At 45.7% G+C, this 72,089-nt stretch overlaps 1 protein-coding gene across 1 annotated transcript; it reads right to left on the bottom strand.

The window, feature by feature from the left end:
- Nucleotides 1-39,672: 39,672 nt before the first annotated feature.
- On the bottom strand, nucleotides 39,673-44,595 carry LOC119336764 (glycosyltransferase BC10-like). The gene is made up of 11 exons (XM_037608843.1): nucleotides 44,338-44,595; nucleotides 43,181-43,613; nucleotides 42,799-42,897; nucleotides 42,370-42,470; nucleotides 42,224-42,295; nucleotides 41,963-42,053; nucleotides 41,473-41,553; nucleotides 40,669-40,728; nucleotides 40,461-40,583; nucleotides 40,293-40,331; nucleotides 39,673-40,124 (listed from the first exon to the last, which is right to left on the bottom strand). Exons 2-11 carry the CDS (start codon nucleotides 43,496-43,498, stop codon nucleotides 39,996-39,998), a joined length of 1,113 nt encoding a protein of 370 aa, XP_037464740.1. The 5' UTR covers nucleotides 43,499-43,613; nucleotides 44,338-44,595; the 3' UTR covers nucleotides 39,673-39,995.
- Between the last annotated feature and the right edge of the window lie 27,494 nt (nucleotides 44,596-72,089).

Below are 72,089 nucleotides of genomic sequence, written 5' to 3'. Positions count from 1 at the left end.
GTTTCATGATCATCATTATTAACTTCCTCAGTAATTAGTGTAGGAATCAATGGAACTGATTTCTGTGATGAACTACTTTCCAATAAGGGAGAAGGTACAATTACCTCATCAAGTTCTACTTTCCTCCCACTCACTTCTTTCGAGAGAAACTTCTTCTCTAGAAAGGATCTAGCAACGAATATCTTGCCTTTGGATCTGTGATAGAAGGTATACCCAACAGTTTCCTTTGGGTATCCTATGAAGACGCACTTCTCCGATTTGGGTTCGAGCTTATCAGGTTGAAACTTTTCACATAGGCAGCATAGCCCCAAACTTTTAAGAAACGACAACTTTGGTTCCTTGCCAAACCATAATTCATAAAGCGTCGTCTCAATGGATTTTGATGGTGCCCTATTTAAAGTGAATGCAACTGTCTCTAATGCATAACCCCAAAACTATAGTGGTAAACCGATAAGAGACATCATAGATCGCACAATATCCAATAAAGTGTGGTTATGATGTTTGGACACACCATAACGCTATGGTGTTCCATGTGGCGTGAGCTGTGAAACTGTTCCACATTGTTTTAAATGAAGGCCAAACTCGTAACTCAAATATTCTCCTCTACGATCAGATCATAGAAACTTTATTTTCTTGTTACGATGATTCTCCACTTCACTCTGAAATTCTTTGAACTTTTCAAATGTTTCAGACTTGTGTTTCATTAAGAAGATATACCCATATCTGCTCAAATCATCTGTGAAGGTCAGAAAATAACGATACCCACACTACTAGGGAAAAGCCTAGCAGAAGCGCGGGTTTTGGGTGTATCAGTAGTGCGGGTGCCCGCGCTATTGATACGACGCCACAGCTAACTTGTAGCAGTAGCGTGTGTTGACACACGCTACTGCTATACATGGTTAGCTGTAGCGTGCATTGCAAACAGCGCTACTGCTAATTAGCTGTAGCGGGTCTTATACCCCGCGCTACTACTATTACTTTCAAAAACAAAAACAAAAATCTCGATCCCGTGCGTGCTGTCAATGGCAGCAATGGTAAGATCTAGCGATGATTGGAGTCGCCGGAGGCATGAACGGACAGCGGAAGACCAGATCCAGCAATTGCTGTTGGAGAGGGCCCGTTTCTATGGTAGAGTCAGGCCGCGGCATGGGGCTCGTCTTCTCGACCATGCCAGATAGCTCCGGGTCATCCATGGCAATGACCTGCACGGGCATGGTCATGGGAGGGTGAGTTAAACCAGAGGGAGAGAGAGAAAAGGAAAACCGAGGGAGAGAGGAAGGTGATGTAGGGAGCAGCGGAGCTAGTCACTAGTGGCGAGGTGCTCCGGTGTGGTGGCGCGGGGCGGCGGCCTCCTAGACATCGGTGGAACACCGGCGAGCTCCTAGACGCCGGTGGCGTGAGGTGGCGGCCTCTTTCGGTGCCATGGAGGAGGATGGGTGCATGGGCAATAGGTCCATGTGAGAGCGTATGGAAAGTGAGAGGAGAGAGTGGTGGAAGATAGGAGGGATCTGGGGGAGGAGATGGGGATTCGGCCGAGGATATGGCGACTTCACCTACCTCGTACTTAGTAGTAGCGAGGGGTATAAAACCGCGCTACTACTATCAACTTAGTAGTAGAGTGGGTTTATACCCCTCGCTACTACTATGGCATGTGTCAGGGGGCACGGTAGAGACTGCTTAGTAGTAGCGAGGGTTAAAAACCCGCGCTACTACTATCAACTTAGTAGTAGCGAGGGTTAAAAACCCGCGCTACTGCTAATTAGCAGTAGCGCTTCTATTTGTGCCGCGCTGCTACTAAGATTCTGTGTATAAGGTTTTCCCTAATAGTGCCACCATGAGCATCAATGCTCATTGGATCGCATACATCGGTATGTATTATTTCCAATAAGTCACTAGCTCATTCCATTGTTCCGGAGAACGGAGTTTTAGTCATCTTGCCCAAAAGGCACGGTTCGCAAGCATCAAATGATTCATAACCAAGTGATTCCAAAAGTCCATCAGTATGGAGTTTCTTCATGCACTTTACACCGATATGACCCAAACGGCATTGCCACAAATAAGTTGCACTATCATTATTAACTTTGCATCTTTTGTCATCAATATTATGAATATGTGTATCACTACGATCAAGATTCAATAAACCATCAACATTGGGTGTATGACCATAGAAGTTTTTATACATGTAAACAGAATAACAATTTATTCTCTGACTTAGATGAATAATTGTATTGCAATAAACATGATCTAATCATATTTATGCTCAACGCAAACACCAAATAACGTTTATTTAGGTTCAACACTAATCTCGAAAGTATAGGGAGTGTGCGATGATGATCATATCAATCTTGGAACCACTTCCAACACACATCGTCACTTCACCCTCAACTAGTCTCTGTTTATTTTTGTAATTCTTGTTTCGAGTTACTAATATTAGCAACCAAACAAACATCAAACACCCAGGGGTTACTATAAACACTAGTAAGGTACACATCAATAACATGTATATCAAATATACCCTTGTTCACTTTGCCATCCTACTTATCCACCAAATATGCATGGCATTTCCGCTACCAGTGACCATTTCCTTTGCAGTAGAAGCACTCGGTTTTAGGCTTTGGTCCAGCTTTGGGCTTATTCATGGGAGTGACAACTTGCTTGTCATTCTACTTGAAGTTCTCTTTCTTTCCCTTTGCCCTTTTCTTGAAACTAGTGGTCTTGCCAATCATCAACACTTGATGCTCTTTCTTGATTTCTACCTTCATCAATTTCAGCATCACGAAGAGCTCGGGAATCATTTTCGTCATCCCTTGCATACTATAGTTCATCACGAAGTTCTAGTAACTTAGTGATGGTGACTAGAGAACTCTGTCAATCACTATCTTATCTAGAAGATTAACTCCCACTTGATTCAAGCGATTGTAGTACTCAGACAACCTAAGAACTTGCTCACTAGTTGAGCAATTCTCCTCCATCTTTTAGGCGAAGTATTTGTTAGAGGTCTCATACCTCTTGATACGGGCATGAGTCTGAAATATCAATTTCATCTCATGGACATCTCATATGTTTTGTGACGTTTCAAAAACGTTTTTGTAGTCCCGGTTCTAAGCCATAAAGCATGGTGCATAAAACTATCAAGTAGTCATCATATTGAGCTAGCCAAACATTCATAATGTCTGCATCTACTCCTGCAATAGGTCTGTCACCTAGCAGTGCATCAAGGACATAACTCTTTTGTGCAGCAATGAGGATAAACCTCAGATCACAGACCAAATCCGCATCATTGCTACTAGCATCTTTTTGTTAGGGAATGTAGTAATTTCAAAAAAAATCCTACACACACGCAAGATCATGGTGATGCATAGCAACGAGAGGGGAGAGTGTTGTCCACGTACCATCGTAGACCGAAAGCGGAAGCGTTAGCACAACGCGGTTGATGTAGTCGTACGTCTTCACAATCCGACCGATCCAAGTACCGAACGTACGGCACCTCCGAGTTCAGCACACGTTCAACTCGATGACTTCCCTCGAACTCCGATCTAGCTGAGCTTTGAGGGAGAGTTCCATCAGCACGACGGTGTGATGACTATGATGATGTTCTACTGACGCAGGGCTTTGCCTAAGCACCGCTACGATATTATTGAGGTGGAATATGGTGGAGGGGGGCACCGCACACGGCTAATAGATCTCGAGGATCAATTGTTGTGCCTAGAGGTGCCCCCCTGCCCCCGTATATAAAGGATCAAGGGGGAGGGGGCGGCCAGCCAGGAGGAGGCCCGCCAGGGAGGAGTCCTACTCCCACCGGGAGTAGGACTCCCTCCTTTTCCTAGTCCAAGTAGGAGAGGGGAAGGAAGGGAGAGAAGAGAGGAAGGAAAGGGGGCGCCGCCGCCCCCTCCTTGTCCTATTCGGACTAGAGGGGGAGGGGGCACGCGGCCAGCCTTGGCCGTCCCTCCTCTTCTCCACTTAGGGCCCATGAGGCCCATTAACCCCCCGGGGGGTTCCGGTAACCCCCGGTACTCCGGTATACATCCGATAACCCCCGGAACCATTCCGGTGTCTGAATATAGTCATCCAATATATCAATCTTCATGTGTCGACCATTTCGAGACTCCTCATCATGTCCGTGATCGCATCGGGACTCCGAACTATCTTCGGTACATCAAAACACAAAAACTCATAATATAGCTGTCATCTAACTTTAAGCGTGCGGACCCTACGGGTTCGAGAACTATGTAGACATGACCGAGACATGTTTCCGGTCAATAACCAATAGCGGAACCTGGATGCTCATATTGGCTTCTACATATTCTACGAAGATCCTTGTCGGTCAAACCGCATAACAACATACGTTGTTCCCTTTGTCATCGGTATGTTACTTGCCCAAGATTCGGTCGTCGGTATCTCAATACCTAGTTCAATCTCATTACTAGCAAGTCTCTTTACTCGTTATATAATGCATCATTCTGTAACTAACTCATTAGCTACATTGCTTGCAAGGCTTATAGTGATTTGCATTACCGAGAGGGCCCAGAGATACCTCTCCGACAATCGGAGTGATAAATCCTAATCTCGAAATACGCCAACTCAACATGTACCTTCGGAGACACCTATAGAGCTCCTTTATAATCATCCAGTTATGTTGTGACGTTTGGTAGCACACAAAGTGTTCCTCTAGTAAACTGGAGTTGCATAATCTCATAGTTATAGGAACATGTATAAGTCATGAAGAAAGCAATAGCAACATACTAAACGATCAAGTGCTAAGCTAACGGAATGGGTCAAGTCAATCACATCATTCTTCTAATGATGTGATCCCGTTAATCAAATGACAACTCATGTCTATGGTTAGGAAACACAACCATCTTTGATCAAGGAGCTAGTTAAGTAGAGGCATACTAGTGACACTATGTTTTTCTATATATTCACACATGTATTATGTTTCCGGTTAATATAATTCTAGCATAAATAATAAACATTTATCATGATATAAGGAAATAAATAATAACTTTATTATTGCCTCTAGGGCATATTTCCTTTAGTCTCCCACTTGGACTAGAGTCAATAATCTAGATTACACAGTAATGATTCTAACACCCATGGAAGAGGCTTAGTCAACGGGTCTGCAACATTCAGATCCGTATGTATCTTGCAAATCTCTATGTCTCCCACCTGGACTTGGTCTCGGATGGAATTGAAGCGTCTCTTGATGTGCTTGGTTCTCTTGTGAAATCTGGATTCCTTTGCCAAGGCAATTGCACCAGTATTGTCACAAAATTGTTTCATTGGTCCTGATGCACTAGGTATGACACCTAGATCGGATATGAACTCCTTCATCCAGACTCCTTCATTTGCTGCTTCCGAAGCAGCTATATACTCCGCTTCACATGTAGATCCCGCCACGACGCTTTGTTTAGAACTGCACCAACTGACAGCTCCATCGTTTAATATAAACACGTATCCGGTTTGCGATTTAGAATTGTCCGGATCAGTGTCAAAGCTTTCATCGACGTAACCATTTATGACTAGCTCTTTGTCACCTCCATAAACGAGAAACATATCCTTAGTCCTTTTCAGGTATTTCAGGATATTCTTGACCGCTGTCTAGTGATCCACTCCTGGATTACTTTGGTACCTCCCTACTAAACTTATTGCTAAGCATACATCGGGTCTGGTACACAGCATTGCATACATGATAGAGCCTATGGCTGAAGCATAGGGAACATCTTTCATTTTCTCTCTATCTTCTGTTGTGGTCGGGCATTGAGTCTGACTCAACTTCACACCTTGTAACACAGGCAAGAACCCTTTCTTTGCTTGATCCATTTTGAACTTTTTCAAAACTTTATCAAGGCATGTGCTTTGTGAAAGTCCAATTAAGCTTCTTGATCTATCTCTATAGATCTTGATGCCTAATATATAAGCAGCTTCACCGAGGTATTTCATTGAAAAACTTTTATTCAAGTATCCTTTTATGTTGTCCAGAAATTCTATATCATTTCCAATCAACAATATATCATCTACATATAATATCAGAAATGCTACAGAGCTCCCACTCACTTTCTTGTAAATATAGGCTTCTCCAAAAGACTGTATAAAATCATATGCTTTGATCACACTATCAAAGCGTTTATTCCAACTCCGAGAGGCTTGCACCAGTCCATAAATGGATCATTGGAGCTTGCACACTTTGTTAGCACCTTTTGGATCGACAAAACCTTCTGGGTGCATCATATACAACTCTTCTTCTAGAAATCCATTCAAGAATGCAGTTTTGACATCCATTTGCCATATTTCATAATCATAAAACACGGCAATTGCTAACATGATTCGGACAGACTTAAGCATTGCTACAGGTGAGAAAGTCTCATCGTAGTCATCCCCTTGAACTTGTCGAAAATCTTTTGCAACAAGTCGAGCTTTGTAGACAGTAACATTACCATCAGCGTCAGTCTTCTTCTTGAAGATCCATTTATTCTCGATGGCTTGCCGATCATCGGGTAAGTCAACCAAAGTCCATACTTTGTTCTCATACATGGATCCTATCTTAGATTTCATGGCCTCAAGCCATTTTGCGGAATCTAGGCTCATCATCACTTCCTCATAGTTCGTAGGTTCGCCATGGTCAAGTAACATGACTTCCAGAATAGGATTACCGTACCACTCCGGTGCGGATCTTACTCTGGTTGACCTATGAGGTTCGGTAGTAACTTGATCTGAAGTTTCATGATCAATATCATTTGCTTCCTCATAATTGGTGTAGTTGTCACAGGAACTAGTTTCTGTGATGAACTACTTTCCAATAAGGGAGCAGGTACAGTTACCTCATCAAGTTCTACTTTCCTCCCACTCACTTCTTTCGAGAGAAACTCCTTTTCTAGAAAGGATCCAAATTTAGCAACAAAAGTCTTGCCTTCAGATCTGTGATAGAAGGTGTACCCAATAGTCTCATTTGGGTATCCTATGAAGACACATTTCTTCGATTTGGGTTCGAGCTTATCAGGTTGAAGTTTTTTCACATAAGCATCGCAGCCCCAAACTTTAAGAAACGACAACTTTGGTTTCTTGCCAAACCACAGTTCATAAGGCGTTGTCTCAACGGATTTTGATGGTGCCCTATTTAATGTGAATGCGGCCGTCTCTAAAGAATAACCCCAAAATGATAGTTGTAAATTAGTAAGAGACATCATAGATCACACCATATCTAGTAAAGTACGATTATGACGTTCGAACACACCATTATGTTATGGTGTTCCGGGTGGCATGAGTTGCGAAACTATTCCGCATTGTTTCAAATGTAAACCAAACTCGTAATTCAAATATTCTCCTCCACGATCAGATCGTAGAAACTTTATTTTCTTGTTACGATGATTTTCTTCTTCACTCTGAAATTCTTTGAACTTTTCAAATGTTTCAGACTTATGTTTTATTAAGTAGATATGCCCATATCTGCTTAAATCATCTGTGAAAGTAAGAAAATAACGATACCCGCCGCGAGCCTCAATGTTCATTGGACCACATACATCAGTATGTATGATTTCCAACAAATCTATTGCTCGCTCCATAGTTCCGGAGAACGGCATTTTAGTCATCTTGCCCATGAGGAATGGTTCGCAAGTACCAAGTGATTCATAATCAAGTGATTCCAGAAGTCCATCAGTATGGCGTTTCTTCATGCGCTTTACACCAATATGACACAAATGGCAGTGACACAAATAAGTTGCACTATCATTATCAACTCTGCATCTTTTGGTTTCAACATTACAAATATGTGTATCACTACTATCGAGATTCAATAAAAATGGACCACTCTTCAAGGGTGCATGACCATAAAAGATATTACTCATATAAATAGAACAACCATTATTCTTTGATTTAAATGAATAACCATCTTGCATCAAACAAGATCCAGATATAATGTTCATGCTTAACGCTGGCACCAAATAACAATTTTTCAGGTCTAAAACTAATCCCGAAGGTAGATGTAGAGGTAGCGTGCTGACCGCGATCACATCGACTTTGGAACCATTTCCCACGCGCATCATCACCTCGTCCTTATCCAATCTTCTCTTAATCTGTAGTCCCTGTTTCGAGTTGCAAATATTAGCAATAGAACCAGTATCAAATACCCAGGTGCTACTGCGAGCATTAGTAAGGTACACATCAATAACATGTATATCACATATACCTTTGTTCACCTTGCCATCCTTCTTATCCGCCAAATACTTGGGGCAGTTCCGCTTCTAGTGACCAGTCTGCTTGCAGTAGAAGCACTCAGTCTCAGGCTTAGGTCCAGACTAGGGTTTCTTCTCTTGAGCAGCAACTTGTTTGCCATTCTTCTTGAAGTTCCCCTTCTTCTTCCCTTTACCCTTTTTCTTGAAACTGGTGGTCTTGTTGACCATCAACACTTGATGCTCCTTTTTGATTTCTACATCCGCAGCTTTTAGCATTGCGAAGAGCTCGGGAATGGTCTTGTTCATCCCTTGAATATTATAGTTCATCACGAAGCTCTTGTAGCTTGGTGGCAGTGATTGAAGAATTCTGTCAATGACACTATCATCAGGAAGATTAACTCCCAGTTGAATCAAGTGATTATTATACCCAGACATTTTGAGTATATGTTCACTGACAGAACTATTCTCTTCCATCTTGCAGCTATAGAACTTATTGGAGACTTCATATCTCTCAATCCGGGCATTTGCTTGAAATATTAACTTCAACTCCTGGAACATCTCATATGCTCCATGACATTCAAAACGTCGTTGAAGTCCCGGTTCTAAGTCGTAAAGCATGGCACACTGAACTATCGAGTAGTCATCAGCTTTGTTCTGCCAGACGTTCTTAACGTCGTTAGTTGCATCTGCAGCAGGCCTGGCACCCAGTGGTGCTTCCAGGACGTAATTCTTTTGTGCAGCAATGAGGATAATCCTCAAGTTATGGACCCAGTCCATGTAATTGCTACCATCATCTTTCAACTTAGCTTTCTCAAGGAACGCATTAAAATTCAATGGAACAACAGCACGAGCCATCTATCTATAACAAACATAGACAAGCAAAATACTATCAGGTACTAAGTTCATGATAAATTTAAGTTCAATCAATCTTATTACTTAAGAACTCCCACTTAGATAGACATCCCTCTAATCATCTAAGCGATCACGTGATCCAAATCAACTAAACCATGTCCGATCATCACGTGAGATGGAGTAGTTTTAATGGTGAACATCACTATGTTGATCATATCTACTATATGATTCACGCTTGACCTTTCGATCTCAGTGTTCCGAGGCCATATATGTATATGCTAGGCTCGTCAAGTTTAACCTGAGTATTCCGCGTGTGCAATCGTTTTGCACCCGTTGTATTTGAATGTAGAGCCTATCACACCTGATCATCACGTGGTGTCTCAGCACGAAGAACTCTCGCAATGGTGCATACTCAGGGAGAACACTTATACCTTGAAATTTAGTGAGACATCATCTTATAATGCTACCGTCAATCAAAGCAAAATAAGATGCATAAAGGATAAACATCACATGCAATCAATATAAGTGATATGATATGGCCATCATCATCTTATGCTTGTGGTCTTCATCTCCAAAGCACCATCGTGATCACCATCATCACCGGCACGACACCTTGATCTCCATCGTAGCATCGTTGTCGTTTCGCCACCTATTGCTTCTACGACTATCGCTACCGCTTAGTGATAAAGAAAAGCAATTACAGGGCGATAGCATTGCACACAATAAAGCGACAACCATATGGCTCCTGCCAGTTGCCGATAACTTGGTTACAAAACATGATCATCTCATACAATAAAATATAGCATCATGTCTTGACCATATCACATCACAACATGCCCTGCAAAAACAAGTTAGACGCCCTCTACTTTGTTCTTGCAAGTTTTACGTGGCTACTACGGGCTGAGCAAGAACCGTTCTTACCTACGCATCAAAACCACAACGATAGTTCGTCAAGTTAGTGTTGTTTTAACCTTCTCAAGGACCGGGCATAGCCACACTCGGTTCAACTAAAGTTGGAGAAACTGACACCCGCCAGCCACCTATGTGCAAAGCACGTCGGTAGAACCAGTCTCGCGTAAGCGTACGCGTAATGTCGGTCCGGGCCGCTTCATCCAACAATACCGCCGAACCAAAGTATGACAAGCTGGTAAGTAGTATGACTTGTATCGCCCACAACTCACTTGTGTTCTACTCGTGCATATAACATCTACGCATAAAACCAAGCTCGGATGCCATTGTTGGGGAACATAGTAATTTAAAAAAAATCCTACACACACGCAAGATCATGGTGATGCATAGCAACAAGAGGGGAGAGTGTTGTCCACGTACCCTCATAGACCGAAAGTGGAAGCGTTAGCACAACGCGGTTGATGTAGTCATACGTCTTCACGATCCGACCGATCCAAGTACCGAATGCACAACACCTTCGAGTTCAGCACACGTTCAGCTCGATGACGTCCCTCGAACTCCGATCCAGCCAAGCTTTGAGGGAGAGTTCTGTCAGAACGACGGCGTGTTGACGATGATGATGTTCTACCGACGCAGGGCTTCGCCTCAGCACCGCTACGATATTACCGAGGTGGAATATGGTGGAGGGGGGCACCGCACACGGCTAATAGATCTCAAGGATCAATTGTTGTGCCTAGAGGTGCCCTCCTACCCCCGTATATAAAGGATCAAGGGGAGGGGCGGCCGGCCAGGAAAAGGTGTGCCAGGGAGGAGTCCTACTCCCACCGGGAGTAGGACTCCCTCCTTTTCCTAGTCCAAGTAGGAGAGGGGAAGGAAGGGAGAGAAGAGAGGAAGGAAAGGGGGGCGCCCCCCTCCTTGTCCTATTCGGACTAGAGGGGGAGGGGGCGCAGCGCCAGCCCTAGCCGCCCCTCCTCTTCTCCACTTAGGGCCCATGAGGCCCATTAACCCCCCGGGGGGTTCCGGTAACCCCCCGAGGGGTTCCGGTAACCTCCCGGTACTCCAGTATACATCCGATAACCCCCAGAACCATTCCGGTGTCCGAATATAGTCGTCCAATATATCAATCTTCATGTCTTGACTATTTCGAGACTCCTCGTCATGTCCGTGATCACATCCTAGACTCCGAACTATCTTTAGTACATCAAAACACATAAACTCATAATATAAACGTCATCTAACTTTAAGCGTGCGGACCCTACGGGTTCGAGAACTATGTAGACATGACCGAGACATGTTTCCGGTCAATAACCAATAGCGGAACCTGGATGCTCATATTGTCTCCTACATATTCAACGAAGATCTTTATCGGTCAAACCGCATAACAACATACGTTGTTCCCTTTGTCATCGGTATGTTACTTGCCCGAGATTCGATCGCCAGTATCTCAATACCTAGTTCAATCTCGTTACCGGCAAGTCTCTTTACTCATTACGTAATGCATCATTCCGTAACTAACTCATTAGCTATATTTCTTGCAAGGCTTATAGTGATGTGCATTACCGAGAGGGCCCAGAGATACCTCTCCGACAATCGGAGTGACAAATCCTAATCTCGAAATACGCCAACTCAACATGTACCTTCGGAGACACTTGTAGAGCTCCTTTATAATCACCCAGTTACGTTGTGATGTTTGGTAGCACACAAAGTGTTCCTCTAGTAAATGGGAGTTGCATAATCTCATAGTTGTAGGAACATGTATAAGTCATGAAGAAAGCAATAGCAACATACTAAACGATCAAGTGCTAAGCTAACGGAGTGGGTCAAGTCAATCACATCATTCTTCTAATGATGTGATCCTGTTAATCAAATGACAACTCATGTCTATGGTTAGGAAACACAACTATCTTTGATCAACGAGCTAGTCAAGTAGAGGCATACTAGTGACACTATGTTTGTCTATATATTCACACATGTATTATGTTTCCTTTAATACAATTCTAGCATAAATAATAAACATTTATCATGATATAAGGAAATAAATAGTAACTTTATTATTGCCTCTAGGGCATATTTCCTTCACTTTCAACATAGTTTTTCTCTAGGAACATATAAAAAACACAGGGAAGCTATAACGCGAGCTATTGATCTACAACATAATTTGCAAAATACTATCAGGACTAAGTTCATGATAAATTAAAGTTCAATTAATCATATTACTTAAGAACTCCCACTTAGATAGACATCCCTCTAATCATCTAAGTGATCACGTGATCCAAATCAACTAAACCATGTCCGATCATCACGTGAGATGGAGTAGTTTTCAATGGTGAACATCATTATGTTGATCACATCTACTATATGATTCATGCTCGACCTTTCGGTCTCCAGTGTTCCGAGGCAATATATGTATATGGTAGGCTCATCAAGTTCAATCTGAGTATTCCCCGTGTGCAACTGTTTTGCACCCGTTGTATTTGAACGTAGAGCTTATCACACCCGATCATCACGTGGTGTCTCGGCAGGAAGAACTTTCGCAACGGTGCATACTCAGGGAGAACACTTATACCTTGAAATTTAGTAAGGATCATCTTATAAAGCTACCGCCGAACTAAGCAAAATAAGATGTATAAAAGATAAACATCACATGCAATCAAAATATGTGACATGATATGCCCATCATCATCTTGTGCCTTTTGATCTCCATCTGCAAAGTACCGTTATGATCTCCATTGTCACCGGCATGACACCATGATCTCCATCCTCTTGATCTATATCAATGTGTCATCACATGGTCGTCTCGCCAACTATTGCTCTTGCAAATATTGCTATCGCATAGCAATAAAGTAAAGCAATTATTTGGCGCTTGCATCTTATGCAATAAAGAGACAACCATAAGGCATGAACAAAACATGATCATCTCATACAACAATTTATATCTCATCACGTCTTGACCATATCACATCACAACATGCCCTGCAAAAACAAGTTAGACGTCCTCTACTTTGTTGTTGCAAGTTTTATGTGGCTGCTACGGGCTGAGCAAGAATCGTGCTTACCTACGCATCAAAACCACAATGATATTTCGTCAAGTTAGTGTTGTTTAACCTTCTCAAGGACCGAGCATAGCCACAGTCGGTTCAACTAAAGTTGGAGAAACTGACACCCGCCAGCCACCTATGTGCAAAGCACGTCGGTAAAACCAGTCTTGCGTAAGCGTACGCGTAATGCCGGTCTGAGCAGCTTCATCCAACAATACCGTCGAACCAAAGTATGACATGCTGGTAAGTAGTATGACTTGTATCTCGTACAACTCACTTGTGTTCTACTTGCGCATATAACATCGACGCATAAACCTGGCTCGGATGCCACTGTTGGGGAACGTAGTAATTTCAAAAAAATTCCTACGCACACAAGATCATGGTGATGCATAGCAACAAGAGGGGAGAGTGTTGTCCACGTACCCTCGTAGACCAAAAACGGAATCGTTAGCACAATGCGGTTGATGTAGTCGTACGTCTTCACGATCCGACCGATACAAGTACCGAACGTACGGCATCTCCGAGTTCAACACACGTTCAGCTCGATGACGTCCCACGAACTCCGATCCAGCAAAGCTTTGCGGGAGAGTTCCATCAGCACGATGGCGTGATGACGGTGTTGATGATGCTACCGACGCAGGGCTTCGCCTAAGCACCACTACGATATTATCAAGGTGTAATATGGTGGAGGGGGGCACCGCACACGGCTAAGAGATCAATGATCAATTATTGTGTCTAGAGGTGCCCTCCTACCCCCGTATATAAAGGATCAAGGGGGAGGGGGCGGCCGGCCAGGAGGAGGCGCCCAGGGAGGAGTCCTACTCCCACCGGGAGTAGGACTCCTTCCTTTCCTAGTCCAAGTAGGAGAGGGGAAGGAAGGGAGAGAGGAGAGGAAGGAAAGGGGGGGCGCCGCCCCCCTCCTTGTCCAATTCGGACTAGAGGGGGAGGGGGCACGCGGCCTACCCTGGCCGCCCCTCCTCTTCTCCACTAGGGCCCATGAGGCCCACTAAACCCCCCGGGGGTTTCGGTAACCCCCCCGGTACTCCGGTATATGCCCGAAACCTTCCGAAACCATTCCGGTGTCCGAACATAGTCATCCAATATATCAATCTTTACATCTCGACCATTTCGAGACTCCTCATCATGTACGTGATCATATCCGGGACTCTGAACTACCTTCGGTACATCAAAACACAAAAACTCATAATACCGATCGTCACCAAACTTTAAGCGTGCGGACCCTACGGATTCGAGAACTATGTAGACATGACCGAGACTCGTTTCCAGCCAATAACCAATAGCGGAACCTGGATGCTCATATTGGCTCCTACATATTCTACGAAGATCTTTATCGGTCAAACCGCATAACAACATACTTTGTTCCCTTTGTCATCGGTATGTTACTTGCCCGAGATTCGATCGTCAGTATCTCAATACCTAGTTCAATCTCGTTACCGGCAAGTCTCTTTACTCCTTACGTAATGCATCATCTCGCAACTAACTCATTAGTCACATTGCTTGCAAGGCTTATAGTGATGTGCATTAGCTAGAGGGCCCAAAGATACCTCTCTAACAATCGGAGTGACAAATACTAATCTCGAAATACGCCAACCCAACAAGTACCTTCGGAGACACCTGTTGAGTACCTTTATAATCACCTAGTTACGTTGTGAAGTTTGGTAGCACACAAAGTGTTCCTCCGGTAAACGGGAGTTGCATAATCTTATAGTCATAGGAACATGTATAAGTCATGAAGAAAGCAATAGCGACATACTAAACGATCAAGTGCTAAGCTAACGGAATGGGTCAAGTCAATCACATCATTCTCCTAATGATGTGATCCCGTTAATCAAATAACAACTCATGTCTATGGTTAGGAAACACAACCATCTTTGATTCAACGAGCTAGTCAAGTAGAGGCATACTAGTGACACTTTGTTTGTCTATGTATTCACACATGTACTAAGTATCCGGTTAACACAATTCTAGCATGAATAATAAACATTTATCATGATATAAGGAAATATAAATAACAACTTTATTATTGCCTCTAGGGCATATTTCCTTCAACGACGGCCAAATCCCATCATGCGACCATGGTAGCCGGTCGGAACGGCGGCCTCAACCATGGCGACAGCATCAAGCACGGCGACAGCATCAAGCACGGCGGAAGCCTCAACCACGCCGACGGCAGCAGCAACATGGATGGCGAGTGTAGAATGAGCTCTGAGCTTACATTTGGCTCAAAAAAAATCCATGAAGGTGTGTGTTTTAATCTTTTTTGTTGCCGTGGGTTCTTGTGTCTGATTGCATGCATGATTTGTAGGGAGGGGAGAACAGTGCAAATGAAAATCACCAAGGTGATAAGGCAGAATGTGGCTGCAAGCTGGCGCCTGTTGTGAGAATGTGCAATGAAGAATTTGATGCAGGATGACATTTTCTGAGCTGTCCATATGAGGTATCCGATTTGGTTTCACTGAATTTTGCCATGTCCAAATTTTGTACTGAATGTTTTCTGCAATTAAAATGGACAGGGGTTGAACTCCTATGGGTATTTGAGTTGGATGGATGATGCATGGCAGGGGAGATCAAGGCTTGTTATTCACAAGCTTGCAGATGATAACAAGAAGCTGCAAGTTAGTATGTTTGAGAAGGAACAGGAGATTCAGAGGATGAAGAAAGAGAGGAAAAAAATATGAGCAGAGGAAAACTAGGGAAAAATTAGATCGGTTTCTTGTACTTTTGATTCTTGCCAGTGTTGTGGTTTATGCCGTGGTTGCATTGCTTAGCAGGGGCTTTGTGTGATTGTAAGATGAATGTGTAATGCTGAAAAGTTGGCAAGTTTGGAATGTGTAATGTTTTGTGCCTTTGTTATTGTATGAATGTGACAGGTTTTTAGTATAAAGAAGCTCTAAAATGCAAAGTACTTAGGAGACAGTTTCACCTGAAATTCAGTTGAAATGCAAAGTACAACACTAACCACTAAGACTGACTTGATTAACATTGACCGATAACTTGATTAAGACTGACCACTAACACTGACCACTAACTTGATTACGACTGACTACTAACACTTTTGAAACTTAAGCACTAACGCTGACCACTAACTTGATTAACACTAACCACTAACCACTTAGCAGAAATTCAGTTTCTAGTTCTGCACTTCTCTGAAACTCTAGTCCTTGTCGGACGACAAGTCGATGTACTCAGGTGCCGGACGGCTGCAGCTCGGCTCCATAGCATGGTTGTACTACGCTGGTGCATTCCCAGGTGCTGCAGCTTGCCTCCTGACCATGGCATCACGCGCGGCGCGGTGGTATTCCACGGCCTGCCTCACTCTAGCGGGGTCTGCATCGGCAGGAGCGGGCAGTCCTAGGACAGAATGCTCGTCGGTGAATCTGCGGCTGGAGTCCTCCCTCGCTGCAGTGCCATATGAGTTCAGTATGGCAGTTTGTTGATCAACTGCAGGCAACACGGCTGGGAGCGGAGCTTGTGGCCATGGATCCCATGGTTGGGGCTGGAGCAGAGCTTGTGGCCATGGATCCCATGGCTGGGGCTGGGGTTGGGGCTCGGGCTCTAGCTGTGGTGGCGGAACATTGGTTGAAGGGGAACAAGGACGGGTGATGTGATCCCAGGTTCCGGTGATGGTAGCCCAGGTGGTGATGAGCTTGCGCACCATGATTGTCGCGGTGAGCACGGCTTGGGTTTGGCCGCGGTGACCATGGCTTTTATAGCGGCCTAGCGTGGCCATGGCGGGAAGAGGCATTGGCGAGAAGAGGCGAACGCGGGAAGTGGCCATAGCGGGAAGAGGCATTGGCGGGAAGGGGCATTGGCGGGAAGGGGCATTGGCGTACGGTCAGCGGCGTCCTATTTGGCCAGAGGTGGCAGACGATGCAGTGTGCGTTGATTTCTGATCGGACGATTAGCAATGTTAAGTAGTATATACAAACTAGATGGGTGGCAACATATGCTCGATATCCTCTCATAGCCTACTGGTATGATCCCCCCTCTCACAAGTACCAGATACTGGGTTCGAGTCCCAGTATCACCCAAATTTTTTTAACATATTTTCTGCAATATTTGAAGTGACATAAGTTGACAGCATAAATTCAAAGATTTTGAAAAGCTAATATTTTATTTTTAACATAAATGAAGTTGACATAAATGCTATCAACAAACATATTTTCAAAATCATTTATGTTGTCAACTTCATTTATGTTGTTTTTTGATAGAAATGTTGTCAATTTCATTTATGCTACAATATGAAGTGACATAAGTTGACAGCATAAATTCAAAGTTATCCAGCATAAATTCAAACTTGACAGTATGATAACTTGAAATGCAAACATAGATCATGGCCAAATTAAATCTAGGATCAAACATAGGTCATGCAAACATAAGTTGTTGTTGCAGTCTACTTTGCCAAATCAAACATAGATCATGCATTACAAAATTTGCTCTTGCAGTCTTCTAGTTCATACATGAACTGGGACATTTTTGCAGTTCAGTGCTGAACTAATGGAGCATACAGAAACTAAAACTAGTGCTCTGGAGTCCTTGGAGCATTCTGGGTCACTGGAATCTCTTCATTCAGGTATGGGATTGCATTCCTTGCTCCATCCTGTCCAAACATCAGTTGCCGTAAAGCATAATATTCAACTCTTCTTCCTCCTTCCCCAACTCCTGTTGTAGGTGCTTCTGGTCCAGCTCCTGTTGCAGATGCTTCTGGTCCAGCTCCTCTTCCACCCCTCCCAGCTCTTCCTCCTCTTCCACCCCTCCCAGCTCTTCCTCCTCTTCCACCTTTTGCTTTCTTCACTACTCTGCTTGCACTAGCACTGGTACCTGCCTCATTTGCAAAATTATGTTGCTGTAAGTTTTAGACAATGCTAAGGGGCATGCAAGATTCATTACACATTCCGTTCTTGCAAGATTCGGTCACTATACCTGCATTTGTTTGAGTTGTTGTTGCATTTCTTTTAGCTCTGCCTGCCCTTCTACCAGCGGTTGTAGCAGTTGTTTGCCTGGTCCTTTGAGGGATTAAATCCCTAGCTGCAGCTACAAAGCTTGACTCCTCTGGCAGTGGTCCAGGTGGTCTGACATTTGTAACATATGCTCTCCCCTAAGTTGTGGCAATCAGCATCTACAAATATTTTGTAAACCATGCTTGTCCAATCCTCTCAATATACTTCAACTTACCTCTTGACCCATCCTGTAAACCATGCTTGTCCTGTCATTAATTGGGTCCAACCTAGGGTTTAGTCTGTAATGCACAATGACCTGCAACAACATTTCAGAAAAGCAACAATCAGTACAACAACAGTCATAAACGGTGCAAAATTAAGTATAACAACATTCAAAATACATCAACAAGTTGAAACAACATTTAACAAGTTGAAAGCATGCATATACCAAAACATACCTTTTGCTTGTGACTCATTATGGTGTATGGGCTTGTGTTGATAATATTCAGATCATTTTTCAGTGTTGACAGGAACCATTCCCATGTGTAAGTTGATTCAACCTCAACCATTCCCATAGCTATTGGATAGATGCAATCATTTGGGTCAATTCCAACAGCTGTCAATAGTATACCTTTGTACCTACTTTTCAAGTGGCAGCCATCCACAAATATAATGGGCCTGCATCCCTTTAGGAAACCTCTCTCGCAAACATCATATGACCAATAGAGTGAGGACAGGTGATCCTTTGTGTCAGATTTCGGGTTCCGGCAAAACCCTTAAGGTTCGAACTCTGGGGTGTGCGCGAAGATCTTCTCCCTACCGATCTGCTCCCTTACCTCTACGCGGTTCTAGGCTAACAAGATGAACAACACAAGGGACACGAGATTTATACTGGTTCAGGCCACCATTGTGGTGTAATACCCTACTCCAGTGTGTGGTGTGTGGATTGCCTCAGGGGCTGATGATGAACAGTACAAGGGGAAGAACGGCCTCGCGAGGGGAGGAGTTCTTGTGCTGGTGTGGGTGGTTCTGGTAAAGGTTCGATTGGTCGGCCCCCCTGCTATGGTGGTGGCTAGTCCTATTTATAGAGGCCTTGGTCCTCTTCCCAAATATTAAGCAGGAAAGGATTCCACAATGGCGGGATTTTGAAAGGGGACAACCAGTACAGGCTATCCTGACTAAAGGTGGTCTTCGACTGCCAAAGCCACTGGTGATGACGCTGTCTTGGGCTCCACGATGACCTCCGTCTTGCCGTCCTTCTGGTCTTGGTCTCGTTGCACCGATATGGAAACCTTTGCTTGATGCCTTGGTACTCCATGCCTGCGCTTGCCCCCTTAGCACCAAAGAGGAAACAAGGACACTGTGCCGGCCGGTGCCCGCCTGGCGCCCTCCTGATCTTGATCGTCATGGCTTGCGTCATGTGCACCTCGTGAGGTACTCCTCGCCTTGATCTCTCCGCCTCCTCGCGAGCCTGCCTGGTGAGGCCGCCCCTGAGGAAGCCTTGCGTCGTCCGCCCCGCGAGGCTTGGCCCCTCGTGAGGGTCTTGGACTTGGGTTGATGAAGACGGGCCGAACTGGGCCACTGATGAGCCACACTGCAGGCCGAAGGCAGGAAAGTCTGGATACCCCCATATCCAGGACGCCAACAGTAGCCCCCGGGCCCAATGCGCACTCGGACTTGGCTTAGCGGCGAAGCCAAAAGTCAAGTGCGGAGCATCGCGGGCCCCAACAGCTTGAGGCCTTGGGCGACGCGTGGCGACTTGATTGGACGTGGGCGTCTCCGCTTCCCCACGCTGCCTCGACAACTACCCGATTTGACGAGAGCCTGCTGTATGCAAACAGAGAGCCATCATTACCTGTGATCGTGGAGGCCGACGGTCGATCTCCTCTAGGCTATAAGTACGGGAAGGCGTGAGCCCCCGCTGTCCATCCCTCCTTGTTCTGCCTGCTTCTTCTTCCTCGCTCCTCCTCCGCTCTTGACCCAATGGCACCGATCCACCGGTTCTCAGCCATAGAGAAGGGAAAGGCCCCCGGGAGGGGCCCGACCCGCTCCCACCAAAGAAGCGACCGGTTCAGCACCGCCGCGACGAGGTTGCGCGGCCGGAGATGACGAGGCCCTAGTATGAACGACCTCCTCCTGGGTTCCCTCTACCCCTGCACCGAGCAGGAGGTCTTGAAGAAGGGGACGGCGAGCATCGCCACCCGCGCCGCAAGCAAGGCCGGCGAACCACGGTGGCGCGCGCCGTTGCTCCCGGAGTCCACACCACGGATCTCCTCGTGAGCTTGTGCTCCATGCCGCGATGCCTACGAGCACCTGGATCCACTTCCCCGCATTCTTCGCCTTTGAGATGTCGCCAAGGGGGCCTCTTGAGCTTTGGCTGCAGGATGCTGACTGCGGCACCCCTGCGACCGGAGGGGAGGTTGACGTCATTGCTCTGGGCAAGGTCTTCATGAATCTAGGCTGGGGCGAGGTCGCCCGAGTCTGCCGAACGGTGGGCACCCTCGTGATTCATTTCGAATACGATGGCGCTTCCACGCTGTTCTTCAAGGTCTTCGACACGGAAGGCCGACGCTTGGAGTGCTGCCGAGGAGAGGACAGTCGTGGCGCCGGCGCGGCAGGGGCAAGGCCTGCCATCCGCTCCTCCAGCGACTCCTCCGATGGTAGCAGCGATGCTCAGGAGCCCAGCAGCTCTCCCGAGCTTTACGAGACTCCAGAGATGAGCGACGACAGCTACGCTCCCCCGAGCTCGCGTCGCGCTTGGAGCAAGGCGGCAGCATTGGGCCGCCGCCGCCTCTGATCTGGATGAGGTTGGCGCCGGCCTCCCGTGGCCCACTGTTGATGATGGTGGCGGCCACGAAGGCGTCCGTAGTTAGGGTTCCTCGAAGTTTTCTTCTTTTGTTCCCTGCGAGGAATCAAGTAATACCCCGCGGGGGCGTGTGAAGGGTTTGCGGTATCTTTTGTTGATATTATCCTTACTATGAAAACGGCATGAATGTCTGTCATGTCCCAGCTCGGTTCCCCCTTTCTAATCTTACGATGACTTGGTGCTCTACACTGACAAGTCCCGGTCCCCATGCAGGCTTCAGCCATCGCTGGTATGCCAGGTCGTGATGCCGTGGTCAAGGCCAGGAGGTGAGTGGCTTGAAGTCCAGTAAGAGCCCCTAAGGCGCGATGCTCAGGAGGTCCCCTTTAGCGCGCAAGAAGCCGCCAAGAGACGAGAAAGGCAGGCAACACGGCCATCACAGAGCCGCATTTAGGTGGGGGTTCTGTGTTGCATCAATCAACTATTGCAGGCGTGAAACTTATCTCGAGGGCATGGAGCCATTCCATCGTGTTACGCCGGGCTTGGGCGTTGGCACCCGGGTTAGGCCTTCGCGAGCTTCTCCTCTCTTCCCCATGCTCTCCTTGGCGCTCTACGCCCTCAGGTCCCGGCCCTCGAGCGAGCTCAGCCGCCGCTGGTATGCCAGGTCATGATGCCGTGGACAAGGCCAAGGGTGAGGGCTGGAGAGCCGGTAAGAGCTCCTGAGTCACGATGCTCAGGAGCCCCCCTTTTAGCATGCAAGCGGATTGCGCGGGAAAGAGGGAGAGAGAGATCTCGTGATGCTACCCGCTATTGACCTCAGGGGGTTCCTGTAAACCAACACGAGAGAAGCATGGACTGCCATTACGACTGCCAGCCGACCATTGGTTGCTCCAAGGGTAGCGAGGGCACTGAGGGCCTGGTGAGGTGACGCTTGCGGGGATGCTGCAGGCTAGAGCTCAGCCACTCAGATTTGTCAGCGTTGTAGGGACGGACCCATGCACAAGCTTCGTGCCAGTGTGAGCAGCTCTAGTGGTAGGTGTCAATCGAACGGGTGATAATCAAGGCAGATTAAGCATGAAAGACAAATCAGCTTAGATAATGCAGGAGAGGGTACATGCCACTGGGTCAGGCCCGAGCGGCTTAGGGGATGATGCAGCCCGAGGGGCGCCCCCTAGCAAGGTAAGCCTAAGACATAAGCAAAAAGGGATACATGCCGCAGGGACAGACCCACGCGGCCTGGGAATGATGCAGCCCTGGGGGCGCTCCCAGCTGAAATGAACATGGAAGAGGTCACCTGATTCCGTTGTAGATGTAGGGGTGTTGGAGTAGCTGAAGACACGTAGTGAAGAGCTCGGCCCTCACGAGCCACCAGAGCCTTGAGCCTCGGGAGGCTCTGGGGGCCCTAGTGGTTCCCTGAGAGCCACCTCCATCTCCGCCAGAACCTCGTGATGCCTGGCCTCCTGAGCCGCCAGGATGCTCCGCAGGTGGCGCTGGTGAGAAACAACCGCGTTCGGCAGGCCGAAAGGCATGCGAACGTAGCTATGCGGCGGACCCTCGCAACATCCCACGTGCGAAGGCCAGAAGCGCTCCTGAGACGCGGCTCGATTGAGCCCTGGTAGGTCGATGCAGATGCGCAGCCCGCCATCCTCGCCTGGATGGGGAGCTACGACGGGCAGGCGGCGATCGCCGTGTATGACTTGATTCCTGAAGCTCCTGAGTGATCTTGGTGATGAACTCCTGAGGGTTAGGTCTCCCTTGCCTCATGCCTTCCTGAGGGAAACGTGCTGCGAAGCACGCCTCCAAGTGGTGCCCGAGCGCCTCCCTCGTGATCTTGGCAAAGTCTGAGGCTCTCCAGAAGAGAGCCCCCGAGCCCTCCCCAAGGAGGGCACCGGGCGTGCCTTCCTATGCAACGGTGGGAGGCGCCCCTTGCGCGGGCGCAGATCTGGGTGCGATACCTCCGGAGATGCTGACCTCCAGAGGCCTTGACTCGGGCGATGTTTTCATCTTCTTGGGAGCTACCTTAGGAGGGTTCTCACCCTTGTAATCTGGGTCTTCAATTGATGCAGCTTGAAAGGCGCGCTCGAGCGAGCACACCGCATCCTTCTCCTCACAGGGGACCGTGATGACGCTGCCGCTTCCTGGCATCTTGAGGACATTATAGCCGTGGTGGGTCACCGCCATGAACTTGGCCAGTGCTGGATACCCGAGGATGGCATTGTACGGCAGGCGAATATGGGCGACGTCGAAGTTGATGAGCTCAGTGCGGTAGTTGTTGCGCTGTCCGAAGGTGACAGGGAGGCGAACCTGCCCTATCGGAGTGGTGGAGCCGTTAGTGACTCCGGAGAAGGGATTGGTAGGCTGAAGTTGATCATAGGGCACTTGAAGTTTATCGAACATCTCGACGGACAGGACGTTGAGGCCTGCACCGCTATAGATGAGGGTCCTGGTAACTTGCACATTGCGAATGACTGGGGAGCAGAGCATTGGGAGGATGCCGGCTGTGGCCGCACACTTGAGTTGGTCTGCTGAGTGATAACCCACAAGTATAGGGGATTGCAACAGTTTTCGAGGGTAGAGTATTCAACCCAAATTTATTGATTCGACACAAGGGGAGCCAAAGAATATTCTCAAGTATTAGCAGCTGAGTTGTCAATTCAACCACACCTGGAAACTTAGTATCTACAACAAAGTGTTTAGTAGCAAAGTAATATGATAGTGGTAGTAATGGTAACAAAAGTAAAGACAACAAAAGTAATGTTTTTGGTATTTTGTAGTGATTGTAACAGTAACAACGGAAAAGTAAATAAGCAAGAACCAGTATATGGAAAACTCGTAGGCACCGGATCAGTGATGGATAATTATGCCGGATGTGGTTCATCATGTAACAGTCATATCATAGGGTGACACAGAACTAGCTCCAGTTCATCAATGTAATGTAGGCATGTATTCCGAATATAGTCATACGTGCTTTAAAGAACTTGCATGACATCTTCTGTCCTACCCTCCCGTGGCAGCGGGGTCCTATTGGAAACTAAGGGATATTAAGGCCTCCTTTTAAAAGAGAACGGGAACAAAGCATTAGCACATAGTGAATACATGAACTCCTCAAACTATGGTCATCACCAGGAGTGGTCCCGATTATTGTCACTTTGGGGTTGCCGGATCATAACACATAGTAGGTGACTATAGACTTGCAAGATAGGATCAAGAACACACATATATTCATGAAAACATAATAGGTTCAGATCTGAAATCATGGCACTCGGGCCCTAGTGACAAGCATTAAGCATAGCAAAGTCATAGCAACATCAATCTCAGAACATAGTGGATACTAGGGATCAAACCCTAACAAAACTAACTCGATTACATGATAAATCTCATCCAACCTATCACCGTCCAGCAAGCCTACGATGGAATTACTCACGCACGGCAGTGAGCATCATGAAATTGGTGATGGAGGATGGTTGATGATGATGACGGCGACGAATCCCCTTCTCCGGAGCCCCGAACGGACTCCAGATCAGTCCTCCCGAGAGAGATTAGGTCTTGGCGGCGGCTCCGTATCGTAAAACGGGATGATTTCATCTCTCTGATTTTTTTCTCCCCGAAAGCCAATATATGGAGTTGGAGTTGGCATCGGAAGGCCACCAGGGGGCCCACGAGGTAGGGGGCGCGCCCTAGGGGGGGGCCCACCCTCGTGGACAGGGTGTGGGCCCCCTGGTCTTCATCTTTGGCGAAGATTTTTTATTGTTTTTTCTAAGGTGTTCCGTGGAGTTTCAGGTCATTCCGAGAACTTTTATTTTCTGCACATAAAACAACATCATGACAATTCTGCTGAAAACAGTGTCAGTCCGGGTTAGTTCCATTCAAATCATACACGTTAGAGTCCAAAACAAGGGCAAAAGTGTTTGAAAAAGTAGATACGACGGAGACATATCAACTCCCCCAAGCTTAAACCCTTGCTTGTCCTCAAGCAATTCAGTTGACAGACTGAAAGAGAAAAAGAAAAACTTTTACAAACTCTGTTTGCTCTTGTTGTTGTAACATGAAAAGCCAGCATTCAAGTTTCAGCAAATATTATGAATTAACCATACTAACAATAGCACAAAGGTCTCACAATTACTCATACCAATAGCATAATCAGCTAGCGAGCCATAATAATAAAACTCGGATGACAACACTTTCTCAAAATATTCATAACATGATATAAAGAAATGGTATCTCGCTAGCCCTTTCTGAGACCACAAAACATAAATGCAGAGCACCTTCAAAGATCAAGGACTGACTAAACATTGTAATTCATGGTAAAAGAGATCTTGTCAAGTCATACCCAATGTAAACCAATTATAATGAATGCAAACAACAGTGTGCTCTCCAGCGGGTGCTTTTTAATAAGAAGGGTGATGACTCAACATAAAAGTAAATAGATAGGCCCTTCGCAGAGGGAAGCAGGGATTTGTAGAGGTGCCATAGCTCGATTTTTAAAATAGAGATTGAATAACATTTTGAGCGGCATACTTTTGCTGTCAACGCAACAACTATGAGATGACGATATCTTCCATGCTAAACAAATTATAGGCGGTTCCCAAACAGAATGGTAAAGTTTATACTCCCCATCCTCCACAGGCATCAATCCATGGCTTTCTCGAAACAACGAGTGCCTCCAACATTCAACGGGTCCTAGGGGGAGTTTTGTTTGCAATTATTTTGATTTAGTTTGCATAAAGCATGGGACTGGGCATCCCGGTGACCAGCCATTTTCTCGTGAATGAGGAGCGGAGTCCACTCCTCTTGAGAATAACCACCTAACATGGAAGATAAGGACAGCCCTAGTTGAAACATGACCTGCTCGAGCATACAAAACAGAATTTTATTTGAAGGTTTGGAGTTTGGCACATACAAATTTACTTGGAACGGCAGGTAAATACCGCATATAGGAAGGTATAATGGACTCATATGGAACAACTTTGGGGTTTAAGGAGTTTGGATGCACAAGCAGTTTTCCCGCTTAGTACAGGTGAAGGCTAGCAAAAGACTGGGAAGCGACCAACTGGGAGAGCGACAACAGTCGTAAACATACATTAAAATTAATTCACACCAAGTATAAGCACGAGTAGGATATAATCCACCATGAACATAAATATCATGAAGGTTGCGTTGATTTGATTCAACTACATGTGTGAACATGTGCCAAGTCGAGTCACTCAATTCATTTAAAGGAGGATACCATCCCATCATACCACATCATAATCATTCTAATAGCATGTTGGCACGCAAGGTAAACCATTACAACTCATAGCTAATCAAGCATGGCACAAGCAACTATAATCTCTAAATGTCATTGCAAATATGCTTACTTCATAATAGCTAACTCAGGAACGATGAATCATCATATTTACAAAAACAAGAGAGGTCGAGTTCATACCAGCTTTTCTCATCCCAATAAGTCCATCATATATCATCATTATTGCCTTTCACTTGCACGATCGAACGACGTGAATAATAATAAGAGTGCACGTGCATTGGACTAAGCTGGAATCTGCAAGCATTCAATAAACAGGAGAAGACAAGTAATATGGACTCTAAGTTAAATAAACAATCATGCATATAAGAGCCACTTCAACGATTTAATCATGGTCTTCTCCTACTGACCCCCAAAGAAAAGAAAGAAAAGTAAAAACTATTTACACGGGAAAGCTCCCAACAAGCAAAAGAAGAACGGGAAATATTTTTGGGTTTTCTTTTTTTTAGTCCTACATCAAAGAAATAAACTACTACTAAATTTTTTTTGTTTTTGTTTTTCTTAAGGTTTATTAAACACACAAGCAGAAAGTAGGAAAAAGAAAATAATCTAGCATGGATATTACAGTGAAAAAGTATGAACACCGACATCTAGCAATGAGTGTGTGTGAACATGAATGTAATGTCGGTGGGAAATATGTACTCCCCCAAGCTTAGGCTTTTGGCCTAAGTTGGACTATTGCCAGGGATGGCCTGGCGGATACCCGTAGGTGAAGCTGCAGTCATACTGTGATGCAGTGGCTATCGCCTCCTGAGCTGCAGTGTAGCGTCTAGCTGCCTCCGCTCTTCCCTCGTACTCATCTGCCTCCTCTCTCCTCACAAATGAACTTGTGAGATCGTTGTATTGGGGGCATTTATCAGCTTCAAAGTCCTCAAGACCGGCATTGCGTATATATACGTTGAATTCCTCTTTAATTCCCGCTTGATCCATAAAAATTTTCGATGGCCATTCATAGGGCCTAACATGAGCGTCTCTTGGTGGTTCCTCGTCAGCATGGCGTATTGCAAGCCTGGGACCTTGTTTCTTTGAAGAGCCACCTTGGAACATCCTCCTAAACATAATGTCTCCTCTGAAAAATTTCTGAAAAGTTTTTTAGTAACTTCAAAATAAAGCGAACCAACTTCAATAAAGTTGATAGCAACTACTCCCACAAGTGCCTAGGGCCTAAATCAAGCATTAGAACTACTTGGGACCATATAAATTTGACATGCAAGCTCAAGAACATGGTCACCTATGCAGCACAAATTTGCAATGAATAAAGCACTAGAACAAGAACTAATTGGACCAATGGAGGAGTCGCATACCAAGGAACAATCTCCACAAGCAGTTTTACGAGAGGTGCTTTGAGCAAGGGGATCAAAAATCACAGCAACGGGGGCTGGAACTCGTGCTTGAGTCGATTTTTCGTGTTTGTGTGAGGCAGAGAAAGAAGATGGGTGCAGGGATAAGTGGAGGAGGGCCACCATGGGCCCACGAGGTAGGGGGCATGCCCAGGGGGTAGGGCGTGCCCTCCACCCTCGTGACCAGGTGGCAGCTCCCACCGCAGTGATTTTTGCACAGTAAATTCTTAAATATTCCCGAAAAAATCATATTAAATTGGCATGGCATTCTGAGGACTTCTATTTTCGAGATATTTTTTTATTGCACGGATAAGTCAGGAAACAGATAGAAAAAATATTATTTTACTTTATTTTTACTAGATAATAGAAAATATAAAGAGGGTACAAAGGATTGTGTTTCTAGTTTCATCCATCTCATGCTCATCAAAAAGAATCCACTAACAAGGTTGATCAAGTCTTGTTAACAAACTCATTCCGATTAACATGGAACCGGAATTTTTTTGAATAACACTATGTTACCTCAACGGGGATATGGACATCCCCAATAATAAGTATATCATACTTTCTCTTGGCAGTAGGGAGAGGAGATTCAAAACCTCCAAATATAATCGATGGAATTTTTCCAATAGAGTTGATACTGTAAACCTGAGGTTGTTTCCTCGGAAAGTGTACCGTGTGCTCATTGCCATTAACATGAAAAGTGACATTGCCTTTGTTGCAATCAATAACAGCCCCTGCAGTATTAAGGAAAGGTCTTCCAAGAATAATAGACATACTATCATCCTCAGGAATATCGAGAATAACAAAGTCCGTTAAAATAGTAACGTTTGCAACCACAACAGGCACATCCTCACAAATACCGACAGGTATAGCAGTTGATTTATCAGCCATTTGCAAAGATATTTCAGTAGGTGTCAACTTATTCAAGTCAAGTCTACGATATAAACAGAGAGGCATAACACTAACACCGGCTCCAAGATCACATAAAGCAGTTTTAACATAATTTCTCTTAATGGAGCATGGTATAGTAGGTACTCCGGGGTCTCCAAGTTTCTTTGGTATTCCACCCTTAAAAGTATAATTAGCAAGCATGGTGGAAATTTCAGCTTCAGGTATCTTTCTTTTATTAGTAATAATATCCTTTATATACTTAGCATAAGGATTTGTTTTGAGCACATCAGTTAATTGCATACGCAAAAAGATGGGTCTAATCATTTCAGCAAAGCGCTTAAAATCCTCATCATCCTTTTTCTTAGATGGTTTCGGAGGAAAAGGCATGGGTTTTTGAACCCATGGTTCCCTTTCTTTACCATGTTTCCTAGCAACGAAGTCTCTTTTATCATAACGTTGATTCCTTGATTGTGGGTTATCAAGATCAACAGCAGGTTCAGCTTCTACATCATTATCATTACTAGGTTGAGCATTATCATGAACATCATCATTAACATTTTCACTAGGTTCATGTTCATCACCAGATTGTGTTTCAGCATCAGACATGGAAATATCATTTGGATTCTCAGGTGACTCAGCAATAGGTTCACTAGAAGTTTGCAAAGTCCTATCATTTTTCTTTTTCTTCCTTTTAGAAGAACTAGGTACATCAATATCATTTCTCTGAGAATCTTGCTCGATTCTCTTAGGGTGGCCTTCAGGATACAAAGGTTCCTGAGTCATTCTACCAGTTCTAGTAGCCACTCTAACAGCATAATCATTTTTCTTACTATTCATTTCATCAAGCACTTCTTTTTGAGCTTTAAGTACTTGTTCTACTTGAGTGGTAACCATAGAAGCATGTTTGCTAACAAGTTTAAGTTCACCTCTAATATCAGCCATATAATCACCCAAGCGTTTAATCATATAAGCATCTTGCTTTAATTGTCTACCAAAATAAGCATTAAAGTCATCTTGCTTAAACATGAAGTTATCAAACTCATCCAAGCACTGACTAGCAATTTTAGTAGGAGGGACTCCAGCTTTATCATATCTATAGAGAGAATTTACCTTTACTACTTGTGTCGGGATATCGGGAGGTTCTTCAGTAAATAAGTAATTTAGATCATATACTTCTTCAACAGGCGGTAAATTAAGACCGTGTATTTCTTCAATAGGAGGTAAATTCTTAACATCTTCAGCTTTAATACCTTTTTCTTTCATAGATTTCTTTGCCTCTTGCATATCTTCAGGGCTGAGAAATAGAACACCTCTCTTCTTCGGAGTTGGTTTAGGAATAGGCTCAATAATTGGCTCAGAAATTGGCTCAGGAGCTGGCTCGGGAGGTGCCCAATTATTTTCATTTGTCAACATATTGTTCAATAGAATTTCAGCTTCATCTGGTGTTCTTTCCTTGAAAAGAGAACCAGCACAACTATCCAGGTAATCTCTGGAAGCATCGGTTAGTCCATTATAAAAGATATCAAGTATTTCAGGTTTCTTAAGAGGATGATCAGGCAAAGCATTAAGTAACTTGAGAAGCCTCCCCCAAGCTTGTGGGAGACTCTCTTCTTCAATTTGCACGAAGTTGTATATTTCCCTCAAAGCAGCTTGTTTCTTATGAGCAGGGAAATATTTAGCAGAGAAGTAATAGATCATATCTTGGGGACTTTGCACACAACCAGGATCAAGAGAATTAAACCATATCTTAGCATCACCCTTTAATGAGAACGGAAATATTTTGAGTAAATAAAGGTAGCGCGATCTCTCATTATTAGTAAACAGGGCGGCTATATCATTTAACTTAGTAAGATGTGCCACAACGGTTTCAGATTCATAGCCATATAAAGGATCAGATTCAACCAAAGTAATTATATCTGGATCAACAGAAAAATCATAATAATCCTTATCGGGAACACAAATAGGTGAAGTAGCAAAAGCAGGGTCGGGTCTCATTCTATCTCTAAAAGATTCTTTACTCCATTTAACTAGCAACCTCTTAAGTTCATATCTATCCTGGCAAGCAAAAATAGCTGCAGAAGATTCCGCAACAAAAAGATAACCCTCAAGAATAGCAGGCATATTTTCATCATCACTATCATCATCGTATTCAGGTGCAATAATTTCTCTTTCTCTAGACCTAGCAATTTGCTCATCGAGAAATTTACCAAGGGGTGCAGTATTATCAAGCACAAAAGTGGTTTCATCATAAGTGTCATGCATAGCAGAAGTGGCATCATCAATAATATGCGACATATCAGAATTCATAGCAGTAGCAGGTTTAGGTGTCGCAAGCTTACTTATAACAGAAGGAGAATCTAGTGCAGAGCTACATGGCAGTTCCTTACCTCCCCTCGTAGTTGAGGGCAAAATAGTAGTTCGATCGTCTTTCAAGTTCTTCATAGTGTCCAGCAGATATAAATCCCAAGTGACTCAAAGAATAGAGCTATGCTCCCCGGCAACGGTGCCAGAAAAAGGTTTTGATAACCCACAAGTATAGGGGATCGCAACAGTTTTCGAGGGTAGAGTATTCAACCCAAATTTATTGATTCGATACAAGGGGAGCCAAAGAATATTCTCAAGTATTAGCAGCTGAGTTGTCAATTCAACCACACCTGGAAACTTATTATCTGCAGCAAAGTGTTTAATAGCAAAGTAATATGATAGTGGTAGTAACAGTAACAAAATTAAAGACAGCAAAAGTAATGTTTTTGGTATTTTGTAGTGATTGTAATAGTAACAACGGAAAAGTAAATAAGCGAGAACCAGTATATGGAAAACTCGTAGGCACCGGATCAGTGATGGATAATAATGCCGGATGTGGTTCATCATGTAACAGTCATAACATAGGGTGAGACAGAACTAGCTCCAGTTCATCAATGTAATGTAGGCATGTATTCTGAATATAGTCATACGTGCTTATGGACAAGAACTTGCATGACATCTTTTGTCCTACCCTCCCGTGGAAGCGGGGTCCTATTGGAAACTAAGGGATATTAAGGCCTCCTTTTAATAGAGAACCGGAACAAAGCATTACACATAGTGAATACATGAACTCCTCAAACTATGGTCATCACCGGGAGTGGTCCCGATTATTGTCACTTCGGGGTTGCCGGATCATAACACATAGTAGGTGACTATAGACTTGCAAGATAGGATCAAGAACACACATATATTCATGAAAACATAATAGGTTCAGATCTGAAATAATGGCACTCGGGCCCTAGTGACAAGCATTAAGCATAGCAAAGTCATAGCAACATCAATCTCAGAACATAGTGGATACTAGGGATCAAACCCTAACAAAACTAACTCGATTACATGATAAATCTCATCCAACCCATCACCGTCCAGCAAGCCTACGATGGAATTACTCACGCACGGCGGTGAGCATCATGAAATTGGTGATGGAGGATGGTTGATGATGACGACGGCGACGAATCCCCTTCTCCGGAGCCCCGAACGGACTCCAGATCAGCCCTCCCGAGAGAGATTAGGGCTTGGCGGCGGCTCCGTATCGTAAAACGGGATGATTTCTTCTCTCTGATTTTTTTCTCCCCGAAAGCCAATATATGGAGTTGGAGTTGGCGTCGAAGGGCCACTAGGGGGGCCACGAGGTAGGGGGCGCGCCCTAGGGGGGGCGCCCCCCACCCTCGTGGACAGGGTGTGGGCCCCCTGGTCTTCATCTTTGGTGAAGATTTTTTATTGTTTTTTCTAAGGTGTTCCGTGGAGTTTCAGGTCATTCCGAGAACTTTTATTTTCTGCACATAAAACAACATCATGGTAATTCTGCTGAAAACAGCGTTAATCTGGGTTAGTTCCATTCAAATCATACAAGTTAGAGTCCAAAACAAGGGCAAAAGTGTTTGGAAAAGTAGATATGACGGAGACATATCACTGAGCTGAAAGTGATGGCGCACATGGACCATCTGAGCGGGCGCGTGGCCTCGAGCTTGGGGAGGACTGCATTCACCTCGCGAGCAAACTACTTGAAGATGCGCTGAGAGGCTGGGGCCTGGGCACCGCCCAGGATGCAAGCGAAGGCACGCGGCTCCTGGAAGCCCCAGCCCCCTCGTCCTGGTGGTGGTCATCATTCCTTCTTGGCGGCGGTAGCGGAGGAAGGCCTATGTTGCCCTGTGGGCGGTTTTTGTGAGGCTGATCCCTCCAAGCTCCCTTGTGAGGCTGGTCCTGCCAGCGATCCTCACAAGGTCGGTCACGCCACTCCCGGCGAGGGCCTCGGTCTTCCCATCGTCCTCTGCCTCTTCCTCCTTCGCGGCCGTAGCCTTGGTCATTGCGCTCGGGGCGTCGACCGACGCGTCCCTCGTGAAAGGCTCTGAGCTCCTAGCATTCGTTGGTGTTGTGAGTGTAGAGGTTGTGGTAGGCGCAGAATCAGCTACCATTGGAAGACTCCAGCTGGTCCCTGCCGCGCTTCATGTCTGGCTCCGCTGCTAGCACGGCTGCTCCTTTATGCTTCACATCCTTGGCCTTGGCCTTCTTCTCCTCTGGGTCAGCAGCTGGAAGCTCGAGGAGGGAGAGGCATCCCTCCTCAGCTCTTGCGCACTTGGTCGCCAAGTTGAACAGCTCCAGAGATGTGCACAAATCCTCATGAATGGCGAGCTCCTCCTTCATCTTGACGTCGCGGACACCATCGGAGAACGCTGAGATGATGGCCTCATCTGTTACCCTAGGAATCTTAAGGTGCGTATTGTTGAAGCGCTGGATGTACTTCTGCAGGGTTTCTCCAGCCTGCCGTTTGATGCGTCGCAGGTCACCCACGGCCGGAGGGCAGTCACGAGTGCCTTGGAAGTTGGCGATGAAGCGGCTGCGCATCTCGTCCCAAGAGGAGATCGAGCCAGGAGTCAGGTTCAGGAGCCAGGTGCTGGCACCGTCCTTGAGTGCCATGGGGAACCAGTTCGCCATGACCTTTTTGTCCTCACTTGCCGCCTCGATGTCCAGCTCGTAGAGCTGCAGGAACTCTGCGGGGTCGGTGGTGCCGTCGTAGCGTGGAGGCAGGTCCGGCTTGAACTTGCCGGGCCAAGCGACGCTATGCAGCTCAGTGGTGAAGGCGCGGCAGCCTGCTGTGGCCACCGGAGCTTTCTGCAGACGCAGGGCCTGCTCTTGGTGATCCTCGCGCACTACCGCCCATGGCAGCGCAGGGTCTTGGAGTGCTGGCGCAGGGATGCGGTCTTGTCGCACCGATGCAGGGAGCACGAGAGTGCCTTCTTGAGGATGAGGGATCTTGACTGCTCCTTTCTTTCCGTGCAGGCGCCGGACGCGGTGGGTCACGCCTAGGAGTTGCGCGCCTTGGAGCCAGGGCGCCTTCTTGGGGAGGAGGTGGCGGAGGCACCCCCTGAGCCGCCTCGCCCATGCAGGACGGAGGGCGAGGCAGCGAGAGGGACTGCGCAGGGGAGCCCCCTGCGGCGCTGACGAGCTCGGTGATGCGAGCAAGCCACTCCTTGTATAGGTCGTCGACAGGGCGGTAGTGCAGGAGCTCACGTGCTAGGAGCAACGCGGCGTGCGCGTCCGCGGGGGCGCGGAGAGCGTGAGACGACGAACCAGCTGGGGTCAGCGATGGAGTGGCGTTGTGGCCTTCCCGCCGCACCGAAGGATGCAGCGAAGATGCTTGCTGCTTGTTCCCCGCCGGGACGGTGGCGGCATGGGCGACAGGCGACGGAGAACGACGAGGAGCCCCACCGACGGGAGCCGTCTGGGCGACGTGGGCGGCGAGAGCGGCCCGGTGCTCGGCGCAAGCCCGACGAGCGTCCGCCATGGATGCGACGAAGCAACAGGACACAGATGAGCGGAGAAAAGATTCTGGCGCACCCCTACCTGGCGCGCCAAATGTCGGATTTCGGGTTCCGGCAAAACCCTTAAGGTTCGAACTCTGGGGTGTGTGCGAAGATCTTCTCCCTACCGATCTGCTCCCTTACCTCGCCGGGGTTCTAGGCTAACAAGATGAACAACACAAGGGACACGAGATTTATACTGGTTCAGGCCACCATTGTGGTGTAATACCCTACTCCAATGTGTGGTGTGTGGATTGCCTCAAGGGCTGATGATGAACAGTACAAGGGGAAGAATGGCCTCGTGAGGGGAGGAGTTCTTGTGCTGGTGTGGGTGGTTCTGGTCAAGGTTTGATTGGTCGATCCCCCTGCTATGGTGGTGGCTAGTCCTATTTATAGAGGCCTTGGTCGTCTTCCCAAATATTAAGCGGGAAGGGATTCCACAATGGCGGGATTTTGAAAGGGGACAGCCGGTACAGGCTATCCTGACTAAAGGTGGTCTTCGACTGCCAAAGGCACTGGCAATGACGCCGTCTTGGGCTCCACGGTGACCTCCATCTTGTCGTCCTTCTGGTCTTGGTCTCATTGCACCGATATAGAAACCTTTGCTTTATGCCTCGGTACTCTGCGCCTACGCTTGCCCCCTTAGCACCAAAGAGGAAACAAGGACACTGCACCCGCCGGCGCCCGCCTGGCGCACGCTTGATCTCGATCGTCATGGCTTGCGTCATGTGCACCTCGCGAGGTACTCCTCGCCTTGATCTCTCCGCCTCCTCACGAGCCTGCCTGGTGAGGCCACCCCTGAGGAAGCCTTGCGTCGTCCGCCCCGCAAGGCTTGGCCCCTCGCGAGGGTCTTGGACTTGGATTGATGAAGACGGGCCGAACTGGGCCACTGATGAGCCACGCCGTAGGCCGAAGGCAGGCAAGTCTGGATACCCCCATATCCAGGACACCGACACTTTGGCAGTGCATCATTCTTCTCCTTCACCTTGGTAGTGGAAACTATGAATTTGCTGCCAGGATTAGCTCTTCTGGGTTCTTGCCCATAGTCCCACAATAAGTTGTACTGCTCTGCTTCATCCCCATGAATTAGGTCTAGAGCTGCTTTCCTGGCCCTTCTCAATTTCATCTTGTTTGGTAGCAGTTTGAACTCTCTCTGGACCTCCTTACCAAATGTACCCAAATCCATGGTCTGGTTATCTCTGAATTCCTCAATGAATTTCTGTGTGAGAATTTTAACTGTCAAACACTTGGAATCAAATGATTTCTGACATTTGTGAGTGTCATTGTACTGCCTTATGACAGTGCTACCAGTCCTATTGTCTTTTGAAGATTTTAGTTGCCAAGGACAACCTTGTGAGCAAACTGCATTAAGCCTTTCAGATTCATTTCTTCTCTTATAGATCTTCACTCTGTTCCTAACAGTATATGCATCCAAAGCCATCCTTATCTCTTTCATGTCACCAAACACCAAACCAACAATGAAAATTGGATTATTCAGATCCACTGCTGGATTGTAGGCTTTGAAAGTGTACTGCAACTTTGACAATGCATCCTTGCTTAGGTTTAGATCATCATCATCTAAAGGGTCTTGTTCTTCAATGCACCCTTCCTTCTCATTGTTATCATTGACATCTATATCCATATTCTCCACAAACAAATCATCATCAAGATCTTCAACATCATATTCACTCTCATCAAAATCACTATCAGTTTCTTCTCCTTGAAACTCTCCCTCTCCCTGCTCTATTTGCTCTTCTTCTCCCTCTCCCTCATCTGGTTCATATCCATGATCTTCTCCCTCTCCCTGCTCTGCTTCATGTCCATGATCTTCTCCCTCTCCCTACTCTGCTTCATGTCCATGATCTTCTCCCTCTCCCTGCTCTGCTTCATGTCCATGATCTTCTCCCTCTCCTTGCTCTTCTTCCTCTCTTGCTTCTCCATGATCTTCTTCTCCATGCTCTCCTTCAGAAGACCTTGGCAATTTCCTTGGAGTAATTACCCTTGGCAGAGGGGGCCCATCTAGAATCACATCACCATACAAAGTTCTTATCTTGTTGTCCTCATCCACTATTAACAACAATGTCTTACATTCTTTGCTTGCATTCACCATAGCAACAATGACCTCTTCAGTATCCACACAAACAAGGCCATCTACTATGTCTTTGCCTGGCAAGCACCACTACACTTGCAGATCTGGATAACCATGGGAGTAATCCAGCTTGTCCAGGCAAAACTTCAACATATCTAAGGACCAAGTGTGAGCATGACAATAGTCAAATTCACAATATGTGCTACCAATATATGATCTATTCACTCCTTGCCCAATAAATATGCCATTGTGCTCAAACGCTATAGAGAACAACAGATATTCTTCTCCTGAAGTAACTGCAAAAGAAAGACAATTTTTTTTCAGACTATGATGCAAACCACAACAGTAAATGAAGTTCCTTTGACTATATAGTACACCATTAAATAACAAACAACATTTATCATCACTTAATTGAATTCACTGCAACATTAATCACAGGGCATCACTAACTGAATTCGACAACATTCACTAACTGAATTTCGACAGCAAAGATAGAGCAATATCTGAATTATGACAGCAAGTACAGAGCCACACCCATAACAGGGCATCCATCACAGTAATCACATGGGAGTGCATACATCACAACAATCACACCTTCCTTCAAATCCAAGAACAACCCCTAAATTAAGCCCCAAATCATCGCCACCGGCAAGCCAACATCGAAAGCAACGAAACAGCAGTAATCGTCCTATCAAACGCCTACATTCCCTTCATCGCATCAATTCTGGCAACAAAACATCGATCTTTCCACTGAAATCATCAAGAAACTAGCCCGATCAAAACCCTAGGACAAGAGGGGAAACCCAGCAGGAGAAGAGGTCGATCTAGCGCGTACCGTACTCAGGAGGGAACTCCCCGGGCCCCCGTAGGAGCGGCTCCATGCCACGTCGATGGGCGGCGACATCCAAACCGGCGGCAGAGAAGGCGACGGCGTCGAGGCAGAGAAGGCGACGGCGTCGAGGTAGAGGCAGAGAAGGCCAGGGGTTAAGGGGGGTTTGTGAGCACCGGGTCGAACCGGGCTTGTACTTATCTGGACGCAGGAGCCGACCTACAAATATTATACAACATAAGGGGGAATGTACAAAAGTGCCCAACACCAGCCGCCAGCCTTCTCTTCCCACGTGGCAGCCCAGTTGGCATGTTTCGGACTGTTTTGTACCTAAACGTTACCGCATCAGAGTTGGTCTATGATTTTTATGGTTTTTTTTGTTTGTGTATGAATTCCGCGCAAGTTTATGTACCCCAGGTGTAATTAACTCTATATTTATACACTGGCTATGAAAGTTAGAGATGTTTGACTACAACTACTTTAAAATGTTATCCCTCTAATTCTGATTCATATTAATTGTCGTTGATTTAGTACAAAGTTATACTAAACTAGCGACAATTAATATGGGTAGGAAGGAGTAATTATTTTGAAGGGGAGTACGTAGCTCTTTTTTTAGGGTTTAGCTAAATTTTATTCATCAAACGCCACAATGAGTGGGATACAAGTCGGATCATGAGGTTGACCATACCAGACATGGCGCCCCTGATCGAGACCAAGCGAGAATTTAGCTAAACTATGTGCATCTTGATTGAGTGCACGACCTTCATGAATAAAATTACAGGTAAAAGAAGACGAGTTAACTATTATTTCTTTGATGATAGCTCCGTATGCTCCTGTTGCTCTCATGTTGATGTCCCCCGCCGCTTGCTTAGAGTCTGAAGAGATAACGAAGTTCTGTATCTGTAAGTCTGCCGCTAATGCTAGCGCTTCTCTCCACGCGATCACCTCGAGGGTCGCTGGATCCAAGACCCCAGTGATTACTAGGGATGAGCTATCCATGTAATTGCCTTCCCTGTCCCGGCAAACCGCCGCTGCTGATCCCTTCCATCCAGCCCTCACTCCAGCATCTACATGGATTTTGCAATATCCATTAGGTGGGGCTTTCGGTCGCTGTGTGTTTCTTCCACTTGTTGTCCGTTCGTTGGGTACAGAGGCAGCTGTCTTCCGAACCATTGCCAGCTCCTGGATGAACCGGTTCACAAATGAGTGAATAGCATGCGGGCTTTGAAACACACCTTCATGGATTGCTTTCCTTCTAGCCGCCCAAATTGCCCATAGCGTTACAGCCATTAACACAAACCGATCATGAGGGAGTGATTGCATGTGCGTAAAAAGCCACTGTTTCGCACTGGGCTCGATCGTCGACGCTATCGACTGTCCCAACTCCTCGTCCACAAGCGCCCAGGTGCACCGGGACATTGTACAGTCTACGAGCGAGTGGCGCCAAGAGTCAGGTACTCCACATATGCTGCATGAGCTCGAAACAGCCATATGCCTGTTCATCCTGACATCATTTGTAGGGATGGAGTGTTGTGACAGACGCCATAGGAACATCCGAACTTTCCCTGGGACGGCTGTTTTCCATAGAGTTTTCCAGTCGCTTTCTTCCTTGGTCGAATCAGATGGACCTGCAGCTTGCTCAAGCCACGCCTCCCTTCGCTGCCTGATTGCGACTAACATGTTATAGGCTAATCGCACCATAAAGTTGCCCTTCTTCTCGAAAAACCAACTCCAAAAGTCCTGTATGTTTCTGGTGCACAATGGAATTCCCATGATTAAGTTCGCATCCATTAGCATAAACACTTCGGTTACCTTTTGTTTGTTCCACCTTGCTGAAGTTGCATCAATAAGCTCAGAAACTAGAGTTGGAGGATTTTGCACCCTGGATCCGAGTGGCCTCAACATCTCGCCTCGTGGTAGCCACTGAACTTCCCAAATTCGTGTTTCTTGTCCATTGCCTATCCTCTTGATCAACCCAAGTTTAAGGGTATCCCGCCCCTCTATCATTGCCCGCCAAATTTGACTAGGATGGCTTCCAAGCTCTGCTTCAAGTATAGAAGTTCCGGGGTAGTATATGCTCTTGAGGATTCTAGCACTTAGGGATTCCGGGTTTTGCAAGAGGCGCCATGCCTGCCTAGCAAGCATAGCCATATTAAACAGCTCGAAGGGGAGTACGTAGCTACCTACTACCCTTAGAGGGCTATACCACCCAAAGATCCATCAGCAATTTGTGCTTTGAGAAACAAAATCAACACTTGCTATTACAAGATAAATATGCTATGAATACATATTCAATGTGAATCTATTGATTTGGTATGTTAATATTATTTTTGTGAACTTGGCCAGATTTAAGAAACTAATTCTCAGTCAATTTTATAAGTTTGCTCATACAAATCTAAAAAAAAATCCAACATGTAATTAAAATATGCTTATCTAGCACAAATAACTGTAATATTGTCTCACTCGACTAATAATTAATTGATTCCCTGTCGATTCTACAAACATGTTCATATAGATGATACAAACTATCGGTCGTTCTATTATAGTTCATTCATATAGTGCAAAAGATTCAGACTACTACGCAAAATAAAAGACGTCCGTCTGCTTTAGCATCTCAGTCAGACGAGCTGGCTCATTTCAGGTGCCCCAAAATTTTGTTGGCTCATTTCAGGCACATACTAGATCAGGCATCAATTTCATAAAAGAACAGAGCACTTCTCAGTCAGACGAACTGGTTCATTTCGTTTTGCAGTTGCCACTGTTCTACACCAGCAAAAATTGCCATTAAAAGGGCTCCTAAAATAGCCTAACCATTGAGAGATTTTGCTTCAGAGATCAGCAGGCCAGGTCAGATGCCATCTGAAAACGTGCAAACCTCTGCTGAACAAGCAGTGTATTCTGACACCAACTACAACACAACAGCGCCTGGACTGCAGCGCCACGGCGGCAACAATCGGTGTGAAGAAAGAATCCTTGAGGCATCTGTCCTCATATGACGGTGAAATTTGAGAAAATGTTCATCAGAGTGTCGAGCGCCTCGGGATAGAATTTCCGTGCAAATAGGTAGCAGGGCCTCTTCATGCCGTTCCACATGCATGGTCTTCGCTGCATTTCGTGCTGCAAGAACATGATGAATAGTGAGATTCTCCACAGAGAAGGGGATGATGTTGACAATGATGATTCACAGACATGTGGTTGCAGAAAATGTATAAGCAGCGAATTGGCACTTTGTGGTTTCAGTAGAATTGTTCATTAAGGGGAATAATCAAAATAATAGCTATATACCTTTGCATTGCTGGTCACATGAACGCTCTCGTCAATGGACTGCAAACATTTCATGTTTAGTTAGACAAATTCCAAAACTATGCATTTTGCACAAAGTAACTAAATAAAATAACACCACAGTTCCCCTCCTTCTGTTTTCATTTTTTTTTATGTGCGAGTATAACTCACCGCTATACTTTTAAGCAGTTCAAAGCTTGTGTCAACAGCCCTATAAACTTTAGGATGCCATTTTCCTTCAGACCAATCAACACGTGTCACTGACCAATTCGCGATTCCGGTTGGATCAACCATCTGCAGGCACAATAGCAGTATGATATTACTGCTGGCTAAAGTACAAAAAGAAAAAGAAACTGGTTAGGAGCTTCTGAGTGCTTACATTAAATAAGGTTGGCAGATAGTGCTCATCAGAATAGCAGTTATGATATTCATTTCCAGGCTACAAAGTGCAATTATCACAAGATCAGTGGCGACATACAAATCAGGAAGAACAACAATCTGATTTCCACATACAGAAAAAGAAATCAAACGACCTTGTAGGTCATGGCAAACTGGCAACTGATTAGAAGATAGTACTAACTTAAAACAGTTATATAGCAACATAGTATTGACTTGGCCCCTCTGTGTTTTCCACTTCACAGTACTAGACCCCAATGCTGAATATTGTACATACACAGATAATCCAGATACGAATAGCTAAGTTAACAGTAATAGGTATCATGGGCAATGAATCATAATCCCCAGTTTCATACTTGTTTCAGTAGCTGTCTGTTTATGTGTTTCAAAGGAACTACAGTAGTCCAGTATGGACAAAACTCTGCACCCAGGTTTCATTTGCTAATGGAGCCAAGGGACCAGGGGCTTGGCTCCCTGGTGACCTAAAGACCATTTGAAATTAATGACCATGAAAAAACAAAGTGGGCCTTGTATTATTATTTGATAACTGAATCACGAAGGCCGAACAAGACTAGCTGAAACAACTGCTATCCGATAGCATGGAGATTTACCTATTTTTTTCATATGTACTATTACCAACGTATAAAATGTTGCATATCATACAAAGGTCAAATACCTTAAGTCTTATACAAACATCTAGGGGGGACATTATGGCAATATAATTCTCAAGGAAAAAGCACAGCATGATATTTTGCTTTAGTTTTCTTCGAAGTTAGCTGATATTTACCTTACAGTAACGTTTGAACTTTCCATAGTAAAGAGTGTCAACAAGTATAAGAACTGCATGCTGCCGTTTCACCGTGAACCACTGCAAGAGGAGAACATGCCAGAACGTGGGATGTTAGGCTATAGGAAAACATGGCAATTGTTTAAATTAGAATACAGATGACTACTGAAGTTCTGAAAGTGTAGAAGAAAAATGTGATGCAACATTTAGCAACCATATGATATACTCCCTCCGTCCCAAAAAGGATGTCTGAGATTTTTCTAAATTTAAATGTATCTGTACACTAAATAGTGACTAGATACATCTAAATTTAGACAAATCTCAGACATCCTTTTTAGGACGGAGGGAGTAAATAAGAAGGGCTGTTAAATTATTCTTGTAATTTTTACGAGGTTTCTGATAATCCAGTTTTATGCGATTGAATAACTTGAATTTGGTAAAGGAGACAAGGATTCCACTTTCCAGGGAAATCAAGCATAGAAATTATCACCTGTGCACCCTTTCTCCAATCCCTCTTGACGATTTCAGGTAACATATGCTCAGAGTATCTACCTGCTCCATGTGGACCAGGATCATCGAAACTGAACAATAATTGGCATGTCAATGGTGAGGCCATGATGCGTGTAACAATAATGAATAAGAGTGAACCAGCAGGTCCTCAATCAGGCATATGTTCAGCTTAAAATATTAAAAAAAAAACTTGCATCTATAAAGAATCATCTGTAAGGTAACCTTCAGAACCCTCACTTACGAGTCAACAAAGCTGATGTTTGTTTCCATGAGATAACTATATACATAATCGAAGTTATGCAGTGGTACACAACTGCAATAACAAACAAAGCATTAGGATAAGGATATTCAATTTAAAATTAGATGAGAACAAAGGAAATGACTAACCTCTCAGAGAGCAAGACAAAATGCTGGTTATCGGCATCTTGCAGTGCATTTGCCAAGAGCCTCCTCTCTGCATCAATCATAGTAACCGTACCCCATACAACCTACAGGCAAATTGAACAATTACACTTTCAAACAACTAAAATGTTAAACTGTGAAACAGACTTAAATCCACTATGCTTATCAGGCAGCAGGCGACTTTACAAGGTATGATAGTACCCACAAACCATACTGGTTCAAGAGCATTAACAGACTCTGAGTCTTGACTACAACCTACAGCATTCCATGAAAATAGATTGGGGATGAATGTATTGCATAGAATCTGAGAAAACCTTTCCTGTGTAGATTAGTTCAAACAATATGAAACAAGATCTGTAAATCAAATACAAAGAGTGAAAAGAGGCGATCTCTAAATCTATTTTAGGAATTTACCTTTTCACTCCGAATATCCCTGCCAGCGAATATTGGGCTTGCATGAACTGTCTTTTCTCTTGAAGCATGTACATATATTGTGTATCGGTCTTCATGTCCCTAAAATATTACATCCAAGGAGCTGGGTTCAGTATTTGATATCCATGCACGTGCAACTGAGCAAGAGAGCGCATTCAGTTCTTTTCATGGGGTAGGTCTATTAATTTGAAGTTTTATCAGAAGATAGGCATGATAATTAATAATCCATTTCTTCCAAATAGGAGAAGACATTAGTACTAGTATCACATTATGCAAGTTCAACCACTGAGGTGTACAAATTTCCAGTTAAGACTAGACAGAGATATATTTATTTTAATTTTGCAAATAGTGCCAAAAATCATACCATGAAGAACTTCTCCCAAAGCTTCTCAAAAGGCAATGAACTGGGTGTCAAGAACATGAAAGCAATCTTCGGATTCTTTGACTGAACAGGCTGTGACAGAACAAGGTCTCTCATTACAGCACGAGCAGCTATCTCATCATCAGTGTATACTCTCACAGGTTCTAGAGCAGGCTGGGAACCACAGGAATTGGACAAGTAGCAACCCGTGTAATGTTGGGGTTTATAAAGATAAGCTCCGGTGACTATCGCACAGACAAAAGCAATCAAGACGATGACCCAGAGAGGCCTTCTAGATGAAGTTCTGTTGCGTGGTGCCATGATTTAGGTGTGTATACGTAGCAATGGCAGAGCTTCAGAATCTACATTTACAAAGCTTCACTTCTATAACCATCCTAGAACATCATTCTGGTAGAATTGTTGAAACTATGAAAACCTGGAAACATAGCAAAAAAGAGAATTCAAGGTTAATGCTGTTTTATCAGCAGACCATATGTTTAACAGTAAGGAAATATGCAATAATACAGGGGACGAACCATTTGAATACATACTGTAAAAGGCTACGCAAATTAACTATGGAGTGACAACAACCTATTTAAGCAACAGGGGACATCAATTGAGGACATAGTCATGGAATCTGAAGACAGATGATGTTGCACATCGCAGAGTAGTTGAGATAGTTGCCGCTTTTGAGATGGAGTTGGGGCTCTCCAACAAGTGGAGAACTCGAATCAAAACCCCAGATTAGCCTAATTTCCTTGACAGTGTGCCAAGAAACTCCCCGAAATGAGAGGCCACTGAAATTTCCTCATCTACAGTTATTGCGCAACAAGAAACCCTATATATTACAAAGGCTGAAGTTGAGGCGCCCACAACACACAACAACAATTCCCCAAACCAGCACCCCAAAAAAGAAAGAGAAAAACTATTCACCCCTTCCGTAGAGCCAAACCCCTAACCCCTAGGAAGACTCCTAAATCACCCAACCCCTAACCTCACAGAGGCATCGAAGACGCAAGAATCCAGGGCCAGGACCCGGAGCGCGGTCAGGGAAAGGCGCCCAGAAATCCCGTCTTTCCATTTCTACGGCAGCCCGAACAGCCCCCCGGGTAAATGCTACTGCGGATTCGAAATGAGATAAAAGGGCGGTCGTGACATACCCTACTCAGGCGGTGGATCTCACACGACGCGAGCTCGCCGCCGCTTCGGATTGGGGAGAGGGGCAGGCCTCGAGAGATCTGTCGAGGCGACGGAACAGAAAAGTGGGGAGGATTCCTGGGGGGAGGGGGGAGTGGGGGGCGAGGTGGAAAGGCGAGAGAATGGAGAAGAGTTACACTTTTGTGTCTGCGCTACCAAAAGCAGGAAAGAGCCATCGAGGGAAGTTTAACGCCAGCTGATGGTGCGCCTGAGCACCGTGCAGTCTTGTTTCGCATACGAGATACGACGATGCTCGGCCGTGGAATCCCAAGTGCGCGGCCCTGGGCTGGCATATGGCTCTACCTAGCTTTTGTTGCTTCCGCCAGCCTCACACGTGTTTTGGCGTTTCGCCCGGGTTTTATCACCCGGCCAAAGGCATAAAAGAGAGCAACTCTAGCGAGATGCGTGGTCCATCGTCTGTGATGATCGTTAATAAGGTGATCCGCCCATAAAAATTACTACTTAAAGATTGCGAAATTGAAATGAACCCTGTGGCGGACGCAGAGTTTCTGCACCCGAGCTCATGAGCTCGAGTGAACAGTAAAGTCTACGGAGCTAGATGTAATTTTTATTATTTCTGGTGTTCGTTGTATTGCCATGATTGAAGATGAATAGATTGGAAATTTCTCGTAAAATTGGGAGAAACAATGACAAAAGTTTTAAGTGCTTGCAAAAATTTGTCATGAAATCACATTCCTATAAGGCGTGACAAAAGAAATTCAGTACTCTGAAAATGCTACTTTCAAAAGTATTTTGGATCATTGAATTTGTTTTTTGTTTTTTCGCCATGGCTTACAGGAATGTGATTTCATGACGATTTTTTGCACTCTTAGAACTTTTGTCAATGTTTCTCCCAAAAAAATTGGAATTTTTTGAATTTTTTTCGATTTTAGTGTTCATCGAGCTCATTTGAGCTCAGGAGCAGAAAAGCACTTCCGCCCTGTGGCTGCCTTTCATTGGAAAGCCTTTTGCTGGAAGATAATGTTGCCATCGCTCACCTCCGCATCAGCCCCCAACTCTCTGGAGCATTGGCTTCTCTGCTCCTTACACAAAGGGGCCTTCCCTTTTCCATGAGCTGGTCATTGAGAACACCCCCTTGCATTGAGAAGTTGCTGCCACTCAGTCCAGACTATGAGTCGACGACCGTCCGGGTAATTTGAGCACCTAAGCTGCGGGTATTGGGTGTGCTGTCAAAGGGCATATCAAAACTCCACATTCGATTTTCCATAGCTCAAGCTGTTGCGAACCGAGGAGGGGAGCACGCGCACGGCGGCCATGGGCCTCCTCGTGGACAGTGGGGCGATGACGGATATCACGCCTATTGTGATGGCCAACACTGGGGTTCATCGTCGGCAGGCGGTGGTCGAGGATACGCTTGGCAGAGTGATGGGTCTGTGAATCGTCTGTTTTACGGTCCTCCGGGCGATTTCGTTGAGGGTGCGTCAGGCCCGGATTACCGGCAGGACATAGGTTATCGTGGCTTCCGTGGACGACGGGGGGGGGGGGTAATCATCGACCTCCCCACCGTCAGCGACAGCCTCCCCCGTCGGTGGCCACGGTTACGGACTCCATTGAGCCAATGGATTCTTCGGAGCCAGCCGATGTTGTGCAGCCGTCAGGTGTGTTGGGTCAGGACACGGCAGCGGCTATTGTTCAGACTGCACCGACGGAGCCGGTGACTGAAACAACCATGAATTCTGCCAGAGCAAATGAAAAATCTGAGTCTGATAGAGCAGCCAAGTGAGCGAGAAAGAAAGAAAAAATGCTTTGTTATAGATGTGGTGAACATGATCGCTTCATTGCGGAATGTAACACGGAGCTATGCCATACTTGCCTCAAGCCGGTGCACGCTTCGGGAGAGTGTCCGTTGCTGCGTGAGCCGATGCCTGGAGTCACGATTTACAGAGTGTGTTGCTCCGAAGCTGATGTTCTTTGAGTCCCCCTGTGCGGTTGTGGTCCTGGACACGCCGCAGATTTCGACCACGGGGACCATCAAAGTGACAAAAGGTGTATTGTCAGAGGCTGATTTTGCAGCGGTTGAATGAGCTTGCTCCAGGGAACTTTCATTGGGAGCTTATCAGGATAGAGGCTAACATGTATAAGGTGGATTTTCCATCAACGGAGGACCTGAAGAAGCTCCTGAGTTTTGGTATGTGCAGGGTTCCCGGTACAGAGTGTATTATGGAGTTTGATGAATGGAAACAGGCTGAACCAAAGGGTAAGCCTTTACCTCATGTTCGGTTGCGCTTTTCGAGGCTGCCGCCTAAGCCTCTGCATGATTTTCGGGTTGCAGACAGCCTTGGGACACTCGTTGGGAAAACGGAATGTGTGGATATGCAGTTTACTCGAGCTAATGGGGTGGCACGGCTGCTTGTGAGTGTTGTGGACATTGAGTATATACCGGATGTGGTCAGGTGGACGCATGCGGGGATGCTCTATAACCTGGACATTGAGCTGGAGGATCCCGATCTGTTCACGGAGGCCATGGCTGGGGATCATGTGGATATGACAGATAAGGATGACGACTTAGGCAACAAGGAGCAACAAGACGATGACAGTGGACGAGATAAGTCTAACACCCCGGGCACGAAACACGCCTCAGTGGCGCCAGGGAAGGGGGCGCCACCACCTACTTCTACGCCTATGAACTCGCCGAGATTTGGTGCGTTTGAGCCTGCTTCTGCACCTCCTCAACTGTGGAGTGATCGGGTGGACCAAGATGATCTGTTCGAGCACTCGCTACCTCCTCTTGATTCTGCTGGGCATGACGCCTTAGTTAGTGGTCGCTTGGATGTGCTTGCTACGGAGGTGACCTTGGTGGAGTGTGCACCTAGTTCAGTGGTACCCGCGGCAGTGCTCGGTTAGGCAGCCAAGCTTGGCATCGGGTTGGGGAGTCATGTGGGCAAGTGGCACCCGGTTCCCCCACTGGTCATGTTCGGAGCAGCGCTTCATAGCAGAGGAGGAGCAAGGCGAATCCAGCGCTGCTAGTGGTGTTCTGCGCGCCAGGGCGGGCGTCGGGTCTGGGGGCGCAGGCAGGTGGCCCCCGCTTCTGCCTCTCCCAAGGCGCCCTTGCGAGGGACGGCAGATGCAGTGGGGGGCGGGCCAGTAGAGCAGGAGGCTCTAAACCCGCTTGCTTCCCCTGTCTGCAGTCCTCGGTCGACGCTGCTGGGCGCTTCGGGCCCCGTGCCAGTGGTGGATGGTGGGGCTTCGCCGGTAGGGCCGATGGCAGATGGCCTTAGCCCAGCTGGTTTAGCTCAGTTGAGCCCACTTGGGGGTCGGGCAAGAGGCCTTACCCCGAACAGGACCACGCGGGACGAGATCATCGCTTTCGGAAGGATCCCGGATCCCGTGTCTGAAGGTCGACGAATGAGCTGTCGTCTCCAGGACCAGACGGATGTTGATGACATGCAGCTATGGTGTGCCATGCGGGCGGCCAAGCTTCGTGACATTGAGGTCACTACATGTATGTCAGTCAATACTTCCAATTCTATTTTGCATTTTTCTGATGATGAGATTATACATAATGCAAATCAGTTGGGAGTTTCATTAGGTAGTAATGGTAATGAAATTTCTAAATTTGTCAATGATATCCTTGATCTTGAAGCGGAGCGAGCCTTAGAAATGATTTGAAACTTAGCGATTGTAAAACCTATGAACGATTCAGATATAGATGCTTTAGGGGTTGGGGTACTTGATAGATTTTGTGCGGATCTTGCACCCTCACATCCTGAGACAGAGGAGGATGAGTGTTCTATATTGTTGGGAAACATAGCATGCAATTTCAAAAAATTCCTACGCTCACGCAAGATCTTTCTAGGAGATGCATAGCAATGAGAGGGGGAGAGTGTGTCCACGTACCCTTGTAGACCGAAAGCGGAAGCGTTAACTTAACGCGGTTGATGTAGTCGAACGTCTTCTTGAATCAACCAATCAAGTACCGAACGTACGACACCTCCGAGTTCTACACACGTTCAACTCGATGACGTCCCTCGAACTCTTGATCCAGTAGAGGCACGAAGGAGTCGATAAGTTCCGTCAACACGATGGTGTGATGACGGTGTTGGTGAAGTGATCCGCGCAGGGCTTCGCCTAAGCACTACAATAATATGATTGGAGGAGTAAACGGTGGAGGGGGGCACCGCACACGGCTTAGAAACAACTTTTGTGCTTTGGGGTGCCCCCTGCCCCCGTATATAAAGGAGGAGAGGGGAGACCGGACGGCCCTAGGGGCGCGCCAAGTGGGAGGAGTCTCACTAGGACTCCCAGTCCTAGTCGGCTCCCCCCTTCCTTCCAACCAAGAGGGGAAAGGAGGGTCGCGCCCCCCACCCCTTGTCCAATTCGAATTACCATGGGGGGGGGGGGGCGCCACCTCTTGTGGCCTGCGTCCTCCTCTCCACTATGGCCCATGAGGCCCATTTAACTTTCCGAGGGGTTCCGGTAACCTCCCGATACTCCGAAAAATTCCCGAATCTTTCCGGAACCATTCTGGTGTCCGTATATAACCTTTAAATATATCAATCTTTACCTCTCGGCCATTTCAAGACTCCTCGTCATATCCGTGATCTCATCCAAGACTCTGAACAGCCTTCGGTCACCAAAACACATAACTAATATAATACATATCGTCATCGAACGTTAAGCGTGCGGACCCTATGGGTTTGAGAACTATGTAGACATGACCGAGACACCTCTCCGGTCAATAACCAATAGTGGAACCTGGATGCTCATATTGGTTCCCACATATTCTACGAAGATCTTTATCGGTCGAACCACAATGTCAACATACGTTATTCCCTTTGTCATCTGTGGAGGATATAGCTACTGAGTATAAACCGGCCAGCAGGGTCCGGTTCACCCTTGACTATGTTGAAGCCCATGAAGATCCGGAAGATGGCGCTTTACTAAAAGAAGCATAGAAGCCCGAAGCCCAAAGGCGGATTAGGGCCCATAGTGGTAAACCGCCATGACTATGTAAACTTGTAGTATAAGTTAGGAAAGGAGAGACCGAGCCGGACACTTTGTATGAGTCGGCTTCGGGGCTCTGTAAACCGGCCGGGTGTCAACCTGTGTATATAAAGGGGCGACCCGGCGGCGGTTTAGGAACAACAGACAACAACTCGAGACTCAGGCAAGCGTATTTCGCTCCCTGATCATCGAAACCCAATCAATCCCATCACAACTAGACGTAGGCTTTTACCTTCATCGAAGGGGCCGAACTAGTATAACTCCCGTGTCCCTTGTCCGGTTTAACCCCTTCAAGCTAACCGATTGCGATGGCTCCACGACTAAGTCCTTTCACAAGGACATCTGACGTGATAATTCCACGACAGTTGGCGCCCACCGTGGGGCTATCGCACGATGGTGTCGAGTTCTTGAAGGGCTGCTCTGAAGGACTTAAGGGGTACGTGATCGTCCGGATGACCAAAAGTCGTCGCGGCAAGCTTTACATCGACGACAAAGGATGGGGCCCCGAAGCCAGCTCAATCGAGTACGGGTACCAGGTCCCCTTCGGCGGAATTCATGTCTTCATTGGCAAGATCGGCGAACCAGGCCCTGAGCCGGACATCTGCACCGACCTCATCGAGACGGCTCAGTGTGAGAGTCCAGCCCGGGTTAAGCCCGCCGTGAAGCATGCGTTCGTAGCATGTGTCCATGGGATCAGATCTGAACCGGTGTCTGAGGGCGAGACGACGGTATATTCCGACGACGAGTCATCCACTAGCGAAACTGAGTCCTTGTACCAGATTCATGGCGGTATGCTCGAGGGTTATTCTGATGACAGCAGTATTCTGGACCTCCTTGAAGCGCCGAGCCGGGTTGCTATTTACATGGCCAGCACGCAGCCTGTGTTGCAATCTTCATCGACCGCAGCAATGACTACCGGATCAGCGGCCGCGACAGGTACCTCGGCGCGCCGGCCGGCGTAGGTTCTCTCCGGTTTAATGGACGCTTGGGTGACCTTGTTAACTACGACAGTCACCCCGGATACGCAGGATCAGCACAATGCGGAAGTTGCGAGACTGAAGGAGCAGATTACGCAGGCTAAGGCGGACTTGGTGGCTGAGGATAATAGGATGGCTGAGGAACAGGCCGCTTTGAATGCTCAATCACAGCAGATACAAGCACAGAATTACCGGCTCATGCTGGATCGGACCGCGTCAAAGAATGTCTTACGAAGGAAGTATTGGTCGTGCCTGCCGCCGGTTTACGAAGGATTAAATCTCTTTCAGACGCCAGGCGCTGGGCCGAGCAATCCGGCAGCCGCAAACCGAGCCGAAGCGCCTAGGATCGCCCCGGATCAGCCATGAGCAACGGAGCTACCCCGACGGACAGTTAACCCGCCACAGTATGTGCCTACACCACCGGGTCACTTTTCGAGCCCCCTGGATAACATGATTGCTGCGGCCTCACGCTTGGCAGCCATTTTGATGGAAGGAGATTCAATAGAGGCAGTTGAGACACGGCGGGCGAGAGATCTTTTTCAAACCGCCATAGTGCAGCAACAGGCTTATTCATATAGTCGGGATAGAATCCATTCAACCCCTCGTCCGAGCCCAAGTTATAGCAGGCGGATGGACGAACTGGAGGTGTCTAGCAGCGCGCGGCGTCGCAATGCTCAGGAGGTAGTGGACCATGGCAGGGCACGAAGGGATGTCGCTTTTGATCGTTATCAACCCGCCCCGGTTCAGCCAACAGTGTCGGTTGACAGAGGCACCGGGCTTGCTTTCAGTTCCTGGGGAGTACCGTGCCTCATTCCGGCTCTCTGTAACGTGTGTCTGCCCAAGGATTTCAAGGGACCACGCAAGGTGCCTAACTATACGGCGGATCAGCCGCCTGAGGCGTGGGTCGAGACTTATGAGATGGCAATGGAGATGCTGGATGTGGATGAAGCAGCTTGTGCAAAGTACTTCACGATGATGTTGGAAGGACCAGCCCGCACTTGGTTGAAAAATCTGCCAGCTAATTCCATCGAGTCATGGGATCAGTTGAAGGCCTGGTTTATAGCCAATTTTAAGGATACGTGCAAACAGTCCATGTCCATTATAGATCTGGATGCTTGTGTTCAGGGTGAAAACGAGTCCACAACTCATCGGGTGCGCCGGGTCTCAGAAGCTTTGCACTCGTCCGACCGGATTAACGCTGGCCAAGCGATTATCACGCTGGAACATAATTGCTGGTTTAAGTCACTGAAGGAGAAGTTGGGACGGCTCAAGCGCCACTGCAACGACCTGGGAACCCTCATGGCAGCCTTGGTAAAATATGCCAATTCTGATAATACCAAGGATCCGATTCTGATAATGAGAAACCGGAGAAGGGAAAGAGGAACGGCGGTGCGAAGGGACAACAGCACAACCAGGGAGGCCATGGGAATAATGGTAAGCATAAAGCAGATTCAGATTTTGTGGCTAATGCTAATGTGCAGCGTCATAGGGGTAAACCGCCCCAACGTGGTGGGACGATGAATTTGGAACGTTTGTTGAATCAGCCCTGTCCAAAGCATGGAACCAAAGAAGTCCCTACAACACATCTCTGGAAGGATTGCAACATCATGAAGGAGTTCAAAAATTCTGATCTCTTCCGATATGATCAGGGCCCGTCGGGCGGTTCAGGTCCGGGTTTTCATGGTGGCGGCGGTTCAGGCTCTGGGTTTCAGAATAATCATAGTAACCAGAACAACCAAGGTGGTAATAACCAACAGAGTAGTCAAGGGAACCAGCAGCAGTCGGGTTACCAGAGTCACCCAAAGCAGCTGAATGGTGGACAATATCATGTATTCACCACTAGTCTGTGCAAGCGTGACCTGAAGCTGCATAAGAGGGCAGTCAATGCGGTTGAACCGGCAGTTCCACGCTATCTGCGGTGGTCGGAACAACCTATCGTGTGGAGTAGGGATGATCATCCGCCCCGGGTTGACAATCCGGGTCAGCTAGCTCTGGTGGTGGCACCTCAGGTGGGAGGTTACAAGTTCACCAAAGTACTCATGGATGGAGGAAGCAGTATTAATATTCTGTATTATGAGACATTCCGCCGAATTGGGTTGACAGATAAGAATCTTAAACCGTCCAATACTGTTTTCCATGGTGTGGTACTAGGAAAGTCGGCATATCCAGTGGGCAAGATTGCCTTGGAAGTTGTGTTTGGGGATGAACATGATTCCCGGTCTGAGACATTGACTTTTGAGGTGGTGAGAATCCAGAGCCCGTATCACGCACTGTTTGGGCAACCGGCTTATGCAAAATTCATGGCCAGGCCTTGTTATATTTACTTGCAGCTCAAGATGTCGGGTCACAAAGGAACCATCATGGTTCATGGAAGTCGGAAGATCGCTTTGGATTGCGAAGAGAGTGATGCGGCTTACACTGAGTCGGTTTGTGCTACAGGGGAGTTAAAGTTTTACAAGGAGAATGTTGATCCGGCAGATATGACCCCTCTGAAGAAGCCCACGAGCATGACCCAACCCTACATTTCAAACCGGCGAATGAGACAAAGCTTGTTGACTTTGTACCTGGCGATTCGTCCAAACAGTTCAACATCAGCACCAATCTGGATCTGAAATAGGAAAGCACGCTCATCGAGTTCATCCATGAGAACCGGGACATCTTTGCATGGAAGCCTTCTGACATGCCAGGTGTACCGAGGGAACTCGCTGAGCACACTCTTAATATTGATCGGAAGTTTAAACCGATCAAGCAATTTCTTCGTCGCTTTAATGAAGAGAGACGCAAGGCAATTGGGGAGGAGGTAGCCCGGCTGTTGGCTGCTGGGTTTATCGTTGAAGTGTTTCATCCTGAATGGTTGGCTAATCCGGTGCTGGTTCTTAAGAAAAACGGGACTTGGCGTATGTGTGTGGACTACACGGACTTAAATAAGGCTTGCCCGACCGATCCTTTTGCTCTCCCGCGTATTGATCAGATCATTAATGCTACGGCGGGTTGTGAGCGCCTGAGTTTTTTGGATGCTTATTCAGGGTACCATCAGATTAAAAGGGCGATTAAGGACCAGGAGAAGACAGCTTTCATCACCCCCTTTGGAGCCTTCTGCTATGTTTCTATGCCCTTTAGGCTCAAGAGTGCTCAGGCAACTTATCAGCGTTGTGTGCAAAATTGTCATCACACGCAGATTGGGCGTAATGTTCATGCCTATGTGGATGACATCGTGGTGAAATCCAGGGAAAAGGAGACATTGATAGCTGATCTCAAGGAAACGTTTGACAACCTCCGGGTTTACAAGATGATGCTTAACCCGGATAAGTGTGTCTTTGGTGTTTCGGCAGGCAAGCTGCTCGGTTTTCTTGTGTCTAACAGGGGCATTGAGGCTAATCCGGAAAAAATTAAGGCAATCACATCCTTGGCTAAACCGACATGTATCAATGATGTTCAGCGTCTCGCAGGACGGATTGCAGCCCTCAGCCGGTTTATCAGTCGTCTGGGTGAGAAGGCCATTCCCTTGTATCAGATGCTGAAGAAGACGGATGATTTTGTCTGGAGTGATGCGGCCAATGCGGCCTTTGAGGAGTTAAAACGGCAGTTGGTTGAACCGCCAGTTCTTGCAGCCCCAGTTGATCATGAGCCTTTACTATTATATGTGGCTGCTAATGCCCGAGCGGTCAGTGTGGCAATTGTGGTAGAGCGTAAAGAGGCTGGGAAGGAGTATCCGGTTCAACGGCCGGTATACTACATCAGTGAAGTTCTGATCGAATCAAAGCAACGCTATCCGCATTGGCAGAAGTTGGTGTATGGGGTTTTTATGGCCAGTCGAAAGCTCAAGCAATATTTTCAAGGTCACCCCATCACAGTGGTTAGTTCTGCTCCCTTGGGCGATATCATCCAAAACAGAGAAGCAACTGGCCGGGTTGCAAAGTGGGCAATTGAGCTTGGTCTGCATGGTTTGAAATATGTACCTTGAACAGCCATCAAGTCTCAGGCTCTTGTGCACTTTATCAATGACTGGACCGAGTTGCAAGCACCGGAAGAGAAGCCGGATAATACGTATTGGACTATTCACTTCGATGGATCAAGGCAGTTGGAAGGCTCGGGGGCTGGAGTTGTCCTTACTTCCCCTCGAGGTGATAAAATTTGCTATGTCCTCCGTTTGATGTTTCCTTGTACTAACAATGCAGCTGAGTATGAAGCTCTACTTCATGGTCTTTGTGTGGCTAAAGAGATGAACTTAACTCGAGTTTGTTGTTTCGGAGATTCTGATCTGGTGGCTCAGCAAGTTTCTGGTACTTGGGATTCTAAGGATCCACTCATGGCGGCTTACAGGCGTGAGGTAGATATTGTGGCGGGTCATTTCAAAGGATATCAGGTTGAGCATATTGATCGGCGCAAAAACGAAGCGGCAGACGCTTTGAGCCGACTTGGATCTCAGCGTAAACCGATACCTCCTAACACCTTTTTAGATATCTTGCATAACCCGTCTATTAAATTGCCAACGGAAGAGGATCTGGCTGTTCCTGATCCGGAGGCGCAGCTGGTGGCCGCTTTACACGTTATGCCGGATTGGACGGTTCCATATCTGGCATATATGAGCCGGGGTGAGCTACCACATGATCAAGTCCTGGCCCGACAGATAGTCCGGCGATCCAAGTCCATGGTTATTCACAATGGTGAGTAACACCGCTGTAGCGTTTCAGGCGTATTTCAGCGTTGTGTTTCTCCGGAAGAAGGCCAAGCGATCCTCCGGGAAATTCATGAAGGGGATTGTGGTCATCATGCCGGTTCAAAGTCCTTGGCTGCAAAAGCTTTTCGTCATGGGTTTTACTGGTTGACAGCTCATGCTGATGCGGAGGATCTGGTAAAGCGATGTGATGCTTGTCAAAAAATTTCACGCAAAGCTCATGTTCCGGCTCAGGAGCTACGGATGATTCCCATCACTTGGCCTTTTGCTACTTGGGGGCTTGATATGGTGGGACCCTTTAAACGTTCCCAGGACAAGAAGACCCACCTGTTGGTGGCAGTTGATAAATTCACCAAGTGGGTTGAAGCGGAGCCTGTTAGCAAGTGTGGTGCAGCTACGGCGGTTCAATTTCTCAAAAAGATTATTTTCCGTTTTGGCTATCCACACAGCATCATCACGGATAATGGTACTAACCTTTCCAAAGGTGAGATGGAGGATTTCTATCAGAGAGAGCCCATCCGGCTTGACCTAGCATCTGTGGCGCACCCTCAATCCAACGGTCAACTAGAACGAGCTAATCAAGAAATCTTAAAGGGTCTTAAACCTCGGCTCATGATTCCCTTGAAGCGGACGCTGGGTTGTTGGGTGGAAGAATTACCTTCTATGTTGTGGAGCATCAACACCACCCCCAATCGATCAACAGGATACACGCCTTTCTTTATGGTCTACGGGGCAGAGGTGGTTCTCCCGAGTGATATACGTCATGATTCGCCCCGGGTTGCTAATTACGTTGAAGCAGACAACTAGTAAGCCCGCCAAGAGGCACTGGACTTGCTAGATGAGAAGCGGGATGTGGCTTTGGCACGATCGGCGGTTTATCAACAAGACCTGCGGCGTTATCACAGCCGCCGGGTTAAGACAAGAGCCTTTCAAGAAGGTGACTTGGTGCTCCGGCTTATTCAGGATCAGACCGACATACACAAGTTATCCCGGCCTTGGGAAGGACCCTTTGTGGTCAGCAAGAATCTGCACAACGGATCATACTACCTCATTGACGTTCGAGATGACTCACGCAAATCTGAGGAGGAGACCCGGTGGCCCTGGAACATAGCTCTCCTCCGGCCTTACTACACTTGAGCCATAGGCTCTTTTTTATGCACATATTTTGACAATGTATATATTATCATCAATAAATGAATCAGCATCCTTGCTTTCAAGAGGGGCCTCTGCTGTTTTTTCTCAAATATTCTTTGAGCTATATGGGGGCTTCAGCTGACAAAGCGGAGTACTACCTGTTAAACCGGCTATCATGCCACAAAAGCTTGGGCGCTTCACACCCAAAGGGCCAAAGAGAGTTTTCGATGCTATGCACAACTCAAACATAGGCACCTAATGAGCATAGCTCATCACGCTACTTGGGGGCTCCTTGGTCCAATACTAAGAAGTTTGAATGGACCCTTGTAGCTGGGTATCGACCCACGGCTTGGAATCCTGGTATATTTACCTACAACCCCGGGTTAACTTGCCTTCATCAAGTAAGACACTCCTATCCAGGTCATCCTGGCACGACCCTCTGAACATTTGACAGTTACTCTCCTTGAGACCCTGCACTTGTCAAAGTTAAAACGGTGATTGGTTAGTTGGAGGTCCATCTTAAAAGGCTTTGTTAAATGGTTCAACTCAGTGGCCTAGCAGCCCACAAAAAGCCTCGAATTTGGGCCTGGCAGCCCCCCAAAAGCCTCGACTACACGGTTTCATTTGAGTTTTGGCTGAGTTTTGTGTTAAACCGATTTTTTGGCTTAATCAGTCATCTTCTTAGCCCAGTATTCTTTAAACCGGCTTGGTTTGCAACTACACGTTGACAGACCTTAATTTTAAACCGGAGTTTCTTAACCCGGCTTGGCGTTGACTCCCTGTCAATAGCCCGGATCGTCTGGAGTGAATCATCACCCGGTATGACTTCATCTACGACATCAGAGAATGATGGAGATACAAATAATTCAGATTTGGGTTTTCACCCTTATTACAATTCAAGTTGGCCAGCCAACTCACCAGGGATCTTATATTACCGGTATGTATAATTCCATATTTTTATGAGTTGATTATCAATCCGGCCTATTCTGGGCATTATGACCCGTCTGGCGGTAAACCGCCAGGACCCTTTGTCTTTTTTATGCACACAGGAGTTGCATCTTATGATACTTGGAACAAAATTGACATTGATATGGTGGATCCACACAAAATATCTCCTGCACGATGGCAGCAGATCATCATAAGTTTTTGCTATCCTATTACACGGCACTCCGAGGCCCAAAATATGGAATTGTTCACATGGACAGTTTCTGATATATCAACCGCCTTGATGGATTAAGCTTCATCACTGGGTTGATGTGAGGTAGATGGGTCATCTGGCGTTGGTTCAGCCTCCTCCTCATCCACTGGCTGTAAGTCATTGGTGGTCCAATCAATCCGGGTCAAGGCCTAAAAGATAGCCTATTCACTTATAAGCTCAGTCGGGTCAACGTCAGGGGCGTAAGTATGCTTACGGTTTGGTGGAATAAGGTTCTGCACTTCAGGAATCACAACTTCAACCCGTCTGTTGTTTGCATCATAGAAAGATCGATGAACCGTCAGGTTCGCCTCTTCTGCTAGTTGACTCGCCAAAGGACGCATCTCCCTTGTTACCCGTTTGAGGGCGTCATTGTCAAATTCTTCGCCATTTTCTTGTGCACTGGGGAAGCCTTTGGCTATATCAGTCGGATCAAGATCAGCTATCCATGCCTTGGCTCGAGTCAGCGCCTGCCCGAGCAGCGAATCGCTTCAGCTCTTCTATTTGCGCTGGCGCCATTGAGAGGCGATCCAGTGTGTCCTTGATAAGCATTGGTGCCGCATTGTCATATGAAGTTGCGCATATAACCCGTTGAGCGCCGGTATACAGTTGTTCAATCAGTGTATATGCAGCTTTGAGCTTCTTCCGCATGTCAGAACCTAGATGAGCAATGCGACTACCTATATCGGTTCAGGAAATGCATGTTAAAACGATGAAATTTCAAAGAGATACAACCTTGGCAACCACTACTTACCAAATATGGCAGAGGTCATGGCATTGATTTGGCGCTTCAATCCAGACAATTCTTCTTTCACTGGTTCAAGAGCTGCTTCAGCAGTCTCCCCCCGCTTCACCAATCCGGCCTTTTCGGTGTCCCAGTTGGCCTGTTCAGACTTAAACCATTCTTTAAGCTGCTCCATGGTGGTCAAGGCGGTTTTCAGCTCATCCCTGGCCTTAGTGGTTTCTGCTTGTTGGGTTTTCAGATTTGCTCGAAGATCAGCAATTTGCGAGATTTGTTGATTTATTTCATTCTGCAACAGTAAGAAAGCATGTCAATATCTTTGTTCAAAGTCCCAAGCATATAACCAGTTATACACTCGGCACTTGGGGGCTAATGCGGATCATTTTTTTATGCGGGTACTTGAAGTCCCAAGGATTAATACAAGTTTTAATCATGGCACTTGGGGGCTAATGTGTGTTTGATCAGACAAAGAAAATTTCACAAGTTACCGCATGGAGTGTATAAAGTCCCGGTTTGACTTTCTCAAGACAAACCGGCCCTTGGGGGCTACAATGCAATGGAGGTACAGAACAACAAGCAATAATATTTACCTCATAGCACTCCTTCATCAGATTTACTAAACCGGCTTCGTAATCACGACTTGTATATAGCCGGTTTAGGAAGCCGGAGTGAAGGTCTTGAGCAGAGAGATCGGTATAAGCAGACAAATCAGTCTTCTCCTTCCCCTTGCTCATGGCAGCAAATTCATCCTTGGCAATGTGCTTTGATAGAGCAATCAGATTACCAGGGGCGTTATACACAGTGCCCGTAACAACAACGTCATCATCCTTGGCCGGGCTGGAAGAATCAATATTCTGAACAGGGCTTGGTGCTTTCATGGAAGGGCTTGGCGGTTTGATAGTTGGACTTGGCGGATCAGCAGTTGAGCCCCGTTGTTCCATTGCTGGACTTGGAGGAGCAGGAGGATGTGAAGTGTCAGCTTCTGCAGTCAGTTCAACTTCTGGCGGGTTAGCATTACCATCTTGGTTCTGCCCAGCAGAGCTGTCCATGGCAACTTCTGGGTTTTCATCATGATGCTCGGGCGTCTTTTTCGGATCAACTTCAACAGAAGGGTCGCTGGTTTTGGTCTTCTTGCTTAATCGAGCCTTGGCGCTACAACATCAAAGGTTAGAGTATGGTAAACAGACAAATAAAGTTATAAGCTATGTAATACTCACCCAGCGACAACTTCGAGAGGAGGCAATTGGGTGGTTGACGAACCGCCAGACGAGTTGGAAGAAGCCTGGTAATTCGGGTCAGACGGATTGAGAGGGCATCGGAAGAAACCTTTTAAAGGATACTGTTTTTCAGGAAAACAAATCACCTCTGGGCGGCGTTTCCGGGAGGGCGTATGAGCTAAACCGGACGAAGTGATTTGTTGACCACTATGCCGGGTTGTGTGACGTTCTTCGGCTTGCCGTGTCTTCAAAGAAAATTTTGGGTCCAAATGAGCAAGGGGGTGAGATTGTTTTACTTTCCGGACTGTACGGCAAATTCTTTGACCCGGTACAGGATCTGAGTCGGAAGAAAGAAGAATTACCTCAACATGATCTGCATGGCTGGCCTCAGCGTCATCCTGAAGATGGTCATTGTCAATAAGATATACGAAAAAGGAGCCAAGTGAGTCAAGTTCTACCTCAGCGTCTGATTCTTCCTCCGGCGGATCAGAAGACTCAGCGGTTTTCTTCTTTCCAGGCTTCTTGGTGGCCTTGGTTTTTACATGAGGAGCACGGGCCGGTTTAGTCCGTTTCTAGAAAGAGCTATTGGCCTGAAATTAAGGCAAAGAAAGGTTAATAGACAGTCAATGCGGAAGCAAATCAGTAAAGTATGTACATAAACTTACCGCCGGCAGTTTGTTGGAGATGTAAAACGGAGCCAAACCGGTTTGGCTGCATGCAGAGACCGGTTCATCAAGCATCTTTTTTACACATTCGGTGACTTCAAGGTCGGTCATTACTACTTCATGATATCGTTGAGGGTGTTTTACATTGTCGGTATACTCATGCATCAATCCGGGGCGGCAGCTCAAAGGCAGAATGCCCCAAGAAACCCAGCAGCGGACAAGATCAATGCCAGTTAAACCGTTGGCCATCAGAGCCCGGAGTTTGGCAAGTTGAGGAGCAAAATTCTTCCGTTCTGCGGCAGTTAAACGTGGAGGCAATGGGTGGCCATTGCTAAGCCGATGAGGGCGGTAGCCTGGCAGGGGATTTTCTCCATCAGGAGCAGTGTTCCGGTAGTAAAACCAGGTCTGGTTCCAATCTTTAGGATGGCTATGATGTTTGGCATGAGGGAAGTCAGCCTCTTTCCTTTTTTGAATTAACACGCCACCAAGCTCTGTGTTGGGACCATCTGAGAATTCGGTGCGGCGGTTCAGATGAAAGAAATCCTGAAACAACTCCACGGTTGGCTCTTCTTGAAGATAGACTTCACAAAATACTTGAAAGTTGCATATATTTGACACAGAGTTCGGACCAATATCTTGTGGATGGAGTTGGAAGCTTGCGAGGACATTCCGGAAATTTTTTGATCCGGGCGGGCTGAATCCCCGGTCTAAGTGTTGCATAAAAACAATCACCTCTCCTTCTTGAGGTACAGGTGGACATTCCGATTCCGGAACTCGCCAGTGGAGAACCCTCTTTGAGGCTAAGGCACCAGTGGTGACATAACCATTGATCTGTGTCACTGTGATCCGGGACGGAACCCAATTGCAAGCAGAAAATTGCGTCGACATTCCGGAAAGAGGAACTGAAAGTAAAAGTGCTGGTTTAAGGTGTCTAAATTCAGTGTTAAACCGGAGAAGAATACTGTGCAAGTTCAGTTAGCGGTTTAAGAGAGGGCTAATGCTATATGGCAGATTGACTATTAAAGGGTTAAACCGCCTGTAGGCAAAAGGGCCAGAATTCGAAACTTCTGCTAAGTATTGATAGAAACAGTTTTCACACAATGGTCAAATTTATTTGGATCTACCACACATCTGTAAAGCAGTTTTATCTGAGTTCTAAAGGTGCTAAATAGAGCAGGGAAGGCCATGTACTCTACAGAGGTAAAAGAACGATCTGCTAGCATTAAAAATGGATGAAGAGTACCTACCTCATGAGATCTACACTATTACTGGGTCAAAAATTGTCGCGGCAGGTGGAAGAACAAATAAGGATAAAGAACTGTGCGGAAGAGCTCGGGAACCCTAGAAACAGATCTAAAGACGGAGGAGAAAGGAAGTTTACCAATGCAGATCTACTGTGGAAGAAGGATGATGAAAGTCTGGCCCATTTCAGGTTGATGCAGCGGCCTTTGTTGATGCAGATCTTGAAGGTCGCGGATGGCGGCAGAGCTCCAGAGCTTGGGCGTCGCGAGGAAGAAGAAGGCAAAAGGGGAAAAGAAAGAAGGGCCCTCGGGCTTTATTTATAGAGGAGAGAGTAAAACGGCAGGCGCGGGAATCAAGGAGCCTGAAACGGCAGAATAAGTGCGCCTGTCGCCTCAATTTTCGGGATAACCATTAAGTGAAGGGAATCTTTTTTAATTATTGTTTACAGAGATGATGTCATGATGGACCATTGCTGCGTTCAGAGGATGACGTCATGACGGTTTACAAAGTTTCAGGAGAAGACAATATGGCGGTTTACGAAAGTACAAGAAGATGCCTGCAAGGGATATTTGAAGTATTGAAGATTGACATGAACAAATTCAAATCAATCTCGGGCCTAATGTGGAGGATATAGCTACTGAGTATAAACCGGCCAGCAGGGTCCGGTTCACCCTTGACTATGTTGAAGCCCATGAAGATCCGGAAGATGGCGCTTTACTAAAAGAAGCATAGAAGCCCGAAGCCCAAAGGCGGATTAGGGCCCATAGTGGTAAACCGCCATGACTATGTAAACTTGTAGTATAAGTTAGGAAAGGAGAGACCGAGCCGAACACTTTGTATGAGTCGGCTTCGGGGCTCTGTAAACTGGCCGGGCGTCAACCTGTGTATATAAAGGGGCGACCCGGCGGTGGTTTAGGAACAATAGACAACAACTCGAGACTCAGGCAAGCGTATTTCGCTCCCTGATCATCGAAACCCAATCAATCCCATCACAACTAGACGTAGGCTTTTACCTTCATCGAAGGGGCCGAACTAGTATAACTCTCGTGTCCCTTGTCCGCTTTAACCCCTTCAAGCTAACCCGTTGCGATGGCTCCACGACTAAGTCCTTTCACAAGGACATCTGACGTGATAATTCCACGACATCATCGGTATGTTACTTGCCCGAGATTCGATCATCGGTATCTTCATACCTAGTTCAATCTCATTACCGACAAGTCTCTTTACTCGTTCCGTAGTGCATCATCCTGTAACTAACTCATTAGTCACATTGCTTGCAAGGCTTCATATGATGTGCATTACCGAGAGGGCCCAAAGATACCTCTCTGATACTCGGAGTGACAAATCCTAATCTCGATCTATGCCAACCCAACAAACACCTTCGGAGATACCTGTAGAGCATCTTTATAATCACCCAGTTACGTTGTGATGTTTGATAGCACACAAGGCATTCCTCTGGTGTCCGGGAGTTGCATAATCTCATAGTCGGAGGAATATGTATTTGACACGAAGAAAGCAGTAGCAATAAAATTGAACGGTCATTATGCTAAGCTAACGGATGGGTATTGTCCATCACATCATTCCACTAATGATGTGATCCCGCTTATTAAATGACAACTCATGTCCATGGCTAGGAAACTTAACCATCTTTGATCAACGAGCTAGTCTAGTAGAGGCATACTAGGGACACGGTGTTTTGTCTATGTATTCACACATGTATCAAGTTTCCGGTTAATACAATTCTAGCATGAATAATAAACATTTATCATGAATAAGGAAATATAAAATAACAACTTTATTATTGCCTCCAGGGCATATTTCCTTCAGTCTCCCACTTGCACTAGAGTCAATAATCTAGTTCACATCGCCATGTGATTTAACATCAATAGTTCACATCGTCATGTGATTAACACCTATAGTTCACATCGCCATGTGACCAACACCAAAAGGGTTTACTAGAGTCAATAATCTAGTTCACATTGCCATGCGATCAACACCCAAATAGTATTGAGGTGTGATCATGTTTTGCTTGCGAGAGAAGTTTAGTCAATGGGTCTGCCACATTCAGATCCATATGTATTTGCAAATTTCTATGTCTACAATGCTCTGTATGGTGCTACTCTAGCTAATTGCTCCCACTTTCAATATGTATCCAGACTAAGACTCAGAGTCATCAGTGTTAAAGCTTGCATCAGCATAACTCTTTACGATGAACTCTTTATCACATCCATAACCGAGAAACATTTCCTTAGTCCTCTTAGGTAACTATGGATAATTTTGACCGCTGTCTAGTGATCTACTCCTGGATCATAATTAACCCCCTTGCCAAAACTCATGGCAAGGCACACAACTGGTCTGGTACACAACATGGCATACTTTATAGAACCTATGACTCGGGCATAGGGAATGACTTTCATTCTCTTTCTATCTTCTGCCATGGTCGGGCTTTGAGTCTTACTCAACTTTACACTTTACAATACAAGCTAGAACTCCTTCTATAACTGATCCATTTGAACTGCTTCAAAATCTTGTCGATGTGTGCTTTGTGAGATTTTTATCAAGCGTCTTGATCTATCTCTATAGATCTTGATGCCCAATATACAAGCAACTTCAGTGAGGTCTTTCTTTGAAAAACTCCTTTCAAACACTCCTTTATGCTTTCCAAAAAATTCTACATCATTTCCTATCAACAATATGTCATTCACATATACTTATCAGAAATGTTGTAGTGGTCCCACTCACTTTCTTGTAAATACAGGCTTCTCCGAAAGTCTATATAAAACTATATGTTTTGATCAACTCATCAAAGCATATATTCCAACTCCGAGATGCTTGCACCTGTCCATAAATGGATTGCTGGAGCTTGCACACTTTGTTAGCACCTTTAAGATCGACAAAACCTTCTGGTTGCATCATATACAACTCTTCTTTAAGAAATCCATTATGGAATGTAGTTTCGACATCCATTTTCTAGATTTCATAATCATAAAATGCGGCAATTGCTAACATGATTTGGACAGACTTGAGCATCGCTACGGGCGAGAACGTCTCATCGTAGTCAACTCCTTGAACTAGTCGAAAACCCTTTGCAACAAGTTGAGCTTTATAGACAGTAACATTACCATCATCGTCAGTCTTCTTGAAGATCCATTTATTCTCTGTGGGTCGCCGATCATCAGGCAGATCCACCAAAGTCCACACTTTGTTCTCACACATGGATCGTATCTCAGATTTCATAGCCTCAAGCCATTTATTGGAATATGGGCTCATCATAGCTTCTTCGTAGTTCATAGGTTCGTTATGGTCAAGTAATATGACCTCCAGAATAGGATTACCGTACCACTCTGGTGCATATCGTGCTCTGCCAGACCTATGAGGTTATGTAGCAACTTGATTTGTAGTTTCATGATCTTTATCATTAGCTTCCTCTCCAGTTGGTATAGGCATCGTGGGAACAGATTTCTTGGATGAGCTACTTTCCAAATTGATAGAAGGTACAATTACCTCATCAAGTTCTACTTTCCTCCCACTCACTTCTTTCGAGAGAAAACCCTTCTCTAGAAAGGTTCCATTCTTGGCAATAAAGATCTTGCCTTTGGATTTGTGGTAGAAGGTGTACCCAATTTTTTCCTTAGGGTATCCTATGAAGATGCACTTCTCCGATTTGGGTTCAATCTTATCAGGCTGAAGCCTTTTGACATAAGTGTCGCAACCTCAAACTTTAAGAAATGACAACTTAGGTTTATTGCCAAGCCACAGTTCATACGGTGTCGTCTCAACGGATTTAGATGGTGCCCTATTTAATGTGAATGCAGTTGTCTCTAATGCATAACCCCAAAACGATAGTCGTAAGTCGGTAAGAGACATCATAGATCGCACCATATCTAATAAAGTACGGTTACGATGTTCGGACACACAATTACGTTCTGGTGTTCCAGGTGGCGTGAGTTGTGAAACTATTTCACATTGTTTTAAATGAAGGCCAAACTCGTAACTCAAATATTTGCCTCCACGATCAGATCATAGAAACTTTATTTTCTTGTTATGATGATTCACCACTTCACTCTGTAATCCTTTGAACTTTTCAAATGTTTCAGACTTGTGTTTCATTAAGTAGATATACCCATATCTGCTCAAATCATCTGTGAAGGTCAGAAAATAACGATACCCGCCGCGAGCCTCAACACTCATTGGACTGCATACCTCGGTATGTATTATTTCCAATAAGCTCGCTCCAATGTTCCGAAGAACGGAGTTTTAATCATCTTTCCCATGAGGCATGGTTCGCAAGTATCAAATGATTCACAATCAAGTGATTCCAAAAGCCCATCAGCATGGAGTCTCTTCGTGTGCTTTACACCAATATGACCTAATCGGCAGTGCCACAAGTATGTTGCACTATCATTATCAACTTTGCATATTTTGGCATCAATATTATGAATATTGTATCACTACGATCGAGATTCAATAAACCATTAACATTGGGTGTATGACCATAGAAGGTTTTATTCATGTAAACAGAATAACAATTATTCTGTCTTAAATGAATAAGTGTATTGCAATAAACATGATCTAATCATATTCATGCTCAGCGCAAACATCAAATAACATTTATTTAGGTTCAACACTAATCCCGAAAGTATAGGGAGTGTGCGATGATGATCATATTAATCCTGGAACGACTTCCAACACACATTGTCACTTCACCCTCAACTAGTCTCTATTTATTCCGCAACGCCTGTTTCAAGTTACTAATCTTAGCAACTGAACATGTATCAAATACCCAGGGGATACTATGAGTACTAGTAAGGTACACATCAATAACATGTATATCAAATATACCTTTGTTCACTTTGCCATCCTTCTTATCCGCCAAATATTTGGGGTAGTTCCACTTCTAGTGACCATTCCCTTTGTAGTAGAAGCACTCATTTTCAGGCTTAGGTCCAGCTTTGGACTTCTTCACGAGAGTGACAACTTTCTTGCCATTCTTCTTGAAGTTCCCTTTCTTTTCCTTTGCCCTTTTTCTTGAAACTAGTGGTCTTGTTAATCATCAACACTTGATGCTCTTTCTTGATTTCTACCTTCATCGATTTCGGCATCAGGAAGAGCTTGGGAATCATTTTTGTTATCCCTTGCATATTATAGTTCATCACAAAGTTCCAGTAACTTGGTGATAGTGACTAGAGAACTCTGTCAATGACTATCTTATCTGGAAGATTAACTCTAACTTGATTCAAGCGATTGTAGTACTCACACATTCGGAGCACATGCTCACTGGTTGAGCTATTCTCCTCCATATTGTAGGCAAAGTACTTGTCAGAGGTCTCATACCTCTCGACACGTGCATGAGCCTGAAATACCAATTTCAGCTCTTGGAACATCTCATATGCTCCGTGGCTTTCAAAACGTTTTGAAGTCCCGGTTCTAAGCCGTAAAGCATGGTGCACTAAACTATCAAGTAGTTATCATATTGAGCTAGCCAAACATTCATAACGTCTGCATCTGCTCCTGCAATAGGTCTTTCACCTAGCAGTGCATCAAGGACATAATTTTTCTGTGCAGCAATGAGGATAAACCTCAGATCACAGACCCAGTCCACATCATTGCTACTATCATCTTTCGACTTAGTTTTCTCTAGGAACATATCAAAAAACATAGGGGAGCTACAACGCGAGCTATTGATCTACAACATAATTTGCCAATACTATCAAGACTAAGTTCATGATAAATTAATTTCAATTAATCATATTACTTAAGAACTCCCACTTAGATAGACATCCCGCAAGTCATCTAAATGATACGTGATCCAAATCAACTAAACCATGTCCGATCATCATGTGAGATGGAGTAATCATCAATGGTCAACATCTCTATGTTGATCATATCCACTATATTATTCACGTTCGACCTTTCAATCTCCAGTGTTCCGAGGCCATATCTGTATATGCTAGGCTCATCAAGTTTAACCCGAGTATTCCGCATGTGCAAAACTGGCTTGCACCCATTGTATTTGAATGTAGAGCTTATCACATCCGATCATCAGGTGGTGTCTCAGCACGAAGAACTTTTGCAATGGTGCATACTCGGGGAGAACACTCATACCATGAAATTTTAGTAAGGGGTCATCTTATAATGCTACCGCCGTACTAAGCAAAATAAGATGCATAAAGATAAACATCACATGCAATCAAAATATGTGACATGATATGGCCATGATCATCTTGTGCTTTTGATCTTCATCACCAAAGCAACGTCATGATCTCCATCGTCACTGGCTTGACACCTTGCTCTCCATCGTAGTGTCGTGGACGTCGCGCCAACTATTGCTTCTACGACTATCGCTACTGCTTAGTGATACAGTAATGCAATTACATGGCATTTGTATTTCATACAATAAAGAGACAACGATATGGCTCCTGCCAGTTGCCGATAACTTTTACAAAACATGATCATCTCATATACAACAACTTATATCACATCATGTCTTGACCATATCACATCACAACATGCCCTGCAAAAACAAGTTAGGCATCCTCTACTTTGTTGTTGCAAGTTTTACGTGTCTGCTATGGGCTTCTAGGAAGAACCATTCTTGCCTACGACACAAAACCACAACGGTGATTTATCAAGTTTGTTGTTTTAACCTTCAACAAGGACCGACCACGGCCAAATTTAATTCAACTAAAGTTGGAGAAACAGACACCCGCCAGCCTCCTTTATGCAAAACTAGTTGCATGTCTGTCGGTGGAACTGGTCTCATGAAAGCGGTCATGTAAGGTTGGTCCGGGCCGCTTCATCCAACAATATCACTGAATCAAAATAAGACATCTGTGGTAAGCAGTATGACGATCACCGCCCACAACTCTTTGTGTTCTACTCGTGCATATCATCTACGCATAGACTTGGCTCGGATGCCACTATTGGGAAACATAACATGAAATTTCAAAAAATTCCTACGCTCATGGAAGATCTATCTATTGGGGAACGTAGCATGCAATTTGAAAAGGTTTCCTATGATCATGCAAGATCTATCTAGGAGATGCATAGCAACGAGAGGGGGAGAGTGTGTCCACGTACCCTCGTAGACCGAAAGCGGAAGCGTTAGTTAACGTGGTTGATGTAGTCGAATGACTTCACGATCCAACCGATCCAAGTGTCGAACGTACGGCACCTCCGTGTTCAGCACACGTTCAGCTCGATGACGTCCCTCGAACTTTTGATCTAGCAGAGGGTCGAGGGAGATTTCCATCAGCATGACGGCGTGGTGACGGTGTTGATGATGTGATCCACACAAGGCTTCACCTAAGCACTACGATGCTATGACTGGAGGAGTAAACTATGGAGGGGGGCACCTCACATGGAAAAAGAGAACAATTGATGTGCTTTGGGTGCCCCTGCCCCCGTATATAAAGGAGGAGGGGAGGAGGCGGCCGACCTAGTGGGCACGCCAAGTGTGGGGAGTCCTACTAGGACTCCCTAGTCCTAGTAGTATTCCCCTTTCCTTTTACAAAGTGGGAAAGGGGGGAAGAAGTGGAGAGGGAGAAGGAAAAGGGGGACCGCGTCCCCACCCCTTGTCCAATTCAGATTGGGGCTTGGGGGGGGGCACGCCACCTCCTGGCCACTGCCTCCTCTCTCCACTAAGGCCCATGAAGGCCCAATACTCTTCCGGGGGGTTCCGGTAACCTCCCGGTACTCCGAAAAATATCTGAACCTCTCTGAAACCATTCTAGTGTCCGACATAACCTTCCAATATATCAATATTTACCTCTCAACCATTTCGAGACTTCTCTTCATGTCCGTGATCTCATTCGGGACTCCAAACAAACTTCGATCATCAAAAACACATAACTCGTAATACAAATCATCATCGAACGTTAAGCGTGCGGACCCTACGGGTTCGAGAACTATGTAGACATGATCGAGACACATCTTCAATCAATAACCAATAGCGGAATCTGGATGCTCATATTGGCTCCTACATATTCTACGAAGATCTTTATCAGTCAAACCGCACAACAACCATGGAGTCTTGGTGCTGATCATGTTTTGCTCGTGGAAGAGACTTAGTCAACGAGTCTGCAACATTCAGATCCGTATGTATCTTGCAAATCTTTATGTCTCCCTCCTTGACTTGATCGCGGATGGAATTGAAGCGTCTCTTGATGTGTTTGGTTCTCTTGTGAAATATGGATTCCTTTGCCAATGCAATTGCTCCAGTATTGTCACAAAAGATTTTCATTGGACCTGATGCACTAGGTATTACACCTACATCGGATATGAACTCCTTCATCTAGACTCCTTCATTCGCTGCTTCTGAAGCAGCTATGTACTCTGCTTCAAACGTAGATCCTGCCACGACGCTCTGCTTGGAACAGCACAAACTGACAACTCAACCATTCAATATAAATACGTATCCGGTTTGTGACTTAGAGTCATCAGGATCAGTGTCAAAGCTTGCATCGACGTAACCATTTATGACAAGCTCTTTGTCACCTCCATAAACGAGAAACATATCCTTAGTCCTTTTCAGGTATTTCAGGATGTTCTTGACGCGGTCCAGTGATCCACTCCTGGATTACTTTGGTACCTCCCTGCTAAACTTATAGCAAGGCACACATCAGGTCTGGTACACAACATTGCATACATGATAGAACCTATGGCTGAGGTATAGGGAATGACTTACATTTTATCTCTATCTTCTGCAGTGGTCGGCCATTGAGTGTGACTCAACTTCAACCTTGTAACACAGGCAAGAACCCTTTCTTTGACTGATCCATTTTGAACTTCTTCAAAACTTTATCAAGGTATGTGCTTTGTGAAAGTCCAATTAAGCGTCTTGATCTATCTCTATAGATCTTGATGCCCAATATATAAGCAGCCTCACCGAGGTCTTTCATTGAAAAATTCCTATTCAAGTATCCTTTTATGCTATCCAGAAATTCTGTATTATTTCCAATCAACAATATGTCATCCACATATAATATTCGAAATGCTACAGAGCACCCACTCACTTTCTTGTAAATACAGGCTTCTCCAGAAGTTTGTATAAAACCATATGCTTTGATCACATTATCAAAGCGTATATTCCAACTCCGAGAGGCTTGCACCAGTCCATAAATGGATCGTTGGAGCTTACACACTTTGTTAGCACCTTTTGGATTGACAAAACTTTCTGGTTGCATCATATACAACTCTTCTTTAAGAAATCCATTAAGGAATGCAATTTTGACATCCATTTGCAAAATTTCATAATCATAAAATGCGCAATTGCTAACATGATTCAGACAGAATTAAGCATCAGTCCGGGTGAGAAGGTCTCATCGTAATCCACTCCATGAACTGGTCAAAAACCTTCCGCAATAGGTTGAACTTTTAGACAATAACATTACCGTCAGCGTCAGTCTTCTTCTTGAAGATCCATTTATTTTCTATGGCTTGCCGATCATCGGGCAAGTCCACCAAAGTCCACACTTTGTTCTCATACATGGATCCCATCTCAGATTTCATGGCATCAAGACATTTCGCGGAATCTGGGTTCATCATCGCTTCCTCGTAGTTCGTAGGTTCATCATGGTCTAGTAACATGACTTCCATAATAGGATTACCGTACCACTTTGGTGCGGACCGTACACTGGTTGACCTACAAGGTTCGGTAGTAACTTGATATGAAGTTTCATGATCATCATCATTAGCTTCCTCACTAATTGGTGTAGGAATCACTGGAACTAATTTCTATGATGAACTACTTTCCAATTCAGGAGAAGGTAAAATTACCTCATCAAGTTCTACTTTCCTCCCACTCACTTCTTTTGACAGAAACTCCTTCTCTAGAAAGGATCCATTCTTAGCAATGAATATCTTACCGTCGGATCTGTGATAGAAGGTGTACCCAAAAGTTTCCTTTGGGTATCCTATGAAGACGCATTTCTCCGATTTGGGTTTGAGCTTATCAGGGTGAAGCTTTTTCACGTAAGCATCGCAGCCCCAAACTTTAATAAACGACAACTTGGGTTTCTTGCCAAACCACAGTTCATATGGTGTCGTCTCAACGTATTTTGATGGTGCCCTATTTAATGTGATTGCAGCCGTATCTAAAGCGTAACCCCAAAACGATAGTGGTAAATCAGTAAGAGACATCATGGATCACACCATATCTAATAAAGTACGGTTACGACGTTCAGACACACCATTACGCTGTGGTGTTCCAGGTGGCGTGAGTTGCGGAACTATTCCACATTGTTTCAAATGAAGACCAAACTCGTAGCTCAAATATTCGCCTCCACAATCAGATCGTATAAATTTTATTTTCTTGTTACGATAATTTTTCACTTCACTCTAAAATTCTTTGAACTTTTCAAATGTTTTAGACTTATGTTTCATTAAGTAGATAAACCCATATCTGCTCAAATCATCTGCGAAGGTCAGAAAATAACGATACCCGCCACAAGCCTCAACACTCATTGGACCGCATACATCGGTATGTATTATTTCCAATAAGTCAGTAGCTCGTTCCATTGTTCCGGAAACGGAGTTTTAGTCATCTTGCCCATGAGGCATGGTTCGCAAGAACCAAGTGATTCATAATCAAGTGATTCCAAAAGCCCATCAGCATGGAGTTTCTTCATGCGCTTTACACCAATATGACCTAAATGGCAGTGCCACAAATAAGTTGCACTATGATTACTAAGTTTGCATCTTTTTGCTTCAATATTATGAACATGTGTATCACCATGGTCGAGATTCAACAAAAATAGACCACTCAACAAGGGTGCATGACCATAAAAGATATTACTCATATAAATAGAACAACCATTATTCTCTGATTTAAATGAATAACCATCTCGCATCAAACAAGATCCAGATATGAGGTTCATGCTCAACGCTGGCACCAAATAAC

This window comes from Triticum dicoccoides, chromosome 7B (assembly GCF_002162155.2).
Source record: "Triticum dicoccoides isolate Atlit2015 ecotype Zavitan chromosome 7B, WEW_v2.0, whole genome shotgun sequence".
NCBI lineage: Eukaryota > Viridiplantae > Streptophyta > Magnoliopsida > Poales > Poaceae > Triticum > Triticum dicoccoides.
This window is presented reverse-complemented; position numbering and strand designations above follow the sequence as displayed.

Coding starts and splice junctions, on each gene's coding strand:
- LOC119336764 (XM_037608843.1), bottom strand. CDS start 43,498: ATGGCACCACGCAACAGAACTTCATCTAGAAGGCCTCTCTGGGTCATC. Junction 40,584..40,668: donor ATCTGCCAACCTTATTTAAT/GTAAGCACTCAG, acceptor TTGTGCCTGCAG/ATGGTTGATCCAACCGGAAT. Junction 40,332..40,460: donor AACTGCTTAAAAGTATAGCG/GTGAGTTATACT, acceptor AAATGTTTGCAG/TCCATTGACGAGAGCGTTCA.